Source organism: Nyctereutes procyonoides, unplaced genomic scaffold (genome assembly GCF_905146905.1).
Source record: "Nyctereutes procyonoides isolate TBG_1078 unplaced genomic scaffold, NYPRO_anot_genome, whole genome shotgun sequence".
NCBI classification, from domain to species: domain Eukaryota; kingdom Metazoa; phylum Chordata; class Mammalia; order Carnivora; family Canidae; genus Nyctereutes; species Nyctereutes procyonoides.
In genome coordinates this window covers 15,798,172-15,867,825 of record NW_026575052.1, presented here as the reverse complement: position 1 = coordinate 15,867,825, position 69,654 = coordinate 15,798,172, and the positions used below count along the sequence as shown (strand labels likewise).

General features: G+C 50.0%; 2 protein-coding genes and 1 non-coding gene across 5 annotated transcripts in view; all 3 read left to right on the top strand.

The window, feature by feature from the left end:
• Positions 1-13,755, top strand: part of SNRNP40 (small nuclear ribonucleoprotein U5 subunit 40) — a 41,021-nt gene extending 27,266 nt beyond the window's left edge. For both annotated transcript variants that reach the window (XM_055332835.1, XM_055332834.1), the window contains 5 exons: positions 3,498-3,618; positions 6,171-6,253; positions 7,816-7,877; positions 12,405-12,508; positions 13,238-13,755. In XM_055332835.1, coding sequence (XP_055188810.1) covers positions 3,498-3,618; positions 6,171-6,253; positions 7,816-7,877; positions 12,405-12,508; positions 13,238-13,287 — 420 coding nt within the window. In that variant the 3' untranslated portion in view covers positions 13,288-13,755. The remainder of the gene's footprint in view (positions 1-3,497; positions 3,619-6,170; positions 6,254-7,815; positions 7,878-12,404; positions 12,509-13,237) is intronic.
• LOC129514349 (U6 spliceosomal RNA) lies at positions 5,042-5,148 on the top strand. The gene has a single exon (XR_008665411.1). It is a non-coding gene; the product is annotated as a U6 spliceosomal RNA (small nuclear RNA).
• Positions 13,756-27,322: 13,567 nt separating the features above from the next.
• On the top strand, positions 27,323-69,259 carry NKAIN1 (sodium/potassium transporting ATPase interacting 1). 2 transcript variants are annotated; one of them, XM_055331968.1, is made up of 7 exons: positions 27,330-27,497; positions 62,657-62,794; positions 64,212-64,292; positions 65,557-65,754; positions 66,450-66,510; positions 67,143-67,224; positions 67,366-69,259. In XM_055331968.1, exons 1-7 carry the CDS (start codon positions 27,444-27,446, stop codon positions 67,373-67,375), a joined length of 624 nt encoding a protein of 207 aa, XP_055187943.1. In that variant the 5' UTR covers positions 27,330-27,443; the 3' UTR covers positions 67,376-69,259. The 2 variants fall into 2 exon arrangements, with proteins under 2 accessions (XP_055187944.1, XP_055187943.1); XM_055331969.1 differs by lacking the exon at positions 64,212-64,292 and having other exon boundaries at positions 27,323-27,497.
• Positions 69,260-69,654: the final 395 nt, after the last annotated feature.

Here is a 69,654-nt window from a genome sequence, read left to right as displayed (position 1 = left end):
AATCAGACAGTATGTAGCCTTTTGAGACTGGCTTCTTTTATTTAAGATCTGAGAATTTGATGCCACTCTGGGGATAGACTAGCTTAAGAATAATACTCTTGTGCAAGGAAGGCCTTCTTACCACATACAATGTGGCTTATTCTTCCTTCCTTATCCTAGACTGTTCCTGGGTCTTCTATAAACAGATATATTTAATTATGCTATAGTCCTTAAGGGATACTCAATCCCTTTCTAGGATTTGAAGGTTTTCAGTGTCTTCTGAGTCGTACACTATATGTTATTCCTTCTCTTGGGATAGACAGTTTCTACAGGTAGCTAATCTCAGTCATGCCAGTTTTGTTCTGAAGGCCAAATTTATCTCATATATAGAGAATGTGTAAATAAAGTTCCATAAGTACAATAATTACATATATCATTAGCTTTTTTATAAAAGGATATTCTTTAGGAGTGCCTGTGTGGCTCAGTCAGTTGACTGACTCCTCATCTCAGCTCAGGTCTTGATCTCAGGGTCATGAATCCAAGCCCTGCATTGGGCTCCATGCTGGGTATGGAGCCTACTTAGAAAATGAATGAATGAATGACCGACCTTCATATTTCTTTGAGAAGATCCCTTATTCTAGTTTTGTATAATTTGGTGAATAGTTCCTACTTACCCTATATGTTGTTTTTTTCTCTTTTCCTTTTTTTTTTTAAGTTTGTTTATTTTTTATAATCTCTATACCCAATGTGAGGCTTGAACTCATGACCCCTAAGTCAAGAGTCATATGCTTCTCCAAAAGTGCCAGCCATGGGCCTTGACACTATATGTTTTATAAGTTTACATCATAGCCTTGTAGTCTTTATCTTTTTAAACTAAAAAGTCTGTTTTATCTATAAACATTCCAATTTTTTTTCTGCCAGTGCTTTGTTTTCAGGCAATATTTTTTTATCAGAGTGTACACAGTAGGGTGCCTGTGTGGCTCAGTCAGTTGAGCGTCTGCCTTCAGCTCAGGTGGTCCTGGGATCAAGCCCCACATCAGGCCTCCCTGCTCAGCGGCAAATCTTCTTCTCCGTCTGCCCCTCCTCCACATTCAGGCTTGCACTCGGTCTCTAAATAAATAAATAAAATCTTTTAAAAAAAAAAAGTAAACAGTACTCCAAAAACTTGGGAAAACTTTCTACTCTATACTGTTTCTAGCATGAAAACAGAGTCGATGCCCACTAACCAGATGCCCAAACATTCACTGAACAACTGATTTGGGCATTTGCAAAACATCTTGCTTAAATTAGTTCTTTCTGTAACAAATCCCAGATACACATTGGCTATACACCAATAGTGTGTGCAGGCCTCAAGAAGGAAGGTCTGAAAATGGTGTCCAAGTGCTACGAGGGATGGCACATTATATTCTCCTAAAAAGCTAAAGACTTCAACAATGCCTTCTCTGAAGAGGAAGAACAATAGCTTGAACAGAAAACGTCAGCCATTTCAAGCTTTCCTGATTATTGAGGCAGCAAACATCCTGACACAAAAATGATTGTTGGGTTCCACACATGAGTGAGTTATTGATGGGGAAAGTGGAGTTGTCTACCTTATGTATCACTTTGACATACAACATCAAACTCATTTCTGGGTAAGAGAAGTGCCTTACTTAAGTAGGGAGCAAAAACATTTATTTAATTTCACTTAGAAAAACTACATAGCAATATTAAATCAGATTTGGAGGAAATTCTGTATTATATCAATGACCTTAGCAAAATTGCTATTCTTTTTCCATATGACATTCCAGACTATTTATATTACCTTTTTTATATACTTTCCGTCTATGTAAATATAAATACTGTTTTGTATCTTCCTGTTAGCTTAATAACTTATTATCGGAACATTTTTGTATTTGGTCTTCAGAGTTATTTTTAGGAGTTGCTTAATAATAGCTACCAATTATTGAGGGCCTGCTGTGTACCAGGCATCTGCTAAGCCTTCTATTTGTAACCTTCTCAACAGCCATAGGAAGTAAATGTTGTTATCCCTATCTTACAGACCTGAAACAGGCTTAGAGGAGGGTTAGTGACCCAATAACACATAAGTCTTACAATTTACCCTTTCCACTCTGCTCTACTATCTCTAGCATAAGATCATATAGTGTCGCAGTGTGTTTATGGGCCATAACTTAATGAACCATTTATTTTCCCTGTTTGACATTAGGTTATTTCTAGCCAAATTTTCTAATGAAAATTTTTAAGCAACTATATTTCTGTGTATTGCCTTGTTCTATACATGTGTGTTTCATCATAATGCCCTTTTCAAATGATGTGTTCACGTATTTTTCTGTAATTCTAAAAGTTAAGTCTTAATTGCTAAGATGCATAGTTTAAGCTTTTTTTTTTTTTTTTTTTTTTTAAGATTCTATTTATTGGAGAGCAGCTTGGGTGGCTCAGTGGTTTAGCGCCACCTTCGGCCCAGGTCATGATCCTGGAGAGCCTGGATCAAGTTCCACATTGGGCTCCCTGCATGGAGCCCTGCTTCTCCCTCTGCCTGTGTCTCTGCCTCTCTCTCTCTCTCTCTCTCTGTCTCTCATGAATAAACAAATAAAATCTTTAAAAAAAAAAAAAGATTTTATTTATTGGGGATCCCTGGGTGGCTCAGCAGTTTAGCGCCTGCCTTTGGCCCAGGGCGTAATCCTGGAGTCCCAGGATCAACTCTTACATGGGGTTCCCTGCGAGGAGCCTGCTTCTCCCTCTGCCTGTATCTCTGACTCTCTCTCTCTCTGTCTCTCATGAATAAAAAAATAAAATCTTTAAAGATTTTAGTTTTTGGGATCCCTGGGTGGCGCAGCAGTTTGGCACCTGCCTTTGGCCCAGGGCGCGATCCTGGAGACCCGGGATCGAATCCCACGTCAGGCTCCCAGTGTATGGAGCCTGCTTCTCCCTCTGCCTGTGTCTCTGCCCCTCTCTCTCTCTCTGTGTGTGTGACTATCATAAATAAATAAAAATTTTAAAAAAAAAGGTTTTAGTTTTTAAAGTTTTAATACATTTATAATTTGAAAAGAACTGTAAATTCTTAATTTTTGTTAAACTTTATTATAATATTTTGACATTAGTTTATAGCCCTTTAGTCAGACATAGTCACTTTGACTCCCTTTTTAGAAAAACAAGAGGGGCACCTTGGGGTTCAGCTGGTTAAGCATCCGGCTCTTGATTTTGGCTCAGACCATGAGCTCAGGATCATGAGATTGAGCCCCATGTCAGGTTCCATGCTGGGTATGGAGATTGCTTAAGGTTCTCTTTTTCCCTCTCCCTCTGCCCCTCCTCCCACCCCCCTCTCATGTTTGCGCTCTCTCTCTAAAAAAATTGAAAGAAATTGAAAAAGATAAGAGGTTTTTTTTTTCTCTTGGCCCATAGCCAGATTGAGAAGGGATACCAGTTTCTCAAGGCAGTTGACTAGTAATTATATATATTTTTTGCTATTCTCAATTTGATTTCTGGGAGCACCTCTTTTTTTTATTTTTATTTTTTTGTAGGTCTGGGACTTGCGCCAAAACAAGCTAACCTACACCATGAGAGGCCATGCAGATTCAGTGACTGGCCTGAGTTTAAGTTCTGAAGGCTCTTATCTCTTGTCCAATGCAATGGACAATACAGGTAACTTTGGAAAGGAAAGCTCTCAAAGGGCCCAGTCACTGTAGACTACAAGGAAAGTGGGCATTGGGTTTAGAAATGTATACTGGGATAATGTGGATCAAAGGAAAGAGTCAAGGGTGGTTCGCAGGTTTCTACAAGGGCAATTAGGAGAACACATGGTAATAGAAAAAGCTTTAGAAGATATGGTCAAAAAGCCACGATTCCTGTCCCAGATCTGCCATCTAATCCCTAAGCAACTTTGCACATAGCTTTTAAAACCCTTTTCAGCTCTGGTATGCTGTTGAGCCATGCAGTGTACTAGAAACTCTTGATGATTATTAGTTTGTTGAGATCCATCCAAAGCAGTTCTAGAACGCCGAGTGCACCAAAGTTGGATGACCTGTAGAGTTGTTCTTAGAGTTGCAGTCTTTCTGCCAGTGTGTCCTCCCTCCCCATGCTAAAGCACTGGTAGGATGGAGGTCCTCAGTAAAACATCACAACATTCTGCATTCACGCAAACAGACTTGTCTCTGCTTGTTTAGTGTTGCCACGTGGGAGAATGGGCTTACTATGGCAAAAAGGAAGATGGATTATATGCTTAGTATTGGGAGAGCTGAGAGATGTCCACCCACCTCCCCATACAAGTTCATAGGCTTGTCAGAAACTGAAATGCTGGGAATCCCTGGGTGGCTCAGTGGTTTAGCGCCTGCCTTCGGTCCAGGGTGTGATCCTGGAGTCCCGGGATCAAGTCCCACATCAGGCTCCCTGCGTGGAGCCTGCCTCTCCCTCTGCCTCTGCCTCTCTCTCTCTCTCTCAGTCTGTGTCTCTCATGAATAAATAAATAAAATATTTAAAAAAAAGAAAGAAAGAAACTGAAATGCTTTTACTGATATTTTGTAATGAAAACCGAGCTAGCACTCAGCAGGTGCTGAATAAGTAGTTCTTGAATGAATGAACATCCTTACTTTCTGACTGTATTCTCAGCTCAATAGCAAACTTTCACACCTACCTTCACCTTTCTATGCCTGTCTGAATCCTAGGATTGTTATGTTTATTACACTCAATTAAAATGACATCACTTGAATTCCACTATTGAAACAGCATTTGTTAACAACAGCTGTAGCCACTGCTTACTGTGCGTGTTTATATCCTGATTTTGATGTGTTTACTATTGACTAATTCGAGTATTGTTCACAGTGAGGAAAGATGAGGTTCCCTAAATGGCTATTTTATTTTTTATTTTTTTTTATTTATGATAGTCACACAGAGAGAGAGAGAGAGAGGCAGAGACACAGGCAGAGGGAGAAGCAGGCTCCATGCACTGGGAGCCCGATGTGGGATTCGATCCCGGGTCTCCAGGATCGCGCCCTGGGCCAAAGGCAGGCGCTAAACTGCTGCGCCACCCAGGGATCCCCCTAAATGGCTATTAAAGTAATAAGAATTTGTGCTCGCTTCGGCAGCACATATACTAAAATTGGAACAATACAGAGAACATTAGCATGGCCTCTGCACAAGGATGACACACAAATTCGTGAAGCGTTCCATATTTTTTTTATTTTAAAAAATAAAGTAATAATTTTTTGTTATAGCTATTTAATAAAATGACAAAATCCTTATTTTTGTCTATTGCCTCTACCCTTTTAGAGCCCTGTCACATATATCTTCTTATTTGATACTTACAGTACTCTTGTAAAAAAAAAAAAAAAAAAAAAAAAAAAAAAAACAAGTAGTGGGCAGCCCGGGTGGCTCAGCGGTTTAGCACCTGCCTTCAGCCCGGGCCTGATCCTGGAGACCCAGGATCGAGTCCCACATCAGGTTCCCCGCATGGAGCCTGCTTCTCCCTCTGCCTGTGTCTCTGCCTCTCTCTCCTCTCTGTGTATTCTCATAAATAAATAAATAAATAAATAAATAAATAAATAAATAAATAAATAAATAAATAAATAAATAAATAAATAAATAATAAAATCTTTAAAAAGTAGTATTCTTATTTTATAGAAGAGACCAAAACACAACTTCACTTTTTACCTGATACCACCCATATGTATAACAGAGCTAGAATGAGAATCAGAGTTCACCTTTTCTGATTCTTAGTATAATGCTCTCTTGATATATTTGACCTTGCTCAAATTTTGACTGTCAGGTATCCCTATGAGCAAAATTAATCAGTCCTGAGTTTGGATTTTATAGATTGAATATAGTCAGTGGTATTTATATTGTCATAGTAAAGCTTTGTCAGATGTGACTTTTGGGGTTGGTAGAGGAGTCATTTGCAAATGTTTTGTTGAAATTAATGTCACGTCCAGCTACTTTCTGTTGCAGACCCCCAGCCATGCATTTGGCATGTCCCCTTCCAGCCCCCACAGATTTCCTCTGTGGTCTTAGACCCTTTTTAATGGAATTTTAATGCATTTCATGTCTGTTGGGGGTGGCAGTGTGAAAGCCTTACCGTGTACTTATAGTATACTATGTTGGCCTTCCTTCACCCAGAAAATAGCATTTGTCATGACATGACACTGATCTCAGGTGGGTTCTCAGGAGGCCTCTGGCCCATAACTGTTTTGCTCTGTTTGTAGTGCGGGTCTGGGATGTCCGGCCATTTGCTCCTAAAGAGAGATGTGTGAAGATATTTCAAGGAAATGTGCACAACTTTGAGAAGGTGAGTTCTGGGGCAGCCCAGGTGGCTCAGCAGTTTAGCGCCGCTTTCAGCCCAGGGTGTGATCCTGGAGATCCAGGATCAAGTCCCACGTCAGGCTCCCTGCATGGAACCTTCTTCTCCCTCTGCCTATGTCTCTGCCTCTCTCTCTCATGAAGAAATAAATAAAATCTTTAAAAAAAGAGAGAGAAGGTGAGTTCTGCATGGCAAAAGAGTTTACTAAGTTTACTGTCAGTTTGACTCAAAGATATATTTAAGATAATGCTAAGACCAGTATTTACATACATCAAATCATTGTGTTATACACCTAAAACTAAAACAATGTTATATGTCAATTATATCTAAATTTGTTGGTGGGGGGAGGGGGTCTAAGGATAGACGGCAGTAGCTTTACTAAGAAGGGGCTGCATTCCAGTTAATACCATTCTCCATCAAAACTGTTCTTGCCAGAAATAAAATTAATGGAAACATAGTGCAGAAAGCAGTCACATAGGTTGGTAGTGATGGGGCCCCCTTGCAATTTAAGACTTCTGACTTCAACAAGATATTCTTATCCTTTTACTTACTTAGAAACTTTGACCCTCTTGGGTCAGTATGGGACCCAGACTTCCTGGCTGTTACCAGTGGCTCCCCTCACCTTCCCAGTGATCAGCTCTTAGAGCCCTGAGAATAATATATCCCTCTCCTCAGGAAGGGCCACTGCCCAAAGTTTGAGAGAAATTTTTTCTTTACTTTCAAGTCCTAGCTCACCTCTTGATAGCAGCTTTTCTTCCAGATAATTTGTTAATAGAGACTAATGTTTTTATTTTGAGAGTCCATTTGATTCAGTTTTACTTTATAAATCAAATCTTATTTTTCGGGATCCCTGGGTGGCGCAGCGGTTTGGCGCCTGCCTTTGGCCCAGGGCGCGATCCTGGAGACCCAGGATCGAGTCCCACGTCGGGCTCCCTGCATGGAGCCTGCTTCTCCCTCTGCCTATGTCTCTGCCTCTCTCTGTGTGTGTGTGTGTGTGTGTGTGTGTGTGTAACTATCATGAATAAATAAATAAAATCTTTTAAAAAAAAAACCTTATTTTTCATTGAATTCAGTTTTATTTTTATTTTCCTTCAAGATAAAATTATTAATGAGGATCAAAATAAATGGAGCAAAGGGAACCTTCATTTGTAGGTAAAATAAAATTTTGTTGCCAGGTCTACTGTTAATTTACTGTAAATTAATCATTTTCTGCAGTTGGTTTGTATGTTTTATGAAATACAGTATATTATCTTAGGCCACAAAAAATATAAGATAATTGCAATTTAATGTCTCAGGGTGCCTGGGTGGTTCAGTGGGTTAAGCTGCTGACTTCTGATTTCAGCTCAGGTCATGATCTCAGAGTTGTGGAATCAAGCCCCACAAAAGGCCCTGCACTGGATGTGGAGCCTGCTTAAAATGGCCCCTCCCCCGGACCCTCCCCCCTCAAAAATAAAAAGAAATTTAAAGTCTTCCTTTCAGTGATTTTAAAGTCTAATAAGGGTTTGGTACATTATTGTATTCATTGAATTCCTGCTTATTCATCTTTATAGAATCTTCTGAGATGTTCTTGGTCACCTGATGGAAGCAAGATAGCAGCTGGTTCAGCTGACAGGTAAGGATTACCGGGTATGAGTTAAGAATGATGGAGTTCTGGGATCCCTGGGTGGCGCAGCGGTTTGGCGCCTGCCTTTGGCCCAGGGCGCGATCCTGGAGACCCTGGATCGAATCCCACGTCGGGCTCCCGGTGCATGGAGCCTGCTTCTCCCTCTGCCTGTGTCTCTGCCTCTCTCTCTCTCTCTCTCTCTCTCTCTCTCTCTCTCTCTGTGTGTGTGTGTGTGTGTGTGTGTGTGCCTATCATAAATAAATAAAAAATTTAAAAAATTAAAGAAAGAAAGAAAGAAAGAAAGAAAGAAAGAAAGAAAGAAAGAAAGAAAGAATGAATGAATGAATGATGGAGTTCTGCAGGTACCTTGTCGTGTGTAATCCATTAAGTGCAGATACCAAGCTGGAGCAGACCCTTAAAGCTGTCCTTAGAGAGGAAGCTGTGTGCAATGTGAGGGGAGAGTAAACACTTTACTCACTTCTGTTGGATTCCCTTTGCCATCAAAGTAAAATCTAGACTCCTAGTCCTGGTTCCAGTTTCCCTCATCAGATTCTTCTGCCGTGCTTCATTCAATATGTGTCATGTACTCACCTCCCCAACCATCACCACAGTGCTTCTCTCACATGCAACTTTCCCTCTTCCTACACCCCTTGTGCCTCCAGGTTTCTCTCTCCTATCCCCTCTTCTCCATTCTCTAGACTTCTCTATCTTTTTAGAAATCATCTCTGTTCTGTCTATAAACTTTCCCTGGCCCTCTCCCTTTCCCTAGCACTAATCACTCTCTACTCTGCCTTGTCATCATACCTTACACATCTAACCTTTATCAGCATTCATTACATCTTACAGTAAGACAAACAGAGTGGGGCACCTCACTAAATTATTTGCTCCCAGGGGTCAGAGGATGAGTCTTAGTCATCTCTGAACCCGGGGTGGTATTTGACCTATTCTAAGCACTTAGTGAATATTATATGAATGAATTCCTAGCTGGAGGACATCAGTCACATCTCAGTCATATCTAGCGTGTCAACTCAGCTATACATAATGGCTGCCTGTTTTGAGGATTCAGAGTGGGGTGTGGGTACAATAGGAAAGGTGTTGTGGGGGATGCCTGGGTGGCTCAGCGGTTTGGCACCTGCCTTCGGCCTGGGGTGTGATCCTGGGGACCCGGATCGAGTCCCACATTGGGCTCCCTGCATGGAGCCTGCTTCTCCCTCTGCCTCTGTCTCTGCCTCTCTCTGTGTGTCTCTCATGAATAAAGAAGTAAAATCTTTAAAAAAAAAAAAAGAAAAAGAAAAAGGTCCCGTGATTGCTAGATGCAGGTTGTGTCAGCATGTGAGCCAAGTATTTTCTGACCCTGGGCGGAATTCAGAGACTGTGAGACTTCCTTAGCTGTCAGTTTAGACTGGCTCAGCCATTTGGTGATGAATTAGAAAGAGAAGGGGGAGAATTCTTGTGTCAGAATGCTGCATTTGGTATATGTGGTGACCCATCCTTGGGGGAGAGTCAGAGGTGGGGATGCGGGTGCCCATGCCCAGGCTGTTGGGCCACAGGTACAGAATGGTAAAGAGTGATAAGGCCCTCTGATAGCAGACTCTAGCTTCCATTGGAAGCTGTCTAAACCCTTTTTAACTTAACCCCATCTTTCTATCTGTTTAAAGATTTTCCTACTACCCTTCTAAAACAGGCACCATCTTATAAACATGAAGCCTTTCCTGGGCTAGCTTGGGCTCTCAGCATATTCCAGAGTTTTCTCCTCTACTAAGTGCCCTAGCACAGCCATAGAGAAGCCTCACCTTGATCTGTTCCCACACCGTGTTGCTTGTGAATAATGACGAACATACCTGAAGATTCTAGAATCCACTTTTTTAATTTCCCCTGGCAATCTGAATGCTGAGATAAAGGGACAAGTAGTGGGCTGTTTCCTAGGAGTAAAGGGTCTAGGTGCCACATGGTGGCATCCTGGTGGTGTAGAGAGGTGCCTTGCAGAGGGAATCTAAGGGATTTTCAGTAGTCAATTGCTAAGGAAGACCGTAAGAAACAGGCCCACAGGCTAAGGTGCATTTGACAGGGGAAGAACCATTCTAAGTGTTTTTACATAATTTTCAGCAGAGATATCTTTTTTTCTGAGTTTTTCTTCTGAGCAGTTTGTTTCTGCCATTGGCCCTTTCTGATTTTCAGTGTCCTCTTACCTCTTTCCCTCCCCACTGTCCCCTTAAGCCTTACATGTGGGCAGCATGGCTCCGGTCTGGGCACAGCCTGTGTGGCTCCCTACTGGAGTTGGCCACATCTCAGGCTACCTCGCCAGTTAGCCCCAAGTGAGCAAGCAGCTCTGTTATGTAAGGAACCCGGTTCCTGCCCAATGTGGCCGTGCCAAAGCAAGGGGAGGACATGGAACCCCTCTAAATTTAGCATCTAATTGGCAGCCATGGAGAGTGAGGCCTTCAAGTAAACCCTTGGAGATCTGGGGTTCTGCCGGCTTTTATGTGCCTGGGAAGTGTATCCTCAGAAAACTGCTTTTCAGCTTGTCCTGGATTTGGCAAGTTTTCCCTTCTCTTCTTGAAAATCACATCCCTCCTCATGTTCAAAATCAAAACCCTTCAACAGTTCCTGTCCAGGACTATGGGAAGACTAGTCTGTCTGCCATGAGTACGTTAGTCAGCCTGTTGTCTTCATGTTCTTCTGTTGTGATGATGAATGTATCCGTCATGATAACAGCTGTTGTCCTGCATGCCAATTGCTTTGCATGTATCATCTCATTATTTCTCTCAACCAAGCTGTGGGATCAGTGTGGTCTCCCATCATCACAACTAAGGAAAGAGGAGCTTAAAGAAGTTACTTGTCTGAGATTTCTTAGTGAGTAAATGGGTGCATGAGACTTGAGCTCCAGTCTTTCGGACTCCTGAGCTCATAGACTTTGTTACTGTATCATCCTGGGCTAGGTTCATGAGGGCGTCATTTGTGCATAGCAAGAAAAAACACCTATAGGGAAAATGTGAACATCAGAACCAAAGAGTCTGGAGGCAGATGGGCTTCCTGCTTTCCTTCCATCTTGCTTGGAACTTTTATTTAGTTCCTATGGAGCCTAGTCCTTGAGAGCTAAACAGTGCAAATAAGAAGCTCACATTTAGTTGTATTTTAGACCAAAAATGTAATGTCACATCAACACTAGGCATTTTCTTTCTTTTTTTTTTTTTTTTTTTTTAAGATTTTATCCATTTATTCATGAGAGACACAGAAAGAAAGAGAGGCAGAGACACAGGCAGAGGAGAGGGAGAAGCAGGCTCCATGCAGGGAGCCCAACGTGGGACTCAATCCCAGGTCTCCAGGACCACGCTCCGGGCTGAAGGCGGTGCTAAACCGCTGAGCCACTGGGGCTGCCCAGCACTAGGCATTTTATAATCAAGTATTGGTGACCCTTTAGGTGTTGACTAAACAAAACAAATATGTAAATAATGTTTATAATCTGTTTGAAAACCACCAGCCTTTTAAATTTACCAACAGATTATTTTTGCATGGTCATATGAAGATCATGTCTCTTTATTTTACTCTTCAGGCCAAAATGATCCAAGCAAGGTTAAAGGTCAAAAGAACTTCTGAGGAGTGATGGGAAATAGATGTTGGAGGGTGGTAAGAGAAAGGAAAATACTGGAATATATTGAGTTTTCACCTTAGTTCTGCCACTGAGTCAGTGATGAACTGTGTCACCTTTGAAGAGTTACTGTACCTTAGTTTTCTTATCTGTAAAATGAATTTAGACTAGCTGGTCTGGTCATGGGATTCCCATGAATTCGGTACCAGATTGAGTCAAGTATATATATGTTTGGGTTGTGTAATAGCACAGAATTTTCCGTCCCTTCTCTGGGCTCTGTGATTTGAATGCAAAACTGAGCAGCTCAAGTGAATCTGCAACCCTAGGCTCCCAACCTCCTATAAGATATCCTAGATGAATATCAGGCATTCTTTGAAGATTTCTGTGTGGGAACCATAGGAAAAACTATCTTTCTTCTCCATGTTCTTTCCTATTCCAAAAACTTATGTTTAAAATACCAGTAATAAAAATAATTAATTAATTAATCAATCAAATTAAATTGAAATTAAATAAATAAAATAAATAAAATAAAATACCAGTAATGCGGGCATCCCGGGTGGCTCAGCAGTTTGGCACCACCTTTGGCCGAGGGTGTGAGCCTTGGAGACCCGGGATTGAGTCCCACCTTGGGCTCCCTGCATGGAGCCTGCTTCTCCCTCTGCCTGTGTTTCTGTGTCTCTCATGAATAAATAAATAAAATCTTTAAAAAAATAAATAAAATACCAGTAATGCTTATAGTTTATTCCTATATCTCTATTCAGTTACTCAAGGGCAGGATCCATCCCTTATTCAGAATCTATATTTCTAGTTTCTAAACATCAGAACACAGTTCAGTAAATATGGAGTAAATAAATAAATCTCTGCTTCCATTTCTCTTAAAAAGCCATGCCTCTACCCTACTCTCAGCTCTAGGAAGCTTTAGCATTGTTCCTCATGATACCTTGCAGGTTTGTGTATGTGTGGGATACCACAAGCCGGAGGATTTTGTATAAGCTGCCTGGACATGCTGGCTCCATCAATGAAGTGGCTTTCCACCCTGATGAACCAATCAGTAAGTCTGTCCTGACTTTGGGGAAAGGGAAACTGTGGGAATCTCCCTAAAGGGCCCCTGAAAATACAAAGGCAGAAGTGGATATCTGTCGTATGTGAATTTCCAGGTAGTCTTTATGGCTGTCCCTTGATTGTCTCACCATAGTTTTAAATGGTGCAGGAAGAGCATGTTCCATTTTCTTAATCTCAAAGGGAGACTGGTTAATCTGTTTCTAGTTCTCTTAAGTTCACTTGTTTCAAGTCTGTGTTTCAATGATGTATTTGGATTTTTAAAAGATGATATTTCCTAATATTCAGCTATAAATTACAACTTGATATTTATTGGCTAGCTAATTAAACAGTGGGCCTTAAATTTAAGAAGAAAGTATGACTTTCTCCAGGGCTAACTATAACAAGCAAAAACACATTTAATGACTGGCACAGACATTGATTCTTCCCCTAGAATGGCTGAGAAGGTCTTCTTTATGGGGTTTGGCTGATGTGGGACATCGGGGTTTGGACCCTGATAATGCATTTTCCATAACACATCCACCCTTGTGGTTTCAAGAGGACTTGGATTGAAAAGCCAGGCTACAGTTTCCTGTGAGTGGTGTTGAAGAGGAGGGGAATTTAAGCTAAATCCAATTGCTCTTTTATACCAAAATTGGCTCTTGACACAAGAGCCCTTGAGCACCAAGTCTCCTTGAGCCTTCATTAGTTCCAGTTATCTTCTTCATTCTCTTCACCTCAGTTCTCTCAGCATCCAGTGACAAGAGACTGTATATGGGGGAGATTCAGTGAAGATATGGAATGGAAGACACCCACCCCAACGGCTGCTTGACCCCTGAGACCTCAGGCGTCATAAGTGGCATCCAGCAGTGCTCAGGCTAGCAGCCTCCCTTCAGATGAAGACCATTCCTAGGAAAAAGCAAGGAGGAGGTGGCCATGTTCCAGCAACCACTGGTACCCCTTCCACCAGGATGATTAAGACAAGCTGACAGTGGCCTCTAAAAACCACCGGCCAGATTTCAGGAACTGTTTGGGATTTTTTCCTCTTTTATTTTTAAGTAAGATTTCTTCAAAGAGAGAGACACGGGTTGGTTGGTAGTTTCTTGTTTCCTAATACAGGCCAAAGACAGGGAATGTCACTGAAATTTGTTCATTGGGGATTTTTTTTTTAATTCAATAACTGGCTTGTATGATATTTTTCTTTCTGTGTTTCTCTGAGTCATTTTGTATTAAAAACCAAATAGATGCCTTTTTACAAGAGCCATGTGGATTGGATTTATTGTGTCTTTTCTTTGAAGCTTGATCGCTATAAATCTGACCTGGATATGATGTGGCTGGGGGGATGCATTCCATTTAAATTTCCAAGATACTATTTTACAGGGATGTTTAGGGGGTTCCCCCCCTTCTCATCTTTTTAGATTTACTCCCAGAGTAAATAATTCCCAGAGAATAATTATCCATAATAAATGATTTCTCTCCTGCTAGAGACATACCAGTCAGGTGGTGATCAAGTCTAAAAGAACCCAGTTTTTGTATACTTTGACATGAACTTTAATAAATAAGGTCTGTTTCTATTCTGCCTCCTGCCAAAAGCACCTTTCTGAGCAGCAGTCCCTATTAGTCAAGGTCCTTAAAGTGGGCATTAGACTGGGGGCAGCCTCAGCCAGTAGGAGTGGGTAGCTGGAATGCTGCATCAAAGTCAGCTTGGGGGCAGCCCGGGTGGCTCAGCGGTTTAGCGCCTGCCTTCAGCCCAGGGTATAATCCTGGAGACCCGGGAACAAGTCCCATGTCGGACTCCCTGCAGGGAGCCTGCTTCTCCCTCTGCCTGTGTCTCTGCCTCTCTCTCTGTCTCTCATGAATAAATAAATAAAATCTTTAAAAAAAAAAAAAAGTCAGCTTGAGGGGATCCCTGGGTGGCTCAGCGGTTTAGCGCCTGCCTTTGACCCAGAGTGCGATCCTGGAGTCCCAGGATGGAACCTGCTTCTCCCTCCTCCTGTGTCTCTGCCTCTCTCGCTCTATGTCTATCATAAATAAGTAAATAAATAAATCTTAAAAAAAAAAAAAAGTCAGCTTGAAAGGTATAGGAGCAAGTTGTGTAACTGGACCATGACATCCTCTGAGACTTTTTTGTGCTTCTGCTTCCTTGTCTGTCTTTCTTAAACAGACAGGGACGTTAAGAAATGCTGTTAGTTCCTCAAAACAGGTTATTATCTCCTTGGATCATTGGATGACTGCACCCAGCACACAGACTGGCACTGATGAATCCCATCTGGCATAGGAGAGTGGTGTGTGTCTTTCTAAACCTCCTGTTTCAACACCAAGGTCTTCACACCTGCAGCCTGTTTGGAACATGTTTCATTTTATACATTTAGCTCCCAAACCTAAGTCACCTATTTACCTCAAATTGTAAGAGACAGGGCAGCCTGGGTGGCTCAGCGGTTTAGCGCTGCCTTCGGCCCCGGGTGTGATCCTGTAAACCCGGGATCAAGTCCTACGTCAGGCTTCCTGCATGGAGCCTGCTTCTCCTTCTGCCTGTGTCTCTGCCTCTCTCTCTCTCTGTCTCCAATAAATGAATAAAAAATATTTTTAAAAAAATTGTGAGAGGATAGTTTTTAAGTGAGCACACACCCAAGATTCATTTAAGTCATTAATGAAGGAACCAACGGGACGGTAAAGCTGTCAAAGCAATTACTTTTAATACAGTGAATGAAATTTGAATAAAATGCACTGGAAACAGTAATTTCTTGTACCTGCCAGAGTTAAGGAAGTTGACTTAGGGAATGAGTAAGGTGTTGCCAGGTAGACAAAGAACATGTGCATCCCAAGAAACTACAGGCACGAGCTTTAAAGTTGAGCACCTTTCCTGAACCAAGGGAATTTCAGCTTGGTCAGAGATGGGGACAGGAAAGTTGCAGAGTTAAGCTGGAGCCAAATCCTGGAGTGTTTGTCCTTCGTGTACTAGATCCTATAGGTTGAGGTTTCCTAAAGTGCATTCAGCCAGTTTCCCCAGTTAGGCACATTGGGGCATGAAGATCCCATGCTCAGATAAGTTTGGGGGAAGCTGAGTTAAAGTGAAACCTGTTTCTTTGCTGCAGGACTGCTCAGAGACTTTAAAACACAAAATATAGTGGGATCTTCAAAGGGAATGGTGACTCAGATTTTAGGCATGAGCAGTAATTATACAGAAAGTTAAGGCCTTTAACCAGGACAGATTTGGCCTAAAGTAGTTTGCAAGCTACTCTTCATACCTCTAGCACCATCACTTACTCCCTGATCCCTCTTAAGTGCCAGGCCCCTCCACCCATCCTCATCTCTTGGCTTGGGGGAGAACAAGGCTTGAATCTTAATCCTGCACTTTCAAAGCCTACCAGTCCCTTGAGAAGTTGGCTGTGATTGGGAGGAACCAAGGCCCTGGAAACTGTAAGGGCTTTCCTCTAACCTCAGCCTCTTGGCTCCTCCCAAGTGCGTTCTTCAAAGGCTGGAGAGAAGCCATTAGCAGGAAATAGCAGCGCCCCTTAGAATTTGAAGGGAATAGCGGCCCTAGCTTGGGGAATAAAGATTTGAGTATAAAACATCCCCAGAGGGTGCAAATTGTATTCTCACTTTGGGAGAGATAGATTGCTCCCGAATGAGTAATGGCATCTCTGGTTCTCAGTTAATTTCCCTTTATGACTTCCACAGTCTCTAGCACTTAATACCACTTAAAGAGCCAAATCTTTTTTTCCGCTGGGTGGTTGAGTTTTGTGGGCTAAGCTCTGAGGGAGGTGGATTTGGACAGGTCAGGAATCTTACCAGAGTTGCTTCTTTAACAGCAGAACTCCAGGTATTTGTTTCTCACTGATAGACCTGGAGTCTGCTGCTTGTTGATATCTCGGGAAACTGAAGTGTGTTGAGAGCACACACAAGTGCATGCTGAGCAATTTGAGGTTGTAGGTAGTAGGGAAAGGCCATTAGGCCATTTGGGTTAGGAGAGAATAGCTCCTTCCAAGACACTAGGGATTGAGAGCTGTGTTCCAGGACAAACGGAGGGGCCAGACTTAAAAGACAGCTCCTATTCCTGTGGGACTAAATGAAGCCAAGTCTGAGCTGTGAGTCTGCCCTCTGGTCAATTGTCTCAGGACCCCAGACCCACCCCCTCTGCATCAAGCCCTAAGCTATCCCAAACTCTTCCTTTCTTCTAGGCTTCAACTTCTTTTCCTCCTTTGCCTCGGACACCCATCTTCCAGGTTTCACTTTAACCCAGCTTCCCCCAAACTTATCTGAGCATGGGATCTTCATGCCCCAATGTGCCTAACTGGGGAAGCTATTTGGCTGAATGCACTTTAGGAAACCTCAACCTATTGCTCAAAGAATTAGGTGCTCTGAAATGTCAGTGATGCTCTTGAGAAACCCTGCGCCAGAACAGTGATTCTCCAAGTGTACTCTGGGACAACAGCAGCAGCCCCTGAGAACATGCTAGAAATGCACATTCCAGAGCCCCAACTGAGACCTACTGAACCAGAAATTTAGGGGGAAGGAAGTCTTCAGCAATTTGTTTCCACAAGCCCTGCAGGTGATTCTGTTTTTTGGGGGGTTTTTTTGTTTTTTTTTTGTTTGTTTGTTTGTTTTGTTTTTTCCTGCAAGTGATTCTGATGCAAGCTAGCAAACCACGGCTCCAAGGACTCAGAGTCCTAATCATTCCTAGGGGAGCCACAGAGGCTTCTCCTGTTTACTCATTAATAGCTACCCCTAAGTATTTATTTAGCTGTTCTTTCTGGCTCCGTTTTGTACATGCATTATCTCATTTGATTGTCACAAAAAGGGCAACAGGTTCAAAGAGAAGCAACACCCAAGATTAACTAGCTAGTAAGTAGGAAAGCCAGGACGTAAACCTAGCTGGAGCTCTTACCCCATCATCACAGTGTAGCCTCAGTAGCTTTTAACCTTGAATGCACATTAAAATCAGCTGGGGAGCCCTTAAAACTCCAGATGCTTAGATCATAGCCCAGGCCAGTTAAAGCAGAATCTCCGGAATGACCATGAACATTTTTTAAAGCTTCCTGGTGACTGCAATATGAAATCAAGGTTAAGGACATTAGCATTAGCCATGGCTACAGCAATAGCCAGAAGGGCAGCAAAAAGCCAAATTGACTTCCCTTGCCACCCCTTGGCTCTCCAGGAAACTTCTGCTCGGACTCGTGGTCTGTGTGAGCTTACACTCACTTCTCCCAAGTCCGTGGCTGAGCTAAAACTTCAGATCTTGGCCAGGGAGTAGAGGTGGATCCACTGTGATCGTCTCTGCCTGACAACTTTGGGGCTTTGCTTAGAAAAAAAGACCTGTGGCTTCCCTTTGGAACCCCAGGGACAGCATCCAAAGGTGCTCGAGGTAGAAAGGGCCTTCCAGGTGCTCCTCCTGTCCAACCTCAGTTTCCAGGAGAGGAAACAGAGAAAGTACTGATTTCCCAAGATCACGTGCATATTATTAAGTCGGGTCTTGCTCACTCAGGAGGGAGTTATTTAACACCTCTCTGTGACAGGTGCTGTGCTGGGTTCTAAGAATACAGAAATGACAGGGCAAAATGGTGGGGAGAAAAACAAAAGCCAGGGTCTGTCATAGTTTTCCCCTTAAGTGTCCTCAATGCCAGAGGAGAATGAACTGGGGCAGGAGAGACTTGAAATTAATAACTTTGAAATTATACCTTGAATCTAAAATGTAAAACCCTCCCCCGTTTCAAACAAAAATTGAAAGATTAGGGCAGCCCGGGTGGCTCAGCGGTTTGGCGCTGCCTTCAGCCCAGGACCTGATCCTGACCTAGGATCGAGTCCCACGTCAGGCTTCCTGCATGGAGCCTGCTTCTCCCTCTGCCAGTGTCTCTGTCTCTCTTTCTCTCTGTGTCTCTCATGAATAAATAAATAAAATCTTAAAAAGAAAATTTGAAAGATTAATATAGTGAATATATACCCCACCCAGATTCAATAATTCAGTAATCTCTATCTCTGTCACACACACATTTACACAACTTTCAACGATGACTGAGAATAAGAGACATCATAATTCTTCACTCCCAATATTCCCTAATTTTTGGGACTCTCCTAAGCATATTTTCCCATAACCACAGTAACATTACCAAACCTACAAAAATTAGCAGCAATTTCATAATACCATCTAACAATCGTATTAAAATTGCTTCCATGTCAAAAATGTCTTTGATGGGCAGCCCCGGTGGCTCAGTGGTTTGGCACCGTTTTCAGCCCAGGGCATGATCCTGGAGACCTGGGATCTAGTCCTTCGTCGCGCTCCCTGCGTGGAGCCTGCTTCTCCCTCTGCCTGCGTCTCTGCCTCTCTCTCTCTGTGTCTCTCATGAATGAATAAGTTGAATCTTAAAAAAAAAAATGTCTTTGATACTTATTTTTTCAATCTGGAAGCCATCAGGTTTCAGGTACCTGGCTATTCTGTCCCTCTCTAGTATCTCAACTCAGAGCAGTCCCCCTACCTTTTCCCTAGTGAAACTATTTATATGTATGTGGTTTTGCATGCTGCTTCATAATGTAGCTGTGCTTGTTTTACATTAATAAATATTTTAAATGACTGGGCACACCAAGTAAAATTGACACTCCAGGAAAAGGTACCACATATATCTGCTTTGTGTCATCTCATGTACTTGTTTTGGGAACAGATACAAATAAGTAACTCAATTAGAATCTGTCGGGATCCCTGGGTGGCTCAGTGGTTTGGCCCCCTGCCTTGGGCCCAGGGCGTGATCCTGGAGTCCCGGGATCGAGTCCTGCATTGAGTCCCGCATCAGGCTCCCTGCACGGAGCCTGCTTCTCCCTCTGCCTCCCTCTCTCTGTGTCTCTCATAAATAAATAAAATCTTTTAAAAGAAAAAGAATCTTATCTGTCCTGTCAGAGGCGTACCTACAACCTAGGAGGCAGTGCCTGAGGAATTAGAGGAAGTTTTACTGAGGATCAGAACGTGGGGGAGGAGAAAGAGAGTGGGGAGCGGAGAGGCACAGCCTAGGTAGTGGGAAAAACAGATCACCAAATTGGTTGTGTTCAAAAATGACACGTGGCACCGGGTAGAAACAGCATGTGGGGGAGTGGCAGGGAGATGAAGAGGAGCCTGGGGAAGCATGGAGCCAGATTGCAAAGGGTCTTGAAAGCTAGGGTGGCAGCTCTGGGCTCCTTCTGTAGAAAGGGAGCCAGTGGGATGCCTGGGTGGCTCAGCAGTTAAGTGTCTGCCTTCGGCTCAGGGAGTGATCCTGGAAATCCAGGATCAAGTCCCACGTCGGGGTCTCTGCATGGAGCCTGCTTCTCCCTCTGCCTGGGTCTCTGCCTCTCTCTCTGTGTCTCTCATGAATAAATAAATAAATCTTAAAAAAAAAAAAAAAAGGAAAGAAAGAAAGAAAGAAAGAAAGAAAGAAAGAAAGAAAGAAAGAAAGAAAGAAAGAAAGAAAGCCAGCTGAGATTTCTGCCTGCCTGGCACAGGAGGACAACCACACCTGAGGATGCTTGCGGTTCTGGGTACCCTCCCTGAAGACCGTTGTGAGGAACAGCTGTGGGAAGCAGGGAAGACAGATCACTGCTTCATACATCAAATGGCCACACTGGAAAAGAGAAAATGCTCTTATTCTGGGAGGCCTCAAAGTGCAGAGCCGAGACGAAGTGGACTATGAGAAGGCAGGTCCGCACTCAACAAAGAAAGCCACTGAATCAGAGCTGCCCACAGACAGCTCGATAGACGGCTCCTCCCCTCTGGAGGTGTGCAAGCGGAAGCTAGGTGACCACTAGACAGGAATGTCTGTGTTGTATTCCCCAGGGAGTATATTACAAAATACCTGTAAGCAGGTCCTGCCTGCAGACATTGTGCTTGACTGGGCTGGTGTGGGGCCCTGATTCGGGCTCAGGTGGTCTGCATGTTGGGAGCCACGCTATTAGAGGACTCCCTTTCTAGCTCTACTCTTATAGGATTGTAGATTCTTTTTGCCTCAGACTCAAAGATAGTAATTTGAGGATCCAGTGAATTATCTGTGGTGAAAGGATGCCTGGGTGAGGGGTGGGGAGCCAGAGGGGGCTGGGAATCCTGTCAGGGTCTGGGGGACTTGCTGGAGGTGTGAGGCCTGCGCTAATCCTGCCCGTCTTCCTATCCCCGAGGGGCTGGGGTAGGGGGAGCCTCTGGATGAGTGCAGCCCCCAGGGTAGCATAATTAGGCCCAGCCAAGTACGGGGCTGATAGGAGAGGCCATCATGGAAAGGCCATCTCACCATGTCCCCAGCTCAGCTGGCCTGAGGGCAGACCTTAACTGGAAGCTCATGTAGCCACCAAGAGCTAGTGGAGAAGGAGATTTGTCTTAGGTATCCACAGATGCTGTGCTAGGTGTTCTGGACCCAGACATGGAGATGACTAGACCCTGCCCTATTCAGGTACACCCTGTTCCATTCTCTTCCTTTTCTCTCAACCATTCCTTCTTATCAGAGATTTCTTTTTCTTTTCTTTTAAGATTTGCTCTAAAACTGAGATTTTGAAGCCAGTTGGTTGGAGAGGAGTGGTGTCAGTAAGGAGGCAGGAGGAAGTAAAAAGTACATGCAGAAGTTAAAGAAAAGAAGGGGTCATAGTTCCCGAAACACACCTCCCTGTTCGCTGTTCGATGCTTCTGTGTCTGCACTTCTTTTTCTGCCTGACAGCCTAAATCTGAGTCAGCACCATCTTTTCTCTAAAGTGTTCCATCACTACCCAAGCCCAAGTAGAGTTAACCATTCTCTCCACCATCCTGTCTCTGCAACTTGTAGGCACTTTGCCACCCTGCATGGCTGGTAACTACCTGCTTATCTGTTCAGCCTCCCCAACAGGCCCAAACTCAGATGCCATCAGGGGCCAGAGAGGGAAGGCAGATGGGTGAAGCTGCTGGGTTTAAGAAGATAAGCTGTGGCGGGGCGGGGGGGGGGCACCTGGGTGGCTCAGTGGTTGAGCGTCTGCCTTTGGCCCAGGTAATGATCCCAGGGTCCTGGGATCAAGTCCCACATCGGGCTCCCCGCAAGGAGCCTGCTTCTCCCTCTGCCTGTGTCTCTGCCTCTCTCTCTCTCTCTCTCTCTCTCTGTTTCTCTCATGAATAAATCAATAAAATCTTTAAGAAGAAGGAGAAGGAGAAGGAGAAGAAAAGCAGTGGGAGCACCTCACTGGCTCAGTCAGTGGAGCATACAACTCTTGATCTCAGGGTTGTGAGTTCGAGACCCACATTGGGTGTAGGGATTACTTTTAAAAATAGCAAGAAGAGGGAGATCCCTGGGTGGCTCCGCAGTTTAGCACCTGCCTTTGGCCCAGGGCATGATCCTGGAGTCCTGGGATCCAGTCCCACCTCAGGCTCCTTGCATGGAGCCTGCTTCTCCCTCTGCCTGTGTCTGCCTCTCTCTCTGTGTGTGTCTCTCATGAATAAATAAATAAAATCTTTAAATAAATAAGTAAATAAAAAATAGGAAGAAGAAAAAGAAGAGAAGAAGCAATAGACAATGCCATCCCATTGACCAGTGTGCTAACCCCCAAGCCTTTATCCCAAGGATTCTCAGGGGCACCTATCCTATTCGTTTTTGATCCCAGAGCTCCTAGTGCAGTGCCCGGCCATGGTAATGGAACTGACCTGGAGGTCTTGAGATCCAGCTCTCTTAATGTGTGGTGTGACTTAATAGAACTCATATGACCTCTCTGCCTTCCAGGTTCTCCCCTTCTTTATCTCTCTCCTTTCAGAAAAGGCCTTTTAAAGATCATCTGGGCCAGTAGTCTTCCCATGAGTCCCTGAGAGACTCTGGATTGAGGCGCTGCTCTGGAGGCCTTCACAGGTGGTGAGGACAGACTGTCAGAGCAGGCTGCTGATCCTCTTTCCCCAAACGCACCAAAACAGTTCGACTTTTTGGTTTTAGACATGGGGATAATTTCTAAAAGGCTCTACTGGTAGGGGCACCTGGGTGGCTCCAAGATTGAGGGTCTGCCTTTGGCTCAGGTCGTACTCCCAGGGTCCTGGGATTGAGTCCCTCATTGGGATCCCCTCAGGGAGCCTGTTTCTCCCTCTGCCTGTGTCTCTGCCCCTCTCTCTGTGTCTCTCATGAATAAGTAAATAAAATCTTGTAAAAATAAAAGAAATAAAAGATTCTACTGGTAAAAAAATTTTTTAAAAAATCTTGAAAAGCACAAAGAACAGAACAGGAATGTTATAAGTCAAGTGGTTCTGCTTGGGGGCAAATCTTGATTCTCCCCTCCCCTGTGCCTGTTGTGTGACCCTGGGCAAGTGATCTAATCTCTCTGAGCCTCAGTTTCCTCGCCTGGAAAAAGGGGATGATGATGATTGCACCAACCTTAAAGGTTTGCTGGGAGGTTTAATGAGTTAATGTAGAGAAATCACTCAGAACAGTGCCTGGCCCAGAATGCTTAAGAGGTGTTAGCTATTGTGATACAATATAAAATATATTTGGTCTTTGTCCTCATTTCTGAGAGCTCCTAAAACTCCTGGAACTTCCTCAGTGATAAGATTGCCTTTTTTTAAAAAAAGATTTTATTTATGCATTCATGAGAAACACACAGTGAGAGAGGCAGAGACATAGGCAGAGGGAGAAGCAGGCTCCCTGTGAGGAGCTCAACATGGGACTTGATCCCGAGACCCCGGGATCATGCCCTGAGCCGAAGGCAGACACTCAACCGCTGAACCACCCAGGCGTCCCTAGATTGCCTTTTCTTATTTGTGAGTCCCCTTGGATCACATCTGCATTTATTATAATGAAGTGACTTAGGATGGGACCCCCATCTGAATCAGGGTATGGCTGGTCACCAGACAGACCAACTGATTACAGTGGAAACTTTCAGTCACTTCCACTCATCTGTGGCAAAACCTGGGTTTAGGGGTGCCCTGCAGACTGACCTCTATAAAATCTCCTGAGCAGTGAGATCCAGAGCAGTTTCTGGGCTGGTGAACCTGCTAGGAGGATGGTGCACCCCAACTCCACAGGGACAGAAGTGTCCAGGACCCTTCCAGACATCGCCTTATATACTCTTCACCTGGCTGTTCATTTGTATCCTTTATATGAAGCCAATGAAGTAAGTAAAGTACCTTCCTGAGTTCTGTAAGCTGTTCTCAAGCAAATTATGGAACCTGAAGAGGAGGTCATGGGGACCCCCTGACTTGGAGCTGGTTAGTCAGTAGTAGGGGTGACTGGAGACTTGCAACTGGCATCCAAAGGGCAGGCGGTCTTGTGGGACTCACCCTGAGGCTGTGGGTCTGTGCTCAGTCTGAGTATTCAGTGTCAGAATGGAAGTGAATTGTTGCACACACAGCTGGTGCTGGAGAATTGGGTTGGTGTCAGAAAATACCCCAGAAACTATCGTTAGTGAGCACCCATCCTCTAACGTGGAAGGAGAAATTAATAGGCTTAACATTTCAGCTATCTTATGAGTGAACTTTCTCGGGAGCTTTCAGCATTGAGCCTCAGCGAGACTATGGCGGAAGATTCAGACCCTGTGACTTCAAGTGGTTCTGGTTGGGGGCAAATCTTGATTCTCTCCTGCCTGTTTGTTGTGTGACCCTGGGCGAGTGAGGGCAAAGGGGGAACTCCTTACCACCTCATAAATCTCAAGCCTGCAGCAGCTCCTCCTGCGCCTCTCTCCAGGCCTGACCATGACTGCCTCCTCACTCAGGAAGCGTGGGTATGCTCTGAATCATCTCTGTCCTTTATTTCTAAATCCTGCTTCGTTTGCCCCAGTCTTTCCCTACTTGAGGGGTTAGTCATCCGTCATGCCGGCTATTACAAGCCCCTCTGGACGTCATCCCCAGCTCCTAAACCTCCCGCCACGTCTTTCAAAGCTGTTTCTGGCTATTCCTACAATTAGACCACCTTCCCCCTTAGAGCCCTGGACTTCCCAGGTGGTAGAGAGGGCACAAGGTGTGCTGAAGCTTGAGACCAGGAAGGTCATTCATTCACCACATATTTGCTGACTCCTACCACGATCCAAGCCCTGTGGCATATAGAGATAGCTTATGACACAGTTGCTATTCCCATAGAGCTCACATCTATTGGAGGAAACAAGCAAAATCCGACAAGTACAGTAAATCCCGGGGAAAACTCTAATGAAGGTAGCACAGACCACTGCCAGCCCAAAGGTGGGGCACTGCCCTGGGACACAGGTATCAAGGAAGGCCTCCGAGAGGAAGTGACTATTGAGCTGAGACTTGAAATTTGAAGTTCTCCAGGCTACAAATTTGGATAGGAGACGCACTCTAGGCAGAACAGAGTGTGCAAAGCATAGAAGAGGTCATAGTGTGGGCATGGTTTCATCCGGACAAAGCTTGGACTAAATGGAATGACCGAGGGCCAAGGGGCTAATTCTGCTGAGGTCAGACAGGCCATCCCTTGTCCCATGGGACAGACTTAAGAGTGACTCATCCAGGCCTTGGAACAGGGTGTCCCAGGTGTGATGTGATACAGGCAAGGGTTGGTCACAGCCCCAGTGGAACCCACTGTTATTGTAAGGATTAAATGAGATAATGTGTGTCAAGCGCCCGGCTCAGAGTCAGCACTCAATACATGGTGGCTATTATTGCTAATATTATTGAATCACATTGTTAGAGTCTCGGAAGAAGCTGGCAGAGGCTCATCTGGAAGAAGCCCCAAAGAGGATCTGCTAGAGAACCATTACATCTGCACCAAGGCTTCGTGGGGCTAGTTCTCATTCTTTTGTGGGAAACAGACTCTTTGAAGAATCTGATGAAAGCCCTGGAGCCTCTCCCCAGAAAAAGGCACATCTGCTCACATGAAGCTTTGCATATTATTTCAGGGACTTCACAGACTCCTGGAAGCCTGTCTGGTCACAGAACCTGGTTGGACACAGCTGTTACTCGCCAAGCATGGCTGAGAAAAGTTCCCACCGTTACCTCAGCTTATTATTCCAAGTGAAAACCTCAGCACAACTCTAGGAATATCCTGTGTGTTTTAATATACCAACGGCATGCCCAGGACTGGTGGAGGGCGACCAGTGAAGAGACCATTTTAACAGTCCAGAGAGAAGGCGGAGCTGGCTTCTGGCTTCAGGGGCACAGTCGTGCAGGGCCCTCCCTGTGTTCGATTTCATGCTCTGCTGGGTCATCGCCCTTAGCTTTTTAACAAGAAGCCTGCGTTTTCCTTTTGCACCGGACCCCACAAGTTATGCAGCCAGTCCCTGGAGAAGATCATAATAATGCATTTGAGTGCTTATCATGTGAACAGCATACAAGTGGCGGTGCTGGGACTGGAACCCAGGCTGTTTGGGTCCTGAACCACGGGTCTGAATCTGTATCATGGTGCCGTCTGGGTTGGAAGGGCCAGTGAGCATGGAGAAGGCAGGAAGAACCAGCAACATTATGTTTCTTCTGCCAGGACGCTGTTCTCCACCCCTGGGCCTCTCCTTCCCTATTGTCTTCTCAGCATTAACACCATTTCCCCCAGGAGGCCCATCTTGGTCTCCACACCTGGACTGCACCCCCTTATTGTCTTTTACTCCTTATTGTCCACTAGAGTACTCACCAGAATCTGTCATTATGTACTTATTTGTATGTTTTCTTGTTGTCATGACCATCCCTCACTGGGCTGTTCTCTCAGGGGCTACAGTGACTGGTTCACCCCCTTACCGTCAGCGGAGAGCCTAGCACATAGGAGGAATTTCATAGATATAAGCAGGAAGGTGCCGTTCACAGGATGGGACAGAGAAGCCCGGAGGATGATGCAGGGATTCCCACCTGCGTGATGCTAACCACCAAGGTAACTAGAGGAAGTTAGGAAAGAGGCAGGGAGGATGAAATGGATTTGGCACCTGTTTGGAAGTTGGAGTACTTTTGGGGGTGTCTTGAAGAAGGCAGTCTTCTGCTTTCTGACTTCCCACTGCAGCAGAGGCGGGGGGCTGGTTAGGCGCTGGCCACAGTCCTCCGTCTCTGCCCTCAGGCATCTCAGCCACATGCCTCTGGGAGCTTGTCTATTCCCTGGACTGGGAGGCTCAGAGGGTTCTGGAATAGCACTGCAGGGCTCTTCTCTGGATCCTGGGGCCCCCAAGGGTGTGTATGCAGTAGAGGCTCAGTAAATGCCAGTAGAAGGAGAGAGGGAAGGACAAACGTATGACCAGACCCTGAGGACGGAGGACGTTGGGATGCGGCGCGGATCTGGGAACCAGGGTGCAAAGAGAGAGAGAGACAAGGCTGGAACCCTGGGGCCCCCGGGGCAGGTGGAGAGACCAGCGCTCCGGCACCCTCAGCAGGCCAGGCACAGGGCTAAGTGCTTTATTGGCACAACTGCTTTTCAGCTCCTTGGCAACTCGGAAGTGGCCATCATTCCCACTTTGCTAAGAAAGCTGCGGCCCAGAGAGGGGACGCGACGCCCCCAAGGTCACACCGCGCGGGAGCGGTGAAGTCCGGGTCCGCCCCGGGGGCGGGGCCGTCAGCCCCGAGGCGGGCGCCCCTCCCGGCCCCGCCCAGGGGCTCCCCGCTCTCCGCTTCCCTGCCCCCTCCCCTCCCCTCCCCGCTGCTCCGCGGCCGCCCCGCCCCTCCCCCTCCCCCTCCCCCCTCCCCCCTCCCCGGCGGCGGCGGCGGAGCCACGTGGTGGGGCCGGGAAGCCGCGGCCGCCGAGCGCCCGGGCGGCCGCCCCAGCTGGGCAGTGCTGCTGTGCGCCGCGCCCCTCGCTCCGCGCGCCCCGCCAGCCGCCCCGGGGCAGGAGGCGCGCCAGGCGGCCGGCCGGCCAGACAAAGGAGCGCGGCGCGGCGGGGCCGGCGCGGGCCGACGGACCATGGACTCGCCGCGCGAGCGGCCGGCGCCGAGCACCCGGCGCCCCCGGGCCCGGCCCTAGGCGCCCGGCCCCGCCGCCCGGGGCGCGGCGCGGGGAGGACGCGGAGCCCGCGCGGCGCGGAGGAGCGGCGGCCGCCGAGCCGGAGGGGCGCCGCGGAGGACGGCCGCGCGGCCCGGAGCCATGGGCAAGTGCAGCGGGCGCTGCACGCTCGTCGCCTTCTGCTGCCTGCAGCTGGTGAGCGCGGGCGGCGGGCCGGGCCGGTGGGGCGCGGTCTCCGCGCGTGTGCCCGCCGCGAGCCCGGGGCGGGGGGGGGCCGGAGTCGCGGGGCGGCCGGGCGGAGCCTGCGCTGCCGGCCGGGCTGCTCTTTGTGTGCGCTCCTCGCCCGGCGCTGCCCGGCCCCCGAGTGCGTCCTGCGCGCGGCGCGAGTGGCCTGCAGGGGGACGGGGGCTCCGGGGGCCGCGGGGGCCGCGGGGGCCGCGGGGGTGTGTCCCGGCTGCTCGGTCCCTGCCGAGGGTTTTCCTCTGGGTGACTCGGTGGCGCGGCTCTCCCTTCCTCCGGGGCTGTGCCCGCGGGTTTCTCACAAAGTCCCTGCCCCTGTGCGCGCGTCTCGGGTTCCTCCCTGGTGTGTCTCCAGACCTCGCACCATTTCTGGTGCACGTTGGGCGGCGTGTGTTGGGATCTCAGACTCCAAGACCCGTTCCCTCCTCCTTTCTGCCCTTCCCGCCCGCCTTCACCCTCCTGTCTGGGCAGGCCCGGGAACGAGAGAGCCACCTCTCTGGAGAGGGTCACAGGGACCTGCGGGGTCCTGGGCGACTCTGGCAAACTGGGTGCTGGCCGCCCTCCCTGCTCCGGCTGTGGCCACTGCAGCCGGGGGCGCTCCATCCGTCATCCGTTCCAGCGGAGCGGCATGGGTGGGGACCGGCAGCCCAGCCTCCGTGCCCGGGCTGGCACGGTGAGGGGCGGGGATACTTGGGGACCCCAGCATCTGAGAAACTGCGCAACCCCAGCTGAGGGAACTTGCCTCAGGGAGGCCAGTGGAGTGAATTTGGGGGACCAGTTCCGCTCTTCAATTCAAGCTCTGGCAGGTGAATTTGGGGAGCGGGTTAAGTGGAGGCCAGGGTCTCCTGCCCCTCCTAGAGCTCAGGCGGGACAACTAGAGGGTTTTGAAGCTGCGCTGAGCGTCTAGACCAGAGATGCACGGGGACGCCGGTGGGTGGGTAGAACTCCCGTCTGAGTATGAGGCAGGGAAACCCAAGTGAGCCGCGCTGATGCCTAACTCCACAGCCTGGTCTCCACGGTGCCTGCTTCCGTGCGGCTCCTCCAGCACAGGTGCATACAGTAATGCAGAGTGAAGCTTTGAGTCTGGATGTGCAGATGTCCTCACTCATCTGGCTTCTCTCCTCTGGGAGACGCCAGCCCCAAACTTGCCATCCACAGACTCGCCCTCTTGGGCGGTGCTAAAAACAGCCAGGCCCTGAAGATGGTAGCCCTCCCGGCTCCCAGCTGTGGGACGCAGGGCAAGGGACTTCCCTTCACTGGGCCGCCTTCCTCTAATGGTCTGAAAATTGCTCATCCTTGAGGGTTGCAGAGGGGATTAATTAAAGTCAGGTAGAATGGAAACTCCAGAAGGGCAGAGATTATCTGTTTTGTTCCGTGCTAAATCCCCAGCAGCTGGAACAGTGCCTGACACTCCATTAATATTTGTAAAATAAATTAATGAATCAGTTATTCGGCAACTCCTGCTCACAGTAGAAACACCCTTCTTCATATACTTTGAGGAATAGAAAATAGAAATAGAAAATGCCAAGAAATGATGAAACTTTTCAGAAGATTTTTGTTAATTTTTAGAATTTAAACGAGGACTTTCTTTATTGTTACAAAGGTAATATACATATATTGGTAAAAAATGAATCAGTGAATAACCAAACAGAGCAGAACGTAAAGGTGCGTTTCCTTCTGAACCCAGTCCCACACCCCAAGTAAGCACTGTTGGCAGTCTGGCACATTCTCTGCTGCTGCTGAAAACAATGGTTAGCTTTGGGGAGCATTTGCTAGGTGCTAGGTGCCCTTGTAAGCCCTTTTGTGTCTATTAACTCATTCATTCCTCATAAGAATCCTATAAAGTAACTTGCCCAAAGTTCTACAGTTAGAGCCAGGCTTTGAAACCAGGCAGCTGGCCTGCATATTCTGTTGCCTTCTTCTTTATATTAAAGAAAAAAAAAAAGCAGTTCTGGCCTGGAGCAACCCCGGGTCCCTCAGGAGGTCCGTACTCCTCCCTGCCTCCCACTCACCTGCCTCCAGAGGTCTCCAGCTAAGCTAACTCCACCCTTCCACTTAGAAGCTTCGACACCCTAGGGGCTCTGGAGTTAGGCAAGACCTGGGTGGGATTCTGGTTCTCCTGCATCTTGGCTGGGTGGCTTCAGGTCACTTGTGGGAGTTATGTGAGATAATTTGTGGGGAGAGGGTGCTCCAAGGAGGACGTCGAAATTGATCTGTTGCCTCTGTTGTTCTGTCTGGGTGGATCGCAGAGTGGGTCCCTGCAGATGACACTCACTCCCAGGAGCCTCTGCTGCTTGACGGCTCTGTTAGGTCCTCCTGGAGAGCTGGAATCCACCAGCCTGACATCATCCTAGAGGGAAGGGAGCCTGTTTTCTCACCCAGTGGAAAGAGGCCGAGGAGGCAAAGGCTGTTAAATTTTTCTCAGCTGAAAACTTTAGAAGAGGAACTGTCATTTTGCTCATTTGAATGGGGTTCGATCATTACAGTAAAACCGAGTAGTTGTAAACACTCCTGTAGTTGGGATAACTTGCTGTGGGTGAGAGAGTAGGATGAATGTGTCCTGGGGAGGCGGGTAGGAGGAACAGATGGGGGCTGTACCATCCAGGTAGACATGTGTAGGGACACGGCTCTAGAGTTTGATAGGACAGACCTGGGTTCAAGTCCTGGTTTTGTCACTTCCTAGCTGTGTGATCTTTGGCAAGTGGCTTACCCTCTCTGAGCCACAGTCTTATCATTGGTTAGAGATAATAGAAACAGTTGCCAGGGCACCTGGGTGGCTCAGTGGTTGGGTATCTGCCTTTGGCTCATGTAGTGATCCCAGGGGTCCTGGGATCGAGTCCTGCATCAGGCTCCCTGCAGGGAGCCTTCTTCTCCTTCTGCCTGTGTCTCTGCCTCTCTCTCTCTCTGTCTCTCATGAATAAATAAATAAAATCTTATTAAAAAAAAAAAACAGTTGCCAATTCTTAGGGTTGTTGTGAGGACTAAATGCATATAATGAACTTAGCTCCGTGCCAGGCACAGAGTGAGCATTCAATGAACTATAGCTTCTTATAGTTACGTTAATGATATATATCATGGGATGCTTTCCTGGAATTGTGGCTCACACATATCTAGGTACCCCCCCACCCTTGCACTCTCTTGGTGGAAAGCAGCAGGTAGTTGGGCACTGAGCTGAGAGGCAGGAGGTTTGGATTCAAGTCTAGCTCTGGCACTGACATCCTATGAACTCAAGCCAGCTTTGCCCCACTGCAAGCCTTGATTTTTTTCATCTGTGAAATGGGGAGATCCACTGGTCTGTGTCTCTGGGGTCCTGCCAGTCCTGCGCATCTGGGACAGCGGGATGATGGCCGGGCTGGCCTAGAGATTTCAGGGCATCTCAGTCCTCCTCCATTCTGTAGAACACCTTGGGTCCCTTCCTCTCCTGAGTTTTACTTGATGTATCTTGACCTTTTTAATGCTATTCACCTCCTAATTTTTATGTACTCTTTCCCCTCCCCCGTCCAAACCCTCCCCCCCCTTTTTTTTCCCCCCCCGGGTCCACCTCCTTCCTGAAACCTTACAGGTCATCCTGTTCTTCCTGTAAGAAGATAAACTAAGAAGATTTGCCCAAGGGAATCCTCATTACTTTCTTCATCATCATCATTATCACTCCCATTTCTGGAGTCCTGTGCTAAGCACTTTATATGCATTACCTCATTTAACCAAATGAGCTTACATATGTAAAGCGTTTGGCAGAGTGCCTGGTACATGTTCTGCAATCGATAAATGTTAGCTGTCTCACTGTTTTTATCCTCATTGTTCTTCCGTACCAGGAGGTGGATATTCTCACTCTCCCTTATTTCAGATGAGGAGAGTGAGGCTCGGGCAGGTGAGGAAGTTTGCCCGAGGTCTCTAAGCTAGCCAGTGATGGACTGAAGATGTGTGTGCACTCTTCTGCTTGAGCAGAGAGCCACCTGTCTGCCAGCACCAGCCTGCTGTTCATGTTTATGCAACATGTGACCTCAGGCAGGCCCCTTCACCACTTCCAGCCTCGGCTTCCTCATCTGAAAATGATAATAGTCCAGTAGGATCAGCCCTCGCCTGGCACTGCGGGCCTGTGAGTGCTCAGTAATACATCACTGCCATGGCTGTTCTTGTCCCGGCTGCGGGTGACCTTGGACATGTGCACTCACTCCTCTGGGCTCTCCTTTCTTCCTGCAGCAATGAGAAAGCATTCCCTACCTTGTGGAGTTGTTAAAAGGGGCTAGCCAAATGCCACGCACATAGTAGGTATTCAGAAAAATGATGGTTTCATTCCCTTCCTTTCTGGAAAGCTCTTTGCTTTCTGGAAGGTGGTGGGTGAGGGGGGAAATATGTAGCTTCCTGCTGAGCTGCGAGTAATGGTGTGAAACATGGTCAACCTGATTGATGTCGTTATTAGCGGTAGTGATGGTAGAGACTGGAGGGAGATGGGCTCCTGCGGGGGGCCTGCGCTCTGAAGCAGCTATGCCTGCAAGCTGGCGGCCTCCTGGGGAGGGTCTGCTCTGCTCTGGGTGCTTCAGATCCTTAGGCCAGGCTTGGGAGTCTGAAGAACAGAGCACAAAAGTTGTCTAGGCCTCTGACCCTTTTAGCTCCTCATATCCTTTTGGACCACTGGGGTGGTCAGCTCCCTTTTGCAGATGGACAGGCTGAGGCCAAACAGCCTTCAAGACCCTTATGAGATAAGCAGAGCCAGGTAGATGGTGAAGAGGGCTTCCAGGAAGCTTGGGGGACGGCCCGGGTTTGGCTCCTTTGTAGGGGTGGGCGGATGCGAGATCTGGGGATAAGCACCCCATAAACAGCAGCTGCTCTGAGATGTGGTGCAGGGGTTAGGAGCAGTATCTCTGGGGTCAGAGACATTGCTGCCTTGCTTTGTGACTTCCAGACAGTCCCTTCCCCTCTCTGAGTCAGAGCCTCCCTCCTATAAAGTAGTCAGGACATCGGCTCCTACCCCGTGGCAGTTTGGGGGATTTAGAGGTAGAGTCATCTCCATAAACTCTTTAAGTCTTAGTTTTTTTTATGTGGGAAGTGTAATGATTCAGAGGGAAATAATAAAAGCAGCTCCTACTTCCTTTTGTTCGGTGTCTCCAATGAGCCAGGCACTTTGTCTGCCTTGTCCCTGATTACTGTCTCAATCATCCAGGGTCACATGTAGAGCGGGCACAGAATAAGGATTCTTTTTTTTTTTTTTTTAAGATTTTATTTATTTAATCATGAGAGACACAGAGAGAGGCAGAGACACAGGTAGAGGGAGAAGCAGTCTCCCTTCGGGAGCCTGATGTGAGACTTGATCCCAGGACGCCAGGATCACAACCTGAGCCAGAGGCAGACAGACACTCAACCACTGAGCTGCCCAGGTGTCCCCAGAATGAGGGTTCAAACCCAGACCTCGGACTCCATGGCTTCCACAGCGTGTGGCCCACTGTTCCCCCCCCAGCAGGTGGGGATGCTGGACCTGGACGCATCTGGAGAAACCTAACCCTTTCCTCCATTGCTAGGGGTTGTTACTAGGTGCCAGATTTGCTGAGCTGCTTGTCCTGGTTCCTCCTCACCCCGATCACCGTGCTGAGTGTAAAGTTGCTATGAGGCAGGTTGAGGGAAAGTTACCCAGGGAAGAAATTAACCTGTATTGGAGACCTGTGAGCCCTCATCACAACTCTGTGAGATAGGTGTGGTTTTTATACCCATTTACCGAGGCCTGAAGCATGAAGGGACTTGTCACCAAGGAAACAGAAGATACAGCCTGGGCCTCAGATGAGTGATCAAGGGGAAAAGATTTGAAGATGCTTGTAAAATCTGGATCAAGCAGATGGTCAGCTGCGATCATTGACATCTCTTCTCTCCTCTAGCCTCAAGAGGGTGTGGGTGATGGGAGAGCAAGTTGAGACCAGAGATGTGGTTTTTGTTGTGTGTGTGTGGTTTTTTTTAATGTCTTTTTTTTTTTTTTTAAGTAATCTCTAAGCCCAGTATGGGGCTCGAACTCATGACCCTGAGACCAAGAGTTGCATGCTGTACCAACTGAGCCATCCAGGAGCGCTAGAAATGTGTTTATTAAAAGCTACTTCCTGGGGCGCCTGGGTGGCTCAGTCGGTTGGGCATCTGCCTTCAACTCAAGTCATGATCCTGGGGTCCTGGGATCAAGCCCCACAGTGGGCTCCCTGCTCAGCAGGCAGCCTGCTTCTCCCTCTCCCTCTGCTGCTCCCTCTGCTTGTGCTCTCTTGCCCTCTCTCAAATAAATAAATAAAACCTTTAAAAATTTTTAAAAATAAAAGTAAAGGCTAGTTCCAGGCTATAGACGATGGAGCCAGTTGTAGTCTGACAGAGCCCAGGTCCAGTGCCCTCGGCCTCTGGCCTTGACCTAGAGAGGGAGAGGGCTGGTGAATCCGAGACCCTTCTGCCAGCCAGGCACCGTACCCCACAGTTTTAGAAGAGCTGTTATTTTTTTTTAAGATTATTTATTTATTAGAGAGAGAGAGGCAGAGACACAGGCAGAGGGAGAAGCAGGCTTCCTGCGGGGAGCCCCACGTGGGACTCGATCCCGGAACTCCAGGATGACGCCCTGGGCCCAAGGCGGTTTTAAACCGCTGAGCCCCCCCCCCCCCCCCACTGCTCCAGAAGAGCTGTTAAACTGTGGCTGCAGGCTTGAACACGTTACCTGAACTCCTGGCCTCTGCCTCTCAAAGCTGCTGGGGAACCAGAGGCGGAGAGGTCAAAGGGAAGAGCTTGGGCTTTGGGGTCAGGCTGGGGTTTGAGTTCCATCTCTACCCCTTTGTAGCTGGCTGACCTTGAGCAAGATGCTTAACCTCTCTGAGCTTCCACCTGCAGTTCTCTAAATCAGGATAATCTGCCTCAGAGAGTTGTCAGGAGGCTCCTCTGAGATAAGATATACTGAGTAAAGCTCACAAAGGGCTCACACTCTTAAATGCTCCAGAAATGGGGCTCCTGGGTGGCTCAGTCAGTTGAGCATCTGCCTTCGGCTCAGGTCATGATCTCAGGGTCCTGGGATTGAGCCTTGCGTTGGGCTCCCCACTCAGCAGGCAGCCTGCTTCTCCTTCTCCCTCTGCCCTACTACGCACTTGTGCTCTCTGCTCTCTCTCTCAATAAATAAGTAAAAGCTTAAAAAAAAAAAAAAGAAACGAAACGAAATAGGAAGTTCTATGACTCTAAATACTGTGGTATAGGAAAGGGGACTTGTTCCCTTTTTGATCAGTAGAAGATGGAAGTGAAGTGGAAGTTCTGCCAAATTTATGTGGCCTTGGCCTTACTGTTCCTCAGTCTTCTCTTCTATCAAATGGGAATAATAATAGCACACCCTCAAGGGACTGTAATGAGGGTGGCCTGAGATAATGCAGGGAGAGTCTGGCCCCAGAGCCCAGCGCTCTGTTCAGAGAGCAGCAAAGAGGAAGGTGTGGCGCCCTGGTCCCCTCTTTAGAGGGAGGAGGTTGGACTCAGCAGCTAAGAGGACCTCTCCAGCTCTAAGTCAGCAAGGAGTCCCGTCCTTTCCCAAGTAGAGACCACACCTGCCACTACACCAGGCCATCCTGCTCTAGGCAGCTGAGAATCGGTCTCTGAGCAGAGGACACTCCTGCCTCCAACAGCCTGCCCAAGGCTTTACAGCCAGGTGTCAGGTTGTCGGTGCTCACATGAATGAGAGCCTCTGTCTTCTGTTTAAATGAGTGTCAGTACTGTCCCCATCCCCAATGCCCACTTGGCATATTTGGTTGTAAACTCAAGTCTCAGACCACAGCAGGAGGCTCTGACCCATCAGATCAGTAACCCTGGGCCACTGCAGGTCAGCTCCCTGAACTCATGAAAGATTAAAACCTGTTGGATCAGAGAGTAAGATTTGCCACCAGCTGACCCTACCCAGAGTTGTATTCAGCACATATTTATGAAGCACCCACAAAGTGCCAGGCACAATTCTAGGTGCTAAGTCACCCTAGGGCCCAAACTATGCCCTCAGTTGCAAGTCAGAATCCTGGGGTTCTGGACTGGAACTCACTTGCTGTGCAACTTTGAACTGGCTCTGCCCTTCTCTGGGCCTCATTATTTCCAGTCTGTGAAACTGGGGACTAGAGAGGAGATTGTTGAACTCCATCCGTGGTTTTCAGGTTATCTACAGAGGCTCTGTAGTGGCCAGACTGACAGTCAGTGGTGAGTTCCCTGTCAGAGGCAGTGATTAAGAATTTATATGTGAGTTGGATGACCACTTGGATGTATAATGGATCTGAGGATGATTCAGGTCTCTTGGAGCCACCTAGATGCTGGTTCTAGGTCCTGAGAGAACAGTGGCAAAAGCACAGAGTGGTATCTACTCTGAATAATGGAAATTGAGCATTTTTGTGTTCCTCCATGTCCCTTTGCCTTAAGCATGCTCCTCCCCATCCCATCCCAACCACAGATCCTGGCTGAGCTCCTGGCACGGGAAGTGGGGGAAATGGGAGTCTGTAGGCTCTTTAATCCCATGTCTACTCTGGCTAACCCCTTGCCCTAGGAGGGGAGGCAGCCCTGGGATTTTCAGGGTAGTGATGGCTCCTAAGCCTCTTTTTATTTTTGGAGGGGGGAGGTTCTGCAGCCCCAGCCCGAATCAGAGATGTGGGTTTTCAATTACACAATTAAATGCACAATTAGGCATAATTACCAGTGCTCAGAGCCCGAGACTGCTCATAATAGGCGTGTAATCTACTGCAGCCTCTGTTTATACTACTCAGCGCGCTCCCTAATGATGCCAGGATGCCTTCACACTGCACCGTTGCCATGGAAACAAGCCCGCCACCACCATGCAGGGCTGACAAATGGTGTTCCAGTCCCGGGCCCCTGGATTGTTTCTGAGACCTCAGCAGCCAGCCCCGGAGTAAAGGGGGCGGTGGGCCGGGCCAAGAAGGCGGGTCCCCCTCCCTGCCCTCTGACACACCCCGCTGTTTGAGCCAGCAGGGAAGACAGGAGATGGGAGCTTCAGCCTCCCCCCTCCCCAGAGTCCCTCAAGTCCAAGCAAGGTGGCCCAGGTGCTGGGGAGGGTCTTGTGGTTATCATTCAAGCTCAGGTGTGCACAGGGGGCCCTGAATACAGCTAGCTCCCACGTGGGCCTGACTCTGCCATGTGCTGACTCTGTGACCTTGGACAAGTCCTTGCCCCTCTCTGGGGCTGCTTCCCCATATGTGAAACGGACTGCAGGGCCTTTGCATGTGCGTAGTCTAGTAGATTTATTGAGCACTTCCACGAGACTGCCTACTGGTGTAACTACTTCACCTGTAGGAGCCCATCCCTTGCTCCACCCTGGTGTAGTAGATTTATCATCCCTGTTTCACAGAAGCAGATCTGAGGCCGTGAGTACTTAACGTCAGGCAGCGGCAGAGCTGGGATTCAGATCCAGGCCGTCAGACTCCAAGCCCCCACTCTTTGCCTCTACTATAGGGTGGGGCCCTCCCCCGTCACCCTCGCCACAGCCCCAGAGGTGGTCCCTTGTTATCCCCATTACCTGGATGAAGGCTCTGGGCCTCACAGAGCGGAATTCACTTGCCCGAAGTCACACAGCAAAGCAGTGGCAGAGCCGGTTCCGCCAATTGCCACAAGTCAGGATTCCTAGCTTTGGCTTCTTAGTGGAATTCATGAAGGAGTAAAAAAAGATTTCCTTCCACTAGCATAGGATCCCCAGTATCCCCACCTGGCCCCAGCTGCCGAGGAGACACGGATTCCTGGGGTCCCTCAGACCCAGCACTTGGCTTTGACCTTGAAAGAGGTCTTGGCCTAATTCTATGTCAGCCCACTCCCATCTGGGTCACTGGAAACAGAGCCTGTTTTTGTTTTTGTTTTGTTTTGTTTTTTTCATTTTTTTTAAATTTATTTATTTATGATAGTCACAGAGAGAGAGAGGCAGAGACACAGGCAGAGGGAGAAGCAGGCTCCATGCACCGGGAGCCCGATATGGGATTCGATCCCGGGTCTCCAGGATCGCGCCCTGAGCCAAAGGCAGGCGCCAAACCGCTGCGCCACCCAGGGATCCCTTGTTTTTGTTTTTTAAAAGATTTTATTTATTTATTCATGAGAGAGAGAGAGAGGCAGAGACATAGGCAGAGGGAGAAACAGGCTCCATGCAGGAAGCCCGATGTGGGACTCGATCCGGGGACTCTAGGATCACGCCTTGGGCCAAAGGCAGATGCTTAACCACTGAACCACCTAGCCGTCCCCAGAACCTGTTTTTTGTTTTTTTGTTTTTGCTTTTGTTTTTAAGATTTTATTTATTCATGAGAGACACAGAGAGAGAGGCAGAGGGAGAAGCAGGCTCCACGCAGGGAGCCCAACGTGGGACTTGATCCTGGGTCTCCAGGATCAGGCCCTGGGCTGAAGGCGGAGCTAAACCGCTGAGCCACTCGGGCTGCCCAGAACCCGTTTTTTTTTTATGTTCATTTTTTCCTCTACATTTCTTTGTCGCTTGATACGTTATTACGGTTACCTACTGTGTGCCAGCTCTTGGGGACTGGTGAATCAACAGAGTGGAGAATCAAGACACAGAGACTTCAGGGTCCTGTGGTCCTGGGTTCAAATTCCGTCACCTCATTCATGATTTGGGTCAAGTTGCTTGACTTCTCTGTCTTTGTTCATCTGTCACGAAAGCACCCTTCTATACTGTGCAGGGTGATCACAATGTTAGCAGTAACTACACCGCTTACCAAGTGCTTACTGTATGCCAGGCCCTCGCCTAAGGCTGTTCTGTGCCCTGGGGGGATCCTTCCTAACACACAGCTAATCATTGCCACTTAACAGAGGAAGCACCTGAAGCTAAAAAGCTTGAGTGCCTGGCCCGAGGCCTCAGAGCTGGTGGCCCTGGGAGCTGGAGCTGGTGGGAGCTGGAGCTGGAGCTGGTGGGTCGCAAGCAGGTGTCGGAGTCCAGGGTTCCTCCTGCCGCTTCCCTGGAGCGCCCAGCTGCTTGGCTAGTTCTTCTTTGGGAATGAGACATCTAGAGGAAAGGGCAGTCTGAGGGCAACAGTGCCTACCCGGCCTAGCCCGGGGTTCTCTCCAGCTGGAGGCTGCCCCCACTGACACCCTAAAGTCTGCGTTTTCTGAGAGGAGGCTGTTACCTTCACTCCCACACCATATAGGTGGGGGGACGAGGGTTTGCCCAAGACCGCGGTGCAAGTCAGTGATAGCGTTGGGACCGGGACCCAATGCCAGTGTAGGAGACTTCTTGTCAACCTTCCTTTGACCCCCTATTAGTCCTTGGGGGAGAGGGGCTTGGGGCTGTAGTGTGCATGTTTGTGTGTGTATGTTTGTGTATTCAGAACTGCACACAACTGCATGCCCAAGCATTTGTGGGGCAGACACTGGCACGCAGAGGTTTGTGGATCAATCAACATCCCTTCCCGCGTCCTCCCTCTTCATTTATTCATGAACTCTGAACTCCTTGGCTCCAGAGAAACCGCCTGGAAGAAAGCAATTAGAGCATAATTAGAACCACTCCTATTATCAACTCTCAGCGGGAGGGGAAGGGGGGGTCTGGAGGCCGCAGGGTGGGGGCGGCCCCGGAGTTCCCTGAGTTCCCCTGCCGCCTGGCCAGCTCCTGCTCCCCCCACGGAGCTCAGGTGCCCTGGAGCCCTAGGCACCGGCGGGAAAGGGCTTTCCGCAGGGAAGCGGCCTCCTCCTTGGAGAAGAGCGCTGAGAGCAGGGATGAGCAGGGACGAGAGCCTTTTGCCTGCACGCGGAGTGAGAGCAGGTGACTTCCCAGGTCCCTTCTGTGCTTCTCTTCCCAGGGGTGCTCCCCGCCAGGGCCTGGGCCAGGCGTTGCAGGAAAACCGAGAAGCACGACATGGCTCCCGCTTTCTAGAAAACATCCCTGCATCAGATGATCTCCAGTGCAGACGACTGCCCTGACAATAGGAAATGTAAATTACCTGGAGGAAGCAGTTTGCCAGGCGGGGCTCCATTCGCTGCCAGTTGATTCAGAGTAGTAAGAAGTGTCCCCACATGGGGCAGCCCCGTGGCTCAGCGGTTTAGTGCGGCCTTCAGCCTGGGGTGTGGTCCTGGAGACCTGGGATGAGTCCCACGTCAGGCTCCCTGCATGGAGCCTGCTTCTCCCTCTGCCTCTCTCTCTCTCTCTCTCTCTCTCTCTCTCTCTCTCTCTCTCTCTCTGTGTGTGTGTGTGTGTGTGTGTGTGTCTCTCATAAATAAACCAAATCTTAAAAAAAAAAAAAAAGTGTCCCCGAAGTCAGTGCTTGTGGGACGAAGTCAGTGCTTGTGGGACGTCCTGACCCCCAGAGCCACTGCTCTTCCCTGCTAGGCGTCCCACCAGCAGGGAGGGGTCACCCAGTAGCTGGGGGTAGGCGCTCCTCCCTCCTCCCTGGGGAGTGGGAAGACGGGACCCCGGAGGTGCCAGGCACTGTGCTTCTGGACTCCTGGCTGAGTCTTGCAGGAGCCCTCGGAGGTAGATGCAACGTCCTCTCCGATGTACGGGGACGAGGCTGAGGCTTGAGGGGTCTTCCCCGGGGTCACATGGTGTTGGCCCGTGGGACTCTAGACTCCTTGTGCTTTGCGCTCTACCAGGTTTGAGGGTGCGGTTTGCTCCCCGCCCCAAGCGTCGAGGTGTTTAACGTGCCCTGCTGCAAGGTGACATGTTGAATCCTCTTGTTCCACACCCAGTGTCAGCTAAAAAGAGTGGAGGGGGCCCTGCCACTGACTTGGGTCACTGCCCCCAGGACCAGCCTTGGCAAAGGAAGGCAAAAGCCTGGCAGATGAGGGTCTCAGGCCTCCTGAGAGAAGATCACCATGGCTACCAGGGGAGTCAGGGCTGTAACCAAGGAGACAGCCCCCAGCCCTTAGGCTGTGACAAGGAGGGTGTGGCTTCAGGAGAGCGAGCTAGGGAAACTGCCACCTGGGGCCCAGATGGACAGAGGAGGGGATGATGAGCTGGATGCAGGCAGACGGGGGCGGGAGTGAGGGGCTTGGGGACCACCAGGCCTCCTTCCATTACCCTGTCCCACCTGAGGGGAGGTTGCCATGATAACCAGCTCCTCTTCATTGACCCTCCATAGGGCGCTGCCCTCTTTCTCTTAGTGACAGGTGGTCACCCTGGCAACAGGCCCTGTGCCCAGCAAGGGGCTCGGCTTCCCGGTGGCCCCTTCCCTCACATGTGCAGATAGATGATTCTTCTGACACATGCAGCAGCTCTGTCCAGCTGGAGGTGAGGGGCCACATGGGGCCAACTTTCAGACATGGGCCTTTTACCAGCCTCTCACCAGACTCCCCTCAGTGACCATAATCAAGTGCGGTTCTGGTCCTCCCTGCCTCTGTTGACAGCAGTCTATGGCTCCTCATTGCCTTCAGGAAGAAGTCTGATGTGGTGCCTCTCAAACTTGAACATGCAGCAGAATCACCTGGAGGGCTTCTTCTTTTATTTTATTTTATTTTATTTATTTATTCATGAGAGACACACAGAGACAGAGAGGCAGAGATACAGGCAGTGGAGGGCTCCATGCAGGGAGCCCGACATGGGACTCGATCCCAGGACTCCAGGATTACGCCGTGGGCCGAAGGCAGGCGCTAAACGGCTGAGCCACCCAGGGATCCCCTAGAGGGCCTCTTAAAATACAGATTTCTGGGTTTCTGAGTTTCTGATCGAGTAGGTCTGAGATAAAGCCTGAGAATTTGCATCTCTAACAAGTTCAAAGGTGCTGCTGATAACTGTTGGTCTGGGGGGGTCACACTTGGTCTAGCCAGTAGGACGCTGCCCAGGCTGGCCCGCCAGCCCTAACCAGTGCTCCCTAACCTTAGGCTGCATTGATTTAAGCCCACCAGCTACACCTCAGTGCCTTTGCATTTGCTGTTCTGGCTTCTGGAACTTCTTTCCCCTCTGTATCTTCTTAAGGCCAGCTAATTCCTCATTTCCCCTTTGGAGCTTCTCTACTCCTGTGCCCCCACCGCATATGGGTAGCCTCCTCTGGGCTCTGGCAACACCTGTCCCCACCACTTCTATCACGGCAGGCGTCACACTGTTGGAATCTGTTCCTTTTTCCACCTCGAATCTCTCTCCCTGGACTGTGAGCTCTGTGTCTGAGCTGCCTGGCCCTCTGTGACTGTGTGATGCTTGATTGACCCCCGTGAGCAGATGGAAAGCCTTGGTGAATAATCACAGGGCTCACTCAGCCAGCCACATATTCCTTGGTGCTTCCTCTGAGCTAGGTGCTGGGGATTCAGTGATGCAGGAGGTAGAGGGCTTCTTAGAGATGCTAGTCAATGTGGCGTTGAGCAGTCTGCAAGCAAGGCATGAGCTGGGGTTGGCCTGGATTTCCTGATGCTAAATTCCAAGCTCTCTTCATCCTCCTGGGCTGCTTCCAGAGCCCAGGTACCTGTGTGGCCTGAGACTGCTTGGGAATGTGTCTCCAGTGAGGATTTGCCTGTTTGCTCACAATAGATCCTGATGCCCTATCCAATCAGCCCCAAGCCCACTTTACAGACCTGCCAGGGCTTTTCTAGAGGACAGCCTGTGTGGCTGGTGTGTGCACCCCCTCCACCGCCCCACCCCCAGACTCCAGGGACAAAGGCCAACTGGGAGAGGGGAGGTGTGGATGTTGCTGACACAGGAGCCCAAGCGTGTCCAGATATGTGTTTTAGGCCCCTGCCCGGAAGGGAACGAGGAGTGGGAATGCTGGCTAGGGCTGACTGGACACTACTATGCTCGAAGGAGTCAGAGGAATTTACATTCACAGCCTGGCCTTCCAGACCATTATGTCTAGGTGGAAAGATAGGACATATTTTATTTAAGAGTTTGTTAGCTTGGTTCATAACTTAAATATTTAGGTGCACGGTGTTCTGTTGGGACTCTTGCTTTGGTCCTGAAGACCCCCAAATGTTAGAGAAGGGTCTGGACTTGGGTGGGGTGCAGGCAGAGGCTCCCAAGTGCCTGGTATGCCTTGGGTGGTGCCAGCTGCTCCAGCCTGTCAGTGCCTATCTGCTGTCAGCAGCCCTATGAGCCATATGAGCAGGCGGCTGTCCCCAGGCTGCCACTAGCTGTCATCCCCAAGGTAGGCCACCAAGAACACAGGGATCCTCCCTCTAAAGTGAGAGACTGTTTGGGTCCCAGGCTGGGACAGACTGGGCTGTTGGGCTCCCCAGGCCAGCCAGACGGGACAGGATGGAGGGTGACGGGCTCTGTTGCTAAGGGCCTGCAACGGCCACATGTTTGACATACATGATCAGCTCTCACCCTCCCAGCTGTACCAGGCGATGGTGAGCCGCCCTGCTCCGGTCGTTCTGGAGTGTGAGTGCGGGCAGGTTGCTCAGCCTGACTTCTTTGTTCATCTGAAAATGGAGATGATTGAACCTGCCTCATAGGGCCACTGAGCAAACTCAGTGAGACAATCCATGGAGAGCACACAGCGCAGCACCTGGCACTTAGTCAGTACTTAGGACTCAGCTGACAGAAATCATGACCAGCCTTTTGGAGGGTGTCATGTCTATAAGGCACACAGCCGTGATTGTTGGCTAAATGGGAAGCTCCCAGGCAGAGAATCTTGGAGTGTGGGGGCCAGGAGGGTCCCGAGAGAACAGCCCTCCAGCCCCTTGTACAGATGGGTACACAGAGGTCCAGGAAGGCAGTGGAGCCCTTCATGAACTGTTCTAGGAAGCAGGCTGCCGCCATTTCTGGAAAGGGATCGTGGTTGGGTGTGTGATTCCAGACAAAAATACCCTGAACAAAAATAAACTCTCCCAGGTAGGTGGAAACAGTTGGCTCCTCTGCTCAGTCTGGGCAGCCGTGGGCAAGAGTCTACAGCTAGAACCTTTCCCCATGCTCTTGGTGTTTCCAGACAGGAGCTGCTGGGGAGCAGTGGCAAAGGTGCCATCAGCCCAGGAGGTGCCACTAAAAAAGTCAGAGATTCCCAGGAGATGGGATCTGACCACCTCCTCCCACTCTGATACCTGGTGACCTCAAGAAAGGGCCCCACTCTCCTCCTTTGGAAAATGGGGATGCCACTGCACTAGTGGGATAGTAAATCTGTTACTCTTGGACTCTGGGGCCAGGGGACGTGGGTCAGGTCTGTGTCAGCCGGGTGACCTTGTTACTTCTCTTCTTTATGCTTCGGTTTCCTCCTGTGCAAAGCGAGGATGATCTCAGACGCTACCTGCCGTGTCTCTGTGAGGATTAAATGAATCAAAGCCTGCTAAGCATTCAAGAGACACTTGGCATATAATAAGTGTTAGCTATTATCTCTTAGTGTCACTCTGGGGATAAATCGAAATGCCACCTGTAAAGTGGGGGTCTCAGCATCTGCACTTAGTAGGTACTCCAGAGCCATGCCTTTCCTTTCCTTCCTCCTGGAAACCCCAGGCCTAGAGAGAGGCAGGGCCCAGGTCCCAGGAGGGCCCCCGCCCCTCCACCCCTCTTCCCTTCCCACAGACAGCGAGCACCTCTTCTGCCAACAGGTTCTTCCTGCAGCCTTCTGGCCCAGGGCCAGGAAATGATTGCAGGCGGTAGCTGAGCTCCTTCCCCTCTGCTCCTCTGCCTCCCCCCTCTCTTTAATCTTCCCAGCCTGCCCAGGGTGGGGGATGGGAGGAGGGGAAGGTCTCCTGGGGGCTGCAGATACCTGTCAGAAGCTCAGGCTCTGGGGTCAGACCCCGAGGTCTCAGGCTGCGCCCCCACCATAGAACAGGGACCAGGGTCCCTCCCTCACTCTGCCTCTGAGGCTTAGGGAGACGGTGCCTGCGAAGTGCTGGGCACAAGGCCTGGCCCAGAGTTAGCGCGGACAAAATATTAGCCATCATTAATACTACGGGTCAAGTTCAGAGCCAGGCATTTTGAAGGGAAACCCTGCAGCCCAGACACCTGGGGGTACTCTTCTCGTGGAGCAGGCTCTCGTCAGCCCCACATGACCCCTGTCCTGGGCCTCTTGGGCTAGACCAGAACGGAGCACCCCTACTACCCTGCCCAGTGAGTAGATTCCCAGGAGAAGTAAGGGACAGGCTGGGGGGGGGGGTGCAGTGGTGGTGACATGCTTCTAATACTCATTTATTCCTTTGTGCCACAGATGAATCAGAGCAGGATACCTGCACGGATGAACAAACGTTTGCCAAGTGGGAGTCGGGGGTACAGAGGGAAGGGTACCCGGCTGGTAGGCAGGGCCCCTCTGCTCTCCGAGCCTCAGTGTCCTCATCTGTCCAGTGGGGCTAATCCCACACTGCCGGGTGGTGGCATAAATCACAGCGTGAGCTGTGAAGGGCTGTCCAGATGTTGGCGGCTGCGGCGATTCCCTGCTGGAAGGCGCGGGGAAGCCGGGATCTGAGCCAGGCCTGCCACCACCGGAAGGGGGATCCTGAAGCCCCCCACGACTGCTAGGCAGGCTTCCCCGCCAGGCTGCCAGGCTCTTAGTCGGGACGGTGAGTCAGAAGGGTTTGCTGTTGCCATAGCGGTGGGGCTGGTTTTCATCATTATTTTCTTCCTGGGAGCATCAGTGCAGGAGCTGCTGCTAAATAAGCCAGGGAATTGGATATTTCCCTCCCTCCATCAGGCCACGTGAAGAGTGGCTCAGTCAGTCGGGAGACCTGACCTGCCAGCTCCCTCCGGCACTTGACCCTCTGCAGTAGGTGCCCGACACCTCCAATAGGATGCTTGACCCGAGGGAGCACACCAAGGGCTTGGCGGTTCCTTTCCAGCCCCAGGCTGCTTTCCTGCCCAGCCTCTGACCCTGCCCTGTTGGCACTAGGCCACAGCACATAGTAGCCCTTCCAGTCCTTCCCTCTGGTGTCCCTCTGATTCCCCACCCTTCAGCCACAGGGGGCTTTTCTGGACCCTTCCACTTGCCAAGCTCCCTCCTACCGCAGGACTTTGCACATGCTTTCCCAGCTGCCTGTTCTTCACTCTCCTCCTTACCTTGCTAATCCCTCTTCCTTCAGTTCACTTCCTCCAGGAAGTCTTCCTTGACCACTTTTGTCATAGCTCTCAATCTTGTTACCCCTCCTTCAGACACTTAGCACAACAATAATTCTGCTGCGTGTGCATTTGTGTGTGTGGTTGGTTCCCTCTCCCTCCATCCCCTACTGAATGAGGCCGAGAGCTTTGCTTTCTTCTTCTTCATTTTTTTTTTTTTTTAGGTATAATTCCCATAACATAAAATTCACCACCTTAGGGAGTGTCTGGCTGACACAGTCCATGGAACATGTGACTCTTGATCTGGGGTTGTGAGTTTGAGCCCCACGTTGGGTGTAGAGATTGCTTAAAGAATAAAATCTTTTGGGGCCCCTAGGTGGCTCAGTCAGCTAAGCACCTGCCTTTGGCTCAGGTCATGATCCTGGAGTCCTGAGAGTGAGCCCCACATCAGGCTCCCAGCTCAAAGGGGTTCTGCTTCTCCCTCTCCTCCCTGCTCATGCTCTCTCTCTCTCTCTGTCAATTAAATAAAATCTTTTTAAAAACAAAACAGTTTATAGAGTTTTTATTTTATTTTTATTTTTTAAAGATTTTATTTATTTATTCATGAGAGAGAGAGAGAGGCAGAGACACAGGCAGAGGGAGAAGCAGGCTCCATGCAGGGAGCCCGACGTGGGTCTCAATCCCGGGTCCCCAGGATCAAGCCCTGGGCCGAAGGCGGCGCTAAACCGCTGAGCCATCCGGGCTGCCCCAATTGAGAGGTTTTAGTGCATTCACACTGTTATGCAGCCATCACCACAACTCTGATTCCAGAACATTTTCACCAGCCCAAAAAGAAACTCAAACCCATTAGCAGTCACTCCCTATTGTCCCCTCCCACCAGCCCTTGGCTACCAAGAATCTGCATTGTCTCTCTGGATTGGTCTATTCCAGACATTTCCTATCTGGATTGGTCTATTCCAGACATTTCCTAGAAGTTGAGCCATACAATATGCAGTCCTTTGTGAGTGCCTTCTCTCACTTAGCATAATACTTTTTTCATTCATTCATTCATTCATTCATTCATTCAAGTAGGCTCCACACCTGATATGGGGCTTGAACTCATAGACTTGAGATCAAGAGTCACATGCTCCACCAACTGAGCCAGCCAGGCACCCCACAGCATAATATTTTCAGAGTTGATGCTTGTTGTAGTCTGTATCAGTACTTCATTCCTTTTTATGGCTTCATGTTCCGTGAATGGCTATATCATATTTTGTTTACCCATTAATCAGTTAATGAAATTTGGGTAGTTTCCATTGTGACTGCTGTGAATAATGCTGCTACGCACGTTTCTGAACAAGGGTTATGTGAACTTCGTTTTCAATTCCAGGTATCTACCTAGGAATACATTTATTTATTTTAGAGATAGGGAGGGGTAGAGGGAGAGACTGTCTTAAGTAGACTCAGCCCAGCGTGGAGCCTGATGTGGGGCTCGGTCCCACAATCCCAAAATCACAATCTGAGCCGAAACCAAGAGTCAGATGCCTAACTGACTGCATCACCCAGGTGCCCCTTACCTAGGAATAAATTGCTGAGCCATATACCTATGTTTAATTTAAAGTTTATTTATTTATTTAAGTAATCTCTATACCCAACATGGGGCTCAAACTCATGACCCCGAGATCAAGAGCCACACGTTCTTCCTGTTGAGTCAGCCGGGCCCCCTGTCTTTTTTATTTTAGCTATCCTTATGGGTATAAAATAGTATCTCATTGTGGTTTCTTTTCTTTTCTTTTTTTTTTTTTTAAGATTTTATTTACTTATTCATGAGAGACACAGAGAGAGAGAGACAGAGACACCGGCAGAGGGAGAAGCAGGCTCCATGCGGGGAGCCCGATGTGGGACTGGATCCCGGGATCACGCCCTGGTCCCAAGGCAGCCGCTCAACTACTAAGCCACCCAGGCGTCCCCCATTGTGCTTTCAACTTACATTTTCCTAATGTCTAATGACATTAAGCATCTTTCCATGTGCTTATTGGCCTTTTTTTTTTTATCTTCTTTGGAGAAATTCCTTTCAAATCCTTTGCTTATTTTTTTATTGGATTATTCATTATTTTGCTGAATAGTAAGAATTCTTTATATATTCTGGACTCTAGACCCTTATCTGATTTGCAAATATTTTCTCCTGTCCTGTGGGTTGGCTTCCACTTTCTTGATTATGTCCTTTAATGTTTAAATGGTTTTGATTTTGATGACATTCAATTTACCTAGTTTTTTCTTTCACTGCTTGTGCTTTTGCTGTCATTTCTAACACATGCCTATTCCAGGGTCAATTGGATTTAAACCTATGGTTCCTTCTGAGAGATTTATAGTTTTAGCTCTTACGTTTAGGTGTATGATCCATTTGAGTTAGTTTTTGCATATGGTGTGAGGTAGAGGTCCAACTTCATTCTTTTGTATATAGATTTCCAGGTATCCCAGTGCCCTTTGTTGAAAAGACTATGCTTTCTTGGGGGCGCGTGGGTCGCTCAGTCAGTTAAGCATATGCCTTCAGCTTGGGTCATGGTCTCAGGGTCCTAGGACCTAGGGTCCTAGGCTCCCTGCTCAGCAGGTGGTCTGCTTTTCCTTCTTCATCTGTGCACTCTTTCTTTCTCTCACTCTCTGTCTCAAAAAAAAAAAAAAAAAAAAGATTATTTTGACTGTTCAGGGTCCCTTGAATGTTCCTGTGAATTTTAGGACCAGCTTATCTACTTCTATGAAAAAAAAAAAAGTAGTTGGAATTTCGATAGAGATTGCACTGAATCTATATAGCTCGCTTTGTGAATATTTTCACCCTGACACAGCTGGATGCGAATCCTGTCTCCACCACTTACACACACACCCTGGGCCTCTGTTTCTACACATGGAAAATGACAGCTCTCAGGAGTTGAGAGGAGGGAGTGAAATGGATGGACACAAAGCAGCGTGTCCATCGTGGGCTCCATGCAAGCCCCTGACGCGAAGTTCCTGCTCTCTTCTCTGGAGTTATGCCAAACTGACCCTTGAAGTCCGTGGGTCCGTGTAGCCAGTGGAGGCCTAGTGCAGAGTCAGTGTCCATGAATGCTTGGTGGGTGAATGAGAAGATTCTGGATGGAGAAGGGGCCAGGCTGGGTCAGGCAGCTGCTGGACTGGATGGAATGGGTCGGGGAGAGGGCTTCCTGACCTCAAAGGGGCATGTACCCGAGGACAGTAATGGTTTCTTCTTCAAAACTTGACTCCTCTGGAGAGGACTCAAAACTTGAGTCTGTTGGAGACCCAGACCCAGTGTCCTCACTATGGATAATTTACTGCAACTAATGTTGTTTTACCCATGACAATGGGCCAGGCAGTGTTCGAACATTTTACACATATTCCCTCATGTAGGTCTCAGGACAATCCCATGAAATATGTGCTATTATCATTATCCCCATTTTATAGATGGAGAAGTTAAGGCACAGAGAGGTTAAGTGATTTGCTGGAGGTCACATAGCCTAATAAGTGTAAAGGTAGGATTCAAACCCAGTCTGGCTCCTAGGCCACACTTTCAAGCACTGCATGGTATAGCTTCTTGGGAAACAAGCAGCAGGAATCTGACCTTGGTATGAAACCAAGGACTTTATTATCCTAATAATGATGATGTGAGCACAGTACTTTACAATTTAAAAAGCACATTATAGTGTATAAACTGCATTCATGGCTGTGATATTAGTTGATCCAGTGTCTCTGTGAATAAGTCAGGACATTATTATTCCCTATTTGCTGATGAGAAATTAAGATCCAAAGAGGATAAGGGACTAGTCAATGAGAATTTATTGAGCACTTACTATATGCCAAGGTCTGTACTCCCATCATGTTACTGAGTCCTCACACGACCCCAGGACGTGGGTATGAACAGTAGTTGTGTTCCCATTTTACAGACAAGGAAACTGAGGCTACAAGAAATTACTTCCTCGGGTCCTACAGCTTATAAGTGAGACCTAGGATTCCCTCCCCAGTCTACCAGACTCCAAAGCTTGAGCTGATAACTACTGGGCCATCAAATGCTGGGCCTATTTAACTCCTGGGTTTGCATCAACCTTCTGGTCTTTCCCTCACCCCACCTATAGCCTATAGCCACTCCTACAATTCTCAGGGCCTCCTCAGTTCTCCCTGCTTTCTGCCACCGGTTTTTGGCATAATTCTATGGTGTCATTCATTGTACCTAATGGGAAATCTGATTAATCACCTTTTTATTTATCCAAAAGTCCATCGATCTGTAGCCGGTGTCTTCTGGGAGAGCCTGTGTGTTGCTGGATTTTCTCTGCCTGCATTGTCTTCCCCTCCATTCCTGAAGTGCTCCTCTTCAGAGGGCTCCCTCATCCCAGGCCTTTGCTGCCCACCCCAGGGCCTGCTGGGGGTCTCAGCATCTGGGGCATGGGACTGGGGATACCCCAACAGTCTGGGCATGGGCACATAGGCAGAGGTAGAATGGACCTCAGCAAGAAGGGGAGAGTCCTGGGAGAGTGGGACCCTGGCACAGAGAGGGATTCTGGGCCCTGCCCTTAGTCTTCCCAGTAAGGCCTTGGCATCCCCACCTGACCACCCACCTCTAGCTCCTCTTTACTTAGCCAGAGAGTACCATGCCCAAAGTGCCCCGCTGCCTCATTCCTCTGCTGAAACTACTCTGGCCCCTAGGGGCCCGTGGGATGAAGCCTGGGTCTGAGGCCCAGCCCCATGTCTTCTCTGCCCTCCCACTCCTTACAATCCCAAGCCCCCAGGTGGTCCATACCCCCACATCTGGGATGACCCACTTGTCTGAGTTTGCCCATAACTTTGGGTTTTATCCCTTAAAATGCTATACCCCAAGAAAGCCCCAGTCCCAGGCAAACCAAAATGGTTTGTCACCCTGCCTTCACCTCCCCAGTTTTGCCCATGCTTGTTTGTCTCCTCTTAACTTCTTCTCTATTTTGTTTTCTCTTATGAAAGTCTTACTCCTCGGGATCCCTGGGTGGCGCAGCGGTTTGGCGCCTGCCTTTGGCCCAGGGCGCGATCCTGGAGACCCGGGATAAAATCCCACGTCGGGCTCCTGGTGCATGGAGCCTGCTTCTCCCTCTGCCTATGTCTCTGCCTCTCTCTCTCTCTCTCTGTGTGACTATCATAAATAAATAAAAAAATTTTAAAAAAATTAAAAAAAAAAAAGAAAGTCTTACTCCTCAATGTAAAACCCTTAACTCAGGTATCTCTGGTTGAATCTTAAAGACTCACCCCTCATCCTACTCTCCAAGAGCTTGATAACTATTTTCCTTCTGCACAAAAATAGAATCCTACTACTCAAAGGGCCCTACAGCCTGCCTTTTCACACCAAACCACTTGGCCCTCTGTCTGCAAACCCTGTTATAGTGGCTATGTCATGTCCTGCGGTGTGGAGGTGCCATCATTTGCTGCATACCCTCCTGAGGGACATCCAGAGCATGTTGTGTCTTTATTATAGCCAGTTCAAGGACGAAGCTAAAGATCATCTCTGTGAACCCTTCCTGGGCCCTTTCTCCTCACTGTCATTATTGAAATAACAATAGCTAACATTTAAGGAGCGCTTACCGTGTCAGGCACTTGACAAACATTATCTCATTTAATTTTCACAGTATTTCCAGGAAGTGTGGAGAGTGTTATCCCCATTTTACAGATGGGGAGACTGAGGCTCATAGGGAAGATAAATCCAAGCACGCCCTCTGCCCACTGTGTTAAATCGCCTCTCATGGTTTTCCAAAGAAAACCAAGTTTTCCAGGTTTTCCTGGAGCCAGTGGTGCTGGTGGGCAGAGCCAGGTCAGCCATCCCCTGCTCCCCACTGTGAACCAGCACAAGGGCAAAGCTGGTGGTGATGAAAGGCCAGAGCTGGTAGCCAGCCAGCTTCTAATCCACTTCCTGCCAGACCCCAGAAGTTAGGGCAGGATGGCGTGGCAGAAGGCAGGGGCGCCGGAGCCCCAGATCCCAGGGGCAGCTCTGCAGGGCTCCTACGGGCTTTTCCAGGCCTGGAAGAGGGGCCTGCCCCACAGGTAGAAAGTAAGGAGCTCCAAGAGTGGAGATTAGAGGTCAGAGAGCATGGGACAGGACCAGGCTTGCTGTGAAGTAGGCATCCTGGTCGCTGTCCTGCAGAGGAGGGGACTGAGTCAGACCAGCTGTCCTGAAGGCCCCTCTCTGCATGGCCCGCATGGCCTACCGCTGTGATGCCTGTGGGTTTGCATCAGATTGGGGATGAAGAGAGAGGCCCAAAGATTCATTCGATTCAGAGGGACCCTTTGATTTTAGACTGACCTTGGTCTCACCCTGGGCTACTAGGCTGGGTTTATGCAAATTAATGTAGATGTATGCTAATGGACCACTTCCAGGGCTGATCTAATGGAGCTGCCCGCTCAGAGGTGTAGTAGGATGGATCTGCCCAGAGGGGTCTGAGGAGTCCCCCAGCTGGGAAGGGTCACCAGTCACTGGGATGCGGGTGGGGTTGCCATGGAGACAGGCCAAGCCTCAGCGGCTGCCTCTTTCAGGAACCTGGGCTGGCCCCGAACAGCCCTCAGAGACAGTCCTTGGCCTCCCTTAAGCTCCAGGCTGGTCTCGGAGGGCTAATTACGCACAAGCTAGTGACCAGCTGCTCCCTAGTTCCCCCAGGCCCAGCTGAGGTACAGGGCTGGGCCACAGCAGGAAGGCATAAGGACAGACAGGGGGGGGGGGGGGGGGGCTGGGAAAGCTGTCCTCAGGAGGAGGGAGCAGGGCTACAAGGGGTGAGCTTCCCAACTGCCAGGGTGGGCAAGCTACCCCAGTGACCAGGCATCAGAAAGCCACGTGGTAGGGAAGACAGAGGATTTGGCTGCAGTCTAGCTCTTCTGTGTGTCCTGGGGCAAGCCCCTCTACTTCCCTGGGCCTCAGTTTCCTCACCCAGCAATGAGAGTGAGATTAAGAAACCTGAGTATGAGGGGTGATATACAGTAGGTGCTCAATAATTGATCCCACTGTTCTGAAGCCCATTGAGAGAGGCCTTCTAATGGAAAAGAACATCCCCCTGTCTTGCCCCTCTTCCACTGCTCCTGCTCTTGGGGTTGGGCAGGTGATTTGGCCTCTTCACTGAGGAGGCAACTGGCAGGACTGTCATCCCATGAGGACAGGAACCAGGTCCTCTACATTCCCCACTGACTTCTCAGCTCTCAGCCCACGAAAGGCACTGGAGAGCTGTTTGCAGAATGAACAACTGGCCAGATGTGAAGTGCTCAGCATAGTGTCTGGCACTGATAGGTTAATAAGCATTAGCTGTTATGTCACTGCCCCCGGAGCCGGGGCTGGGTAACTCTGCCCCTTCCTGGGGCCCCTCTGACTGGCTCTGGAAAGAGGGGTGGTGGGTGCGCCAAACGTGTGCCTAGGGACCACGGCGCTTGAACCTGAGCTCTGCCACTTTCTGAGTGACCTCAGGGGCCACTCTGAGCCTCCTCTGTGAAAAGAGAAGCTTCATACCGGGGTGGCTGCCCTAGAGCTGTAGGGAGCCCTGGGCCCTTGTCCAGCGGAACCTGAGGAGAGGTGGGGACATTTGGGTGTAGTCAGGCAGAAGCAGGGCTGCATGACCCAAGCAGAACCTAGGCAGAACCAGCTTCTGAAAAAAAAAAAAAAAAAAAGAACCAGCTTCTGGGGAAATGAGGCCATTATCACCCAGCAGGGGTCACAGGACCCCAAGGCCCATTCCCTCTGCCCATAGGCAGGCTGTAGCACCGCCAGGCCCAGACAGTGACTTGGAGCTACTGAGGCCCCCAGTATACAGATGAGAACATTGAGGCCTAGAGGGAGAGACTTGCCCAGGACCCCACAGCACGTTCATGACAAAGAAGGAAACCTCGGATCCTCTGAGCCACTTTAACTGCTTTTTCACATGAATCAACATTGAAAAACATTTCTTAACGTTTTTGAAAAATATTTGTTGTAAAAAATTCCAAAATACAGAAGTATAAATAAAAGTAGAAGTCTCCCCATGTCCCCATTGTCACTCCTTAGAGAGGATTTCTCATAACCTTTGTTGTGTGTTTCCTGGCCTCTTGATTCTGCATTGACACACACTTCGTATCTTTTTCTTTCTTTCTTTTTTTTTTTAACACATAAATGGAATCCTATTGTTCTGCAGCTTGGTTTTGTTTGCTTGTGTGGTTTTTTTTTTTTTTTTTTCTTTCACTTAACAGTGATAACCTTGTCCATTTTCTAGCAGGAATCAAGCTGGGGCAGAGAGAGGCTGCAGGAGCTCAGGAAGGAGCAAGGAGTGTGTGTGTGTGTGTGTGCGCGTGCGCATGCGTGCATGCATGTATGTGTGTGTGTTGAGTGCAGGAAAGAGTCCCCACAGGTCAGTACACACAGTGGATGGGGAATCTGGCAGAGAAGCCCCTGTCATCAGCTCCTAGAGGACTGTGCTGTTTGTGTCCAGACTTGAGCTCTCTGAGGAGGGCCCCACACCAGCCTGTTCATCACCATATACTCTGCACAAGGCCCTGTGCATAATAGATGCTCAAGAAATATTTGTTCAGGGAACTGTTAGGCCAGCTTTCCCTGACCCTGCCGTAGACTGCCTGGTCCCTGTGACTTTCAACTCCTGCTCAAAGGGCATTGCCCTAGATGGACCTTGGAGATGGGAGCAGAGCTCAGAGAAAATGAGAAGACCCTTCCTCTTGCAGAGCTCACTGCTGTCAGTTTGCTCACCTCCCTGATGAGGGGGTTGGACTGGTGGATCTCCGGGGGTCCTCCTGTCTGGCTTCAGTCCCACTCCCTCATTTCATGGATGAGGGGCTGAGTCGGGTTTAATTTTGTCAGCTGCCTCAGAAATCCGCTGGGAGAAGGGGAGCTTGAATTTGGGATTGCAGCAAAGGCTGTTGCCATATACAGAGTACCAACCGTGTGCCAGGCGCTGGGCTGAGAGCTTTCCATGCATGACCTGAATCTTCAGGGTCAGGGTCAGAGACGGGGATTAATTTTTCCAAGGTCACACAGTGAATCAGAGACTGACTGGGGATGGAACTCACATTTGCTAGACCCCAAATGGGGAGCCCTTCCCACCTCAGCCCTTGACTGGGCCAAACCATTCTTTAGAAACTTCAGGGACCGCCTCTCTCATCATTCCATCTGATGGCCTGACTTCCATGTCTAAGTGCCGCCGTGACATGGCTGGAATTTGGGCCAAGAAAGAAATGACTTGCAGGATTGGCTGGCAAGGGCTTAGGCACCAGAGGCTTCTGATGGGTTCTGTGGCCCAGAACCCGGCCCTCTCTCCAGCCTCTCTCCCAGCCAGCTTCCTGGGGCTGGGGTGGGCCCACCTGCATCATTCATCCCTTGGCCCCACCTGGGGTTGGGCTCCTGGGGTTGGCGTCTAGACAGACTAGAGCATCCTACTGAGAACAGAGGCAGCCCTGACTCGGGGCTGAAGGTTCCCATGGCAACCGCATCCCCCTTGGCTGGCAGCTACCCGATAAATAAATAATCGAGTGGGGGTGGGGAACGAAGGGCAGGGGGAAGGGCCGCAGGGGAGCTTCGTGGTGGCTTCACTTGGGAAAGGAGAGGGGCGGGTTAGGCTTCAGGTAGGCTGGGGGGCCTGGGCTGGACAGGAGGGGAGTATTATAATGGCCAGATGAGAGGACGGCAACAGGAGAATGTGGCCAGATGTGAGGGATTCAGAAGAGCAGGAGGGAGACCAGGACCTGAAGTCTAGCTTTCTAGCTTTTGTAGCTGGACACATCATGGGGCCCAAACACTGGAAATGGACCGAGTCTGGGTGTAAGTAAGTTCATGATGAGCCATCCAATGAGTAGCCGGTTATAAAGGGGCTGGAGGCTGAAACACGGGCAGGTAACCCCTGAAGCAGGGGTGGGCGTGTGTTTGCTTGGACAATGGAGCAGAAAGAGGGCCCAGGAAATGGCCTTGGGGTGTTCTGACACTTGGGGGCCTGGCTGCATGGGAGGATGATCTGCACCTGAATCAGCAGTGGCCAGGGAAGGGGGAGACCAAGTGCAACGTTGGCACCTGCAGTGTTCCAGGCATGGCTCTCAGCACCAGCAATGCAGCCGTGACCACCTCAGGCAGAAATCCCTGCTCCTGCGGAGTTTACCTTCCAACCCAAGAGTCAGGGAAAGAGAGTGGGTAGTACGTTAGTCTAGGATAAGTGCCGTGGAGAGAGTAAGGGAAGTGGCGGGCATGGAGTCCTGCAGCAGAATAGAATTTAAATAATACTAAAAAAGAAATGGGGTGCCTGGCTGGCTCAGTCGGTAGAACATGCACCTCTTGATCTCAGGGTCGTGAGTTCGAGCCCCACGTTGGGTATAGACCTTACTTTAAATATATACAAAAATTAATATGGAATCTTTCTATAACCGTGTGAGGGAGGTATTGTGAATCACACCCATTCTGTTGGTGAGAAGACTGAGGTGCAGGGGAGTTACCAGGATTCTCACCGAGATTCCACTCCTAACCACTGAACCAAATCATCGTGTGCATGCGAGCAGAGGAGCTACTGGCAGAGCTGGCCGTGGAGGCCCTTCAACACTTCTGGGCTTGGGAGCCTTGAGATAGATGAGGCATTTGCTGGTGGAGGAGGAGGGGCCTCTTTCTTTTATTATTATTATTTTTAAATCAAGTGGCTTGAGTGTGTTTGGGAGCCAGTGAGAAGTATCTTGGGAGGAGGAAGAGGTTGAGGTACAGGCAAGAAGAGTCTGAGGATGGTGGGAGCTCCTGAGAAGACAGGAGATGGGGTCCAGAGTGTAGGTGGAGGCAGTGGTCAGCCTGGGGAGACAGAGGCCAGGTCCTCTGAGATGAGGCTGCAGGGGTAGGAGGGTCAAGGACAGTGAGGCCGATCTGAAACAGTCAGTGGGGAAAGGGAGTTCCCCAGAGAAGCCTAGTTGGGTTGTGGGGCAGCAGGGGGGCGCTCAGAGCTGGTGATTATGGATCTGCATCTGTCCTGCACTTTGTCTGCCTGGGGGGTGACTTTCTCTAGCAGCACTTGGCTGTTTTGCAAGCGGGGAGAAAATCGTTAATTGGGTTTGCGCAGGTGTGGGCTTTTCCTGACAGGTGTGATGGAAAGGCAGCCGGTATGAGAGCTTGGATTCCAGGAGAAGCTCATGTGCAAGTGAGGAAGCATCGTGTGGTCCCAGTAAGCCCAGCTGTGATGTGAGGAACCAGGGAATGGGAGGGGTGGAGGGTGAGAGGCAGGGCACCTGAGGCACTGGGCCCGGGTCTTCACCATCACCGTCAGGGATGTTGGGAAGCAAGCTGGAGTGGTCCAACAGGGGCTGTCGAATTGGTGACTTTGAAGGCGGGCAGCTGTGGTGATGCCACAGTCCATACCGTGGCCGGTGGCCGTGGAGGAGGAGAAATGGAGGGAAAGGACACGGGAATGGTGTTTGAGAGTTGAGAGGTTGAGCTGCTGGAAGGGGGTGGCCCCTGGATGATGTCAAAGGCAACCAGGATGATGCAGGGATGAAACTCATTTTCAGGGCAGGGCAGAACCTGGAGGCCAGCAGATGACAAGGTCAGTGTGAAGGAAGTGGAATAGCCACAGGGCCTGAGCCCAAGAGGCACAGGGTTGCCCAGTTCTGCAAGCAACTTAGGGATCCCAGGGGATCTCACTTCACCCTTGGGCCCGAGGAACAGGGATATGAGAAGAGCACAGAGAAAGTACCATCCTTGAGTGCAAAACGTAAGGGAGGGGGACCTCATGGGGAAGGAGCTGAGGCTTTTAGGGGCACAGGCTGGTTTGGAAGGGCTTGTGAAAGGGGTGGGGGCAGGGCAGGTGGGTGAGGTGAAGCAGCACAGGGCCTTGAGGAGGGTGGAGAGGGCTGAGGGGCAGGCACGTGGGACTTACCCCTTAGGTCTAGACAGATCCAGACAGAATATGGGTGACTTGTTCTCATTGTCACTCTGGGATGGTCAGGCCACCCATCCTGCTTCTCGGGGGCATTGGCAGGCCCAAGGCCTCCTCCAGGATTACCCCAGGCTCTGTGGGCTGCCCTGATGACAGAGTGACTCAACCAATTCTGTGTTTTAGAAAAACCATGCTACTGGGGACCCGAGTGGTTCAGCCGGTTAAGCCTCCAACTCTTGATCTCCGTTCAAGTCTTGATCTCAGGGTCATGAGTTCAGGCCCCATGTTGGGCTCCACGCTGCTGTGGAGCCTACTTAAAACAAAACACAAAACAACGATGCAAAGAAAAAGCACTTGGATGGGGTGGTGGCCCGCCTCCTCCATCAGGCAGGAGGCCACATCAGATGCCAACAGGAGCTCTGTCCTGGTCCTGCCCACCGAGGAGAGAGACTCAAGACCTGGTTTACAGGCTGACCAGGTTAAAAACAAACAAACAAAAAGCCCAGAGTCAGTTTTTCCTTCAGTGCATGTGCACTCGAATTTTTGCAAAGGAGGCTGCCGTTGTCTCCACGCTATTCCTCCCAACAGACTAACAAGACACAGCAAGGCCCGCTAGGATTTACAGTCACTGCAGCCCTCAGATTATTGTTCTAAGTGGTGCAACCAGATGGGGAAGATATTCCTCCTAATTGTTTGTTCTTTATTTGTTAATTAGCCACAAATCACAGCTGCACAAGCAGAAGTTCTGGAATATCTGACTTGGTTTTCTAATAAAAAATAACTCTAGAATTGAGATTATTTTTAAGATGCAGAATCTCAAAAAGTATATATGGAGGGGCGCCTGGCTGGCTCAGTCGGTTAGAACATAGGACTTGATCTCAGGGACGTGGGTTGGAGCCCCGTGTTGGGTATAGACTTCACTTTTATTTATTTATTTATTTTTTAATTTTTATTTATTTATGATAGTCACACAGAGAGAGAGAGGCAGAGACATAGGCAGAGGGAGAAGCAGGCTCCACGCACCGGGAGCCCGACGTGGGATTCGATCCCAGGTCTCCAGGATCGCGCCCTGGGCCAAAGGCAGGCGCCAAACCACTGCGCCACCCAGGGATCCCTAGAGTTCACTGTTAAAAAAAAGTTGGGGGGCGCTGGGGTGGCATAGTCAAATGAGTGGCCGACTTTTGGTTTCAGCTCAGGTCATAATCTCAGGGTCATGAGATCGAGCTCCGTTTTGAGCTCTGTGCTTAAGACTCTCTACCCTGGGATCCCTGGGTGGCGCAGCGGTTTAGCGCCTGCCTTTGGGCCAGGGCACGATCCTGGAGACCCGGGATCGAATCCCACGTCAGGCTCCCAGTGTGTGGAGCCTGCTTCTCCCTCTGTCTATGTCTCTGCCTCTCTCTCTCTCTTTCTGTGACTATCATAAATAAATAAAAATTAAAAAAAAAAAGACTCTCTACGCCCTCCCCCCCTCTCTCTTGAATGAATAAATAAATCTTTTTAAAAATTTTAAAGTTTTTAAAAATTTGAAAAGGGACGCCTGGTTGGCTTAGGGGTTGAGCCTTTGGCTCAGGGCATGATCCCGGGTCTGGGGATTGAGTCCTGCATCAGGTTCCCTGCGAGGAGCCTGCTTCTCCCTCTGCCTGTGTTTCTGTCTCTCTCTGTGTGTCTCACATGAATAAATAAATAATTTTTAAAAAAAAAATTTAAAATTAAATTAAAATAAAAAATGTATATACATGGACTTAAATCTATCTTTGCTTTCAGCACTGGCAGGGAGACAGCAGCATTCAGGTCTGGGTGACCCCACTCACTACACTGGTTTGTGACTGTCACTCTTCCCTTACTAGACTCTGAGTTCCCATAGAGTAGGGACCACAGCCTATTCCCTTCTGCATCCCAAGCCAGCAGGGGACCTGACGCAGACCACATGCTCTGTGAACAAGGATGGAGGACGGTGGAGGGGGGCCAGAGTGATGCTTGCCAGGGATCAGATCCATATTCAGTGGGGAAAGAGCCAGCTCCTTGGGCCAGTCAGAGAGGTCTTCCTAGAAAGGAGGGAATAGTGGTATACTTTGAAGACCAAGGAGGACTTGCATATAGGAAAAGGGAAATGAAGGCAGGACTTCAACTGTCATTTCAGCCCCTTAAGGAGGCAGGAGCTGGCTGGGGATAAAGGTGTGGACCAGCTCCTAGCAAGCCTTCAGTGCCCAACTAAGGAGCTCCCACTGTTGAGTCTTCTACTAATGAGCCACCTTTTATTACATCTAGTTGTCTGTTAGTCTATGTGATGTCTCTGTATCCTCACAACAACTTCTTGGGGGAAGGATCGCCTTCCCTATTTATAGCTGAAGAAATAGTCTCAGAGAGGGAAAGTAACTCGAACTAAGTCACACAGAGCTGCAATTTGAACCTGAATTTTAGTGACTCCAAAGATTTTCGTGGTAACTATCCCCCTGCCTACTTTGTCAGTGAGGTCCCCGAGAACCCAGAGGGGTTGGAGCAAGGGCCAGGGGCAGGCCAGGGTGATACCATACTGTAGGTAGGCATATCCAGGCGAGATGTCTTCCCAGCTACACTATGAGCCTGGGAAAGTCTGTCTCAGCCACCTCCTCCATCCTCTGGTGGCAGCCTCCTTGCCAGGACCAGGTGCCAGCTGAGTTGAGAACATCAGGTGGGCCCCAAACCACCCCAAGGCTCCCCAAGGCCTGCAGAGTCAGGGTGAGAGGAGAAGAGCAGAAGCCGGGCAGGAGCTGTTGGGAGCAGGAAGCAACCTGAGGAGTTTCTCCCCCATGGTCAGCTGGAATCAAAGCTGGAAGGGCCCTTAGAGGTCCTATAGTCCAGTGGCCTCTTACATACAGAAGAAGGAGCTTGAGACTCCGTGGGGAAGGTGGTCTGGTCACCCAGGAGTCTGTCAGACTCTCAGCCAGAACCCACACCTCTTAACTCCTAGGCCTGTGCCAACAGAGAAAGATGATGGGGTGTTGGTGCCAAGGTGGACCAGGTGGCAGAGAAGAGCAGAATGACTGCCTGGCTCTGCCACCTACCTGCTGTGTGACCTTGGGCAAGTCGCTTCCCTTCACTGAGCCTCATGGTCTCTTTCTTCAGAATGAGATAATGATCTCAGCTCTGCCTCTCTGCCAAGGAGTATCCAGTGAGAGATGAACTTGGAAAGCTCTTTACAATCTTCAGGGCCCCGCAAGAGGAGTCACCAACAAGAGGCAGGCTGGTGCCAGGTGGGTGGGTGCCAGGGCTGGGCCTGCAGCTTCCTGGGTCTCTGCCCACGCCTTGCCATCTGGGTGGTGGTAGCATCAGCTCCACCTCCTCCTGCCTCCTTGCTAGGAAAACGGCTTCTGGGATCTTCTCGATCAGAATCTTCCCTATCCCTTCCCAGCCAGATCCTCTCCTCTCCCCTTCTTTTTTAATCAGGAGTTTTGGTTGCAAATGACAGAAATCATGATTACAAGGAGGGAAAATTCATTTTCGGCATGGCTAGATCCTCAGACCTACAACGATGTGACCTGGACATTCCCCTTGCTTGTTCACTCTTTCTCCCTCTTTGTCCCTTAGCTTTGGCTTCCTCCTCAAGCACATTGTCCCTCTGAGATGGCAAAGACGGTCACCAACAGCTCCAGGTGACACTCTACCCATTCAGATACTCTGGCAGATAGTATCTGCCCCAGTTGCTCCAGCAACTCTCCAGGGTGACTCTCAGGAACAGGGCGCAGGACAAGTGCCCAGCCCTGAACAGATCCCTGTGTGTCGATTATTTGGTTAGGATTTGGTCATGAGCCCACTGCTGAAATTAGAGGTGGGCTCAGCCCCACCCAAGCCACATGGACTAAAGGTCTGGGAGTGGTTCCCAAAACAGAGAGATGGGTTCAGGACGCCTGGGTGGCTCAGTGGTTGAGAGTCTGCTTTTGGCTCAGGGTGTGATCCCAGGGTCCTGGGATCAAGTCCTGCATCAGACTCCCTATGGGGAGCCTGCTTCTCCCTTTGCTATGTCTCTGCCTCTCTCTCTGATCTCTCATGAATAAATAAATAAAATCTTAAAAAAAAAAACACAAAGAGATGCATTCTGTCACCAGGAGAAGAGGTATTGGACAGTCAGTAATGATGTCATTGGCACTTTAGTTCTCAGCTGTATCAGCTGAAACATTGAGCCAGGAGTTCCTGGCAAGGGAGCGTTGATTGAGTCCTATATCGGCTAGCTTTTGCTGGATAACGAACTATTCCATAGCAGCAGTTTATTTTTTTTAATTATTTTTAAAAGATTTTATTTATTCATGAGAGACACAGGGAGAGAGAGAGGCAGAGACACAGGCAGAGGGAGAAGCAGGCTCCACGCAGGGAGTCCGACGTGGGACTTGATCCCAGGATTCCAGGATCACACCCTGGGCTGAAGGTGGCGCTAAACCACTGAGCCACCGGGGCTGCCCAGCAGCAGTTTAAAACGATCATTTTATTTAGCTCTTGATTCTGTAGGTCCGATGGATGATTCTTCTGGTCTGGCTATGTGTTTTTGGTCAGTTGGTGGGTTGGCTAGCACTGGAATGATCTACAGTGGCCTCCCTCATGTGTCTGATGGTTGGTGGGCTGTCATCTGGCGGTGGGGGGCAGGGGGGGCGGGGTGTTTGGTTCTCCTCTCACCCTCCAGCAGGTCACAGGGGCTCTTTCACATAGTGTCCTCTGTGTTACAGTGTAGCAGTAGGCGAGCTCCAGTGGACAAGCATTTCTTTTGGGTCTTCACTTGCACTGTGCTTGCTAAAGTCCCATTGGGCAAGCAAGCGACATGACCAAGCACAGTGTTTGTGTGGGAGGCTACTGCCAAAGAGCATGGAAAGAGGGAGAGAAAGACCTTGAGGGCAATTTTGCAACCTACCGCAGCTCCCCTGGGGAAGGGGAGTAAAAAAATCCCTTTCTCTGCAGCACACGGATTCCACGGGCCAGGACTTCCAGAGAGGAGTCCTTGGAAGAGGTGACTCAGGCCCAGGGACTCTCCTGGGCCCTTCAGGGCCAGGGCTTGGCCCTTGGCCAGGAGTGGGGGAGGCAGTCTGGATCCTAACTCCACCCGCTCAGAGCCCCACAGGGGGCAGGGGTGCTAGTGGGGAGGGCCTCTTGGCAGGGAGGAAGGTGCGCTGAACCCTGGCTCCCTTCTGTTAGCTAACCCAAAGTGATGATCGGGGCTGTCTCAGTTCATCCCCACAGACTTGCTTCCATCTCCCCAGATCCCTGTGGTCTGGCGGGGCCCGGACGGCTCTGAGACTTGTGTCCAGTCGGGCCATAGTGCCTCGTTACCATGGTAAATGGTGTCACCTGCTCCTCAAGGTCAAGGAGGAGTGGCTGTCCTTCCCCTTTGGGCGGTGACCGTGGCCTCAGCCTGCTTTTTCCCACAGGTAGCTGCGCTGGAGCGGCAGATCTTTGACTTCTTGGGCTACCAGTGGGCTCCTATCTTAGCCAACTTCCTGCACATCATGGCAGTCATCCTGGGCATCTTTGGCACCGTGCAGTACCGCTCGCGGTACCTCATTCTGGTATGGCTCACTTGGCCCCTCCAATCCACCCCCACTGTTCATCCAGCCAGAACTGCCCCCTACCCTGGGTGCCCAGCCCCCTGCTCTGTCTTAGCTCCGGCCTGGCTCAAATCCCAATGCTTCACTGCTCAGCAGGGAGACAAGGCTGATATTCTCCCTGAAGAATTTCCTAGGGGAAAATCCAAATATTAACCAGCTCTGCCATGTAGTGAGTGCCTACCACGTGCCAAGCACACTGCTAAGAGTTTCGCATGTTTTACTTATCTTTACAACAGCCCTGCGAGGTATATCTTACCTTCTCCATTTTCCAGACAGGGAAATGAGGCTCAGAGAGGTTATGAGGCTTCCTAAGGTCACACAGCTAAAAAGTGGCAGGATGAGAATATCAGATCCATAGCGAAGGCTCCCGATACATGGCCACGCTGCCTCAGTAAGCCAGTGGAGGGACAGACTTCATCTTTAGCTTCTCAGGTTGCTTTAAGAAGGCTGGATTGGCCTTCGTCCTTTGCTGTTCATCAAGAACATGGGCTAGAGTGGCCAGTGTGGCTTTGAGGCCAGTGTCTCCTGTGCTCCCATCCCAGGAGGGGATCATGTCCCTGGCTCCATCCTCCTGCTTCCTCTTTCCAAGCCTGGGGCCTTGATGGTCTCTGTTAAACTCCTGTTTTCAACTGGGCTCACCCTTCTCCCTGTTCTCCCTCAGTGACCCATTCACATGCTTCTTTTGAGGGAAAAGGCTTTTCAGTAGCCTTACTACATAAATGCTTGACACCTGTGATAACAGTGACATGCTTTGCCACGGTCCCGCCAGAGCCCTCTCTGGCTCATTCTTGGCTCCTCCCACCTCCCACAGGCTGAGCTTCCAGAAGCCGGGTGAACAGGGCCCTTCCAAAGCTCTGTCTCACCTGGGATGGGAGAGTGCTCTCCAGCTCTCAGGAAAGCCCCAGGCACTCAGGGACCAAGTCTAGTTTCCTCACCCCTGAGGATTTCACTGTCTGGCGGGTGACCGCACTGGAATTGGCAGGCACAGGACTTGGGTGGAAATACCCAGCTCCGCTCCGGCTCTGCGGAGCCAGGCTTGTCTGTTGTTCTCTGCAAAAGGCATTGGATTAGCTGCCAGAGGACTGGAGCTTGAATAGCAGCCCTTTCTCTGCCTAGCTGTGTGATCTTGGAAAACTTCAACCTCCCCTCTAGGGCTTACATTAGTTATCTTTAGAGAAAGGACAGGGCCTTCCATGCAGGGCTGTTGTAAGGACCAAACAGATGTAAAAATGATTTTAAACTCTAAAGTGCTCTCTGAGTGAGATAGTGTCATAATTTCCCCTGCAAAGGTCTCCTCAGTCCCTGAGCTCTATCTCCATTGACGCACACCATCCACACTCCCCTAGGCCCACCCTGATCCCACCTCTCCTTTCCCCAGTATGCAGCCTGGCTGGTGCTCTGGGTCGGCTGGAATGCATTTATCATCTGCTTCTACCTGGAGGTTGGACAGCTGTCCCAGGTAAGCCTCAGGCCTGGCAATGCCAGAGGGCAAAGCCTGACCTTTCCTGTCTCCTACACAGGGGCTCCTAGTTTGGTCGGGGCATCATCTCTTGAAGAGACCTCCCTCCACACACCCGAATAATCTGTACTCCCCAGACTTACCCCCACATTTTTGTTTCTGGCCTCTTTTGCACTCCTCAGAAAAAAATGATGGAGCAGATAAGACTAAAGGGCCATCTGGGTGAGAATGGGCTGGGGTCCCACTTGCTCACAGGCTCAGTAGAAACCAATCACTTTAGTGGCCCCACACGTGTTCAGTACAAGGGAGGTGAAAATGCTATGCACTTTGTACTGCTTAGGCCACAAAGATTTGAGTCCAGTTCTGATCAATATTTTCAGAAGGGGAAGGAATGAATGGACCAGGGGATACTTTGGGGACAATTGAATGGACCAGGTCTCATGCAGAACTATTGAAGAAGGGGGAAGTTTTTAGCTTGTGGAAGAGCAAGCCCAGAGGACACAACTTCTATTACTAGTATATAAAGAAGGGAAAAATTATGAATGAGAGCATTGGCTTTGTAAGTTCTGCTAGATCTAAATCCTGGCTCCAACATTTCCAAGCTGTGTGACCCTGAGAAAATGGCTTACCCTCTCTGAGCTTGAGTTTCCCTGTCTAAGCACAGATAACCACTTTGTGTGGTTGCTGAGGGGATGAAATGAGATTATATATCTCAGCAGCACTTGGCACCTGGACAGCACTCAGTGAATATTTATTAACAGGCTGCATGAGCAAATGGATCGATAAACAGAGATTCGAGCTGTGGGTGAGGACCTCTGATCTAGGCCAGCCCCTTCTCCACTTCAGGTGGGGGGTACCAAGGGCTAGAGAGGGCAGGTTTGCCCGGGGCCACACCCAGAGAGCAGTGGAGAGACTGAAGGGCTGTGAAGGTGTCGATATTGAGGATTTCACCCCTGGCTGGGAAACTAGACTTGGTCCCTGTTAGTGTCCCTTGCATCCCTGAAACTTTGGGGCTCCAGTGGGTCAGCCAGCCCCTTCCATCTCTGATGGAACGGTGAGACCTACATAGTCATCAAGCGCCACCTACTGGCCAAATATAGACATGCAGAAACAGACTCCCTCCATGCCCTACAAATCAAGCCAGGAGAGGAGGCTGTCACAACAGTCCAGGTGTGACATAGATCTTATATGGTTTCCTGGGGCCTGGGGAAGATGCCCCCCACCCCTGGCCCCAGCTCAGTATCCTAGGCCCCTCTGCCCCCAGGACCGGGACTTCATCATGACCTTCAACACGTCCCTGCACCGCTCCTGGTGGATGGAGAATGGGCCAGGCTGCCTGGTGACCCCTGTCCTGAACTCTCGCCTGGCCCTGGAAGACCACCATGTCATCTCTGTCACCGGCTGCCTGCTTGACTATCCCTACATCGAAGCTCTCAGCAGTGCCCTGCAGATCTTCCTGGCTGTGAGTCGTCCTGCCCTCGTCCCCCCCACACCTAGCCCACAGACCCCCAGAGGTGGAGTCGGCCCCAACCCCTTTGTTTGGCTCTAGTTAAGAAGGGGAGAACCTAGACCTTCCAGCCTGCCTGTGCCTCTGCCTGGCTCCATCCATCTTCATATTTTGTATCTCCTCCCTTCACCCGTGCGACAGCCCCTATTCCAGGATGAGCAAGTTGAATGAATAGAATGAGTCAGACTGTGAGTCAACCCAGTTTCCAGTGTATCCGCTGTGTGACCTCGGACAAGTCACTTGCCCTCTCCAAGCTTATATGCTTATTCACAGAAAGGCATGACCACATCAGCTGTGTAGAGTTGTGAGAGTAGAAGAGTGGCCTCAAGATAGTAATATAGTTCCCAGTCTTGGCCTCAGCACTCCACACACCCAAAACCACATAATCCTCTTTCCTCTTAAGTCAGTAAACTATTGCCCAAGTCCGGCTGGGAAAAACGAGGCTCAAAAAGATAAAATAATGACTGGTCCAAGTCCACTCGCAGAACAGAGAATGGAGCCAGCTATGTTTGACCGTAAGGCCCAGTCATTTAACTTGAAGCTGTTCCGAGTTGGCCTTCATCCTAGCCCACCCCGTCCTCCCATCCTACTGGGCCCAGCCAGGCAGGGAGTGGAGGAAGAGTCTCTGTCTTCTTTCCTTCCATCCCCAGCTGTTTGGCTTCGTGTTCGCCTGCTACGTGAGCAAAGTGTTCCTGGAGGAGGAGGACAGCTGTGAGTGCCCAGCCCCTCGGGAACGGGGAAGCCTGGCACGCACCACCCGTGCCTTCAGCACCCTGGACAGAGCCCCGCGCGGCCTAGGCGGGAGGGAGCCCGGGGTTGGCCAACTGGCCCCTCGGTGGGGGTGAAGGGGCGGCAGGGGTGGGGGGGTCTGCGCGGCCAGCGCGCCCGGGCTGTCACCCAGACACCCAGGTGCCAGTGCAGGCTGCAGCGCTGCTCTCTACCCACTCCTCTTAGGTTGCGCCCTCGGAGTTTGCTCCACGAGGCTCGCCCCTACCAAGCACCTGCCGTGCCCAGTCGCATCCCCGCTCTACCCTCCACCCCCACCTCCGAGGTCTTGCCCCCTTAAGTGGCTCAAGCCCTGCTCCCAGAAAGGACGCCTCGCTCCCCCCCCCCCCCCCCCCCCGCCCCCTGCTCTCCATCCACTTGGGCTTCGGCTCCTCTGGCTGAGCTCCCGCATAGGTCGGACTCTCAGGATGGGGCTGCAGAGCCCCGCCCTAAGACCCCGTAGGGGCGGGGGGCGAGGGGCGGTCTGGCCCTCAGATACTTCCTTTTCAGGACGCAGCCTCCCATAACTCTTACCCCACAGGCCCATCCCTAACTATGCGCCACCTCCCCTTCCGCAGTTGACTTCATCGGTGGCTTTGACTCCTACGGATACCAGGCGCCCCAGAAGACGTCGCATTTACAACTGCAGCCTCTGTACACGTGGGTCATGGCTTGGGGCGGGTGGAGGGACTGGGGCGTCCCGTCGGGGCAGAAGGGAGGGGGCAGCGCGGAGGGCAGCCGGACCCCTCTGCCCGCGGACCTTCAGGGTCCACCTCCCTAACCTGCCTTTGTTTCCTGCAGGTCGGGGTAGCTTCTGGCCGGTGTCCCGCGCCCACGGGCTGGACGGCGGCGGCTGCGCGCGCTCGGGCCGCGGTGGCCGGCGCGCCCCCTGGCGGCTCGCGGACCGACTGCAGCCTGCGCCGGCGGGGTCTGCGCGGACTGGGACTGACTTCAGGGGCGCGGCGGGCCCCTGGGGGGCCGGGCGGGGAGGGGATCGCGGGCTTTGTATTTTTTTTATCTCAGCCTTGGCGTGCGCCGGGGCCTCCCTCCCTTCTCCAGCCTCTCCCTTTCGAAACCCTTGACCCCACTTCCGGCCCCTTGTCCAGCGAGAAATGGCCTTCACCAGCCCTGGGGGGAGTTACTGTGAACTAGGAGGAGTCCTGGGTTCCACCTGCAGCTCCCTCACGGGCTCTCTGTGTGACATCCGGCAAGGCCCTTGCCCTCTCTGGGCCTCAGTTTCCCTCAATTAAAATAATCTCTTAGCAGATGGAGCTTTCTAGCCTTTTCATTCGACTCTTAATTCCCCGGGCTAGGCTGGGATTATAATTCCCATTTTAGAGTAATGGAAACTGAGGCCCGGAGATACGAAGCAATTTGCTTGAGGCCACACGGCAAGGCTTTTGGTGGAGGCAGGCCTTGAACACAGTGTACCTTCTGTGGTTTCAGACTCAAACCCAGTGTCTGGTCTCTGAAACCCATTTCCATATCCCCGTCCAGCTGGGACACTAGAACTCATGTGATCTACATCACACTCACCACCCGCCACCATGACCACCACTGGTCAGCGCCTCTCTTGAAGCAATACACCTGTTCTCCTGTTGGGAACCAGATGAACAGAGCCTAGAGCCCTGAATTCAGCAAGACCCACAGGGAAGCCCTCCTAGACTCGGCCCCTGTCCATCTTTGGCAAATCTTTCAAGCTCATTCCAGTAACGGCGCATGGGCAGGGGTAAGGGGAGCATATCTCAGCCACGCCACCCCCTTCCAGGTCCCTGAGGCCGAGTCTGCTGCAGTCATGATCCCCTATCCCCTCAGCAACTCCACCAACCCCTGATGGCTCCATCCACCTCTCCAGTTGGAAGACTTGTGGTTCCAGAATGGAAGACTTTCAAAGATCACTAGCGTTTATGACCACTTCAGTTCCAAGAGAAACCTCTAACAAGCCCAGAAGGAGTTCTTGAAGAGGCAGGCTGGGAGTGTGGGTCGTGGTGTGGAGCCAAGAGGGCCAGAATCCTTGAGAGCAAGCAGAGATGAGAGCTCATTCTCCCCATCTCCTTCCACAGACACCCCTGAGGACCATACTTGCTGTGTACTGACCATGAGTCCAAGGGCAGGAGGGTCAGGTCTCAGCTTCCCAGTCTGTGAAACAGGAGTGGCTCTGGGTTAGAAGAGAGGGCAGGAGGCGTGGGGGAACTGGAAGGAAACACAGATGGTTTGCACACCTGAGCCCGTGGTGACCACTCCATTCCTTGCTCTCTGCCATCGGATCTAGCAGTCCCTACCATCTAAGGCCAAACTATCCTGAGCTAGGACCACACTGCACCATCCCATCTGCAGTGCTGTGCTAAGGAGCCAGCCCCAGGAGTTCCACTGGTCACCCCGGGCACTGAGGTTCCATATAGTCTGCCCAGGTAGCTAGGGGTTCAGCTCAAGAAGGGAGCAGCCCTCTTTGGACCTGGCTGCTATCCTGCCACTGGGCCAACTTCTGCCTCCAGCCCTCTCCTCCCACCCCACCCCCAGCCTCCAGCCTCCTTTCTATTCAACGGGTTTAGCCACTGGTGCTTTGAAGCCTTTTGTTTTTATAAGATGGTTTTTGCAAGGGGACCAAGTTCTTTTCCCACTGGGACCTTGCAAGGCAGGGACTGTACCCTTATTTCTGTGCAGGTGGGTTGATTAAAGATGGTGTTTTCTTCTCTGTCATTCTCTTCCTCCTGCCCTGTGAGTCAGCAGGGTCCCTGCTTGAGGGTGAGCAGGGGCTGAGAGTCAATGTCACTGTCATTCCTGGGGAACTGGCCTATGCTTCTGACTGGCTGTGTAGCTTTGGGAAGTCACTCTCCCTCTCTCTCTCTTTTTAAAAAATATTTACTTATTTCAGAGAGAAAGAACACAAGCATGAGGAGAGGGAGGGGCAGAGGGAGAAGCTGAGCGGGGAGCCTGATGTGGGGTTCCATCCCAGGATCCTGGGATCATGACGTGAGACAAAGGCAGACGCTTAACCAACTGAGCCACCCAGGTGCCCTTCTTCTTCTCTTCTCTCATCCATAAGATGCAGAGGTGGGGCTAAATCAGTAGATTCGCAAACATGGCTCA

Bases quoted from the DNA above. Each gene is read 5' to 3' on its own strand.
- NKAIN1 (XM_055331968.1), top strand. From the start codon at position 27,444: ATGGGCAAGTGCAGCGGGCGCTGCACGCTCGTCGCCTTCTGCTGCCTG. The intron at 27,498-62,656 runs GTGAGCGCGGGC...TTTTTCCCACAG, and splicing joins CCTTCTGCTGCCTGCAGCTG to GTAGCTGCGCTGGAGCGGCA. The intron at 66,511-67,142 runs GTGAGTGCCCAG...CCCCTTCCGCAG, and splicing joins CCTGGAGGAGGAGGACAGCT to TTGACTTCATCGGTGGCTTT.